Genomic DNA, 72,089 nt, shown 5'->3' on the forward strand with positions numbered 1-72,089 from the left:
TATCCAGAAAATTCTCAAAAAATTTCAGAAAATGTAAAACATTATTCTGAGAAACTTTAATTCTTGGGTCAAAGTAGGATTTCTTACAGTTTAGTCCCAATAAAACTTTTTCCTTAATTTTATCTACTTTACATACTTCAACAATTTGTTGGGTCAAAACCGTAAGGAATCTGACTTTGAACCAAGAATTACAGTTTCTTAAAATGATGTTTTACATGTTTTGGAATTTTTTGATAATTTTCTGAATACGTTTTTTGTCCTACTTACATTGTTCCGACAATGTACGAAATTGTTCCAAATCAGTGTACCGTTGTTCCAACATAATACTTATATTGTTCCAACAGAATAAATCAGCGTAGCAATTTTTCCAATAAAATAATTATATTATTCCAGCATAGTACTTATATATTGTTCCAACATAATAAATCAGTTCTTCAAAAACACACACATAATAAATCAGTTTACTAATTGTTCCAAATCAATTTTATTATCTATGTCTTCAATTTCATTTTTGTTTTTTAGTATTTAATATAGTATCTTCAAATTTATATTAGTTATATTATTTAGAAAATAATTCTAATTCTTATATTCTCCAACAGAATAAATCTGTGTACCAATTGTTTCAGTGTACCAATTTTTCAACAGAATATTTATATTGTTCCAACAGAATACTTATATTATTCCAACAGAATTGTTATATTGTTCCAACAGAATACTTATATTGTTTCAACAGAATTGTTATATTGTTCCAACAAAATATTCCAACACATAGTGCCAAACGAAGCCCTAAAGGATTTTAGCTGAACGGAGGATGGACATCTAATAACAGGCAAAAGAACACGTTTGAAATATGGACCAATAAGAATGCCTTATTCTTTATGTAACCACGTGGACCAATGAAGTAAGAGTTCCAGACTCGACAAATATTAGTCTATACTTTCATGCATGGAATCACGAGATGACAGTTTAGCCTAATAAAGCTCACTAATCTTGCCAACAAGCATATGTCCCAGAGCTTCATTAGGATGCACAAACTGCCCAACTACCAAGATTTCCCCTAACATCATATAAATAGAAAATAAAAAAGTTCGTTATGGAGTTAAAGGTACACATACATACTCTGCTAAAACCCTAATTCTCTCCACTACATCATCTCCTTCCACTCAATAGTGCTAGCTTAAGCATCAGAGTGAGATCGTCTTTCCTTGACCCATCCATAATCTTTTATCTTATCTCAAGCAATCCACTAAACTGACAGGTCATCCGAAAGCCTACTCCGAAAATCCTCTCACATCACTTAGGTCCCGTTTGGTACGTTATAATGAACGTTGTAATGGAATGTCCATTCCAATGGATGTTCATTACTATGTTTGGATTGGTCTATTGATTTTGTCATAATAGAATCACAATTACATCACTAAATTTTTCTTTACAAATTTATGTAATGGGGATTACATAAAAAATATGCATGAATTCTCATTACGACTAGCCCAAATACATATTTTTTTATTTATATTTATTATCCATAATTCTTATTAAACGGTAAAACGTAAAATGAGAAAAACATGGAAAATGCGAAGAACGGAGAAAATGTGAAAATGGAAAAACACAAAAACACGAAAAATAGAAAAAATGAAAAAATGTGAAAAACGAGAAAAAATATGAAACATGAAAAACGAAAAAATAAGAAAAAACGCGAAAGATGGGGAAAACGCAGAAACCGAAAATGGAAAAAACGTGAAAAACTAAAAACATGAAAAACACGAAAAATGCAAAAAACAGAAGAACGTGAAAATGCGAAAACGAAAAAAACGAACAAAAACTAACAAGTTTTTAACCATCTTATATGGATAATGTTTCCATCGAAATTTCTAACTACATTTGACAAAACAAACATAAATGTTGTAATAATAATTACATTTCACCATTTTTTTTTAAATTTGCCAACTAAACATGGTAATAGAATCATTATTACATTCCATTCCATTACAACTTGATTACATTATATCATTGATTACATTACATTGCATTACATCGTACCAAACGGGAACTTAATAAATGCATTGTGTAAATTCAATATTGCTACACCTTGGAAACAAAGTACTTGAGAGATCATCCTTGTTAATTAAGTTTAATCTCAAACCTAATTGCAACTTCATGGGTGCAAATACACATGGAAACCACTAAAACCCTAATTAACGAGTCAAATGGTAATTCCAGAAAGTTGAATCAAGGTCCATCCATGCATTAATTTGATGATAATGCTACATCAAAATAAGAGTGGAGAAGGGCATACAAGTAATGAAACGGAAATTGCAGAAAATAGTGCAAATTTGCACCTACAACGTGGACCAATAAAACATCATGTCAATCTGTATATCTAAAACGTGGACCAATGAGAATGCTTCATTTTTTATGTAACCGTCGTAGCTATGCGGATCAATGAAGGAAGAGTTCCAAACTCTGACAAATATTAGTCTATGCTTTCATTCATAGCATCACGAGATAGCGGTTTAGCCTAATAAAGCTCACTAATCTTGCCAGCAAGCATTCCCCGTTGATCAGGAATATTCACATGGACCTTAATGATCAAGCGAATTTGATCATTCACCGTTAGATCTAGACTTATTAAATCTAAGCCGCATAATGCTTTGAATCTCCACCTTAAGATTCTAATAAGCCTAGATTTAATAGTGAATGGCCAAATAGTACATGGTCATTAAGGTCCATGTGATCAAAACCGCCCCATTGATATCCCAACACGTGTCTCATAGCTTCATTAGGACGCACAAACTGCGTAACTACCAGGATTGCCTCCCATATCATATAAATAGAAAAACATGTTATGCAATTAAAGGTACATATACTGTAACGACCCGGTCCGGAGTGGGTGGTGCTGGGGTAAAAGGCCTGAGCAAGGAGCGACGCTAAAAGATGACGATGGGGATAGGAATGAACTGAATCCTACATCGGAAATGGAGAGAGAGTGACTGAGGCTTATTAATAAGTTAGGAACCAATACATACAGACGCGTTTTAAAGCCGTGTGACCGCCAAGTGTTGGATTTAGGTTAAATACACATGGAAAGCACCATAAACCCTAATTAACGAGTCAAATGGTAATTCCAGAAAGTTGAATCAAGGTCCATCCATGCATTAATTTGATGACAGTACCACATCAAAATAAGAGTAGAGAAGGGCATACAAGTAATAAAACAGAAATTGCAGAAAATAGTGCGAATTTGCACCTGCAAAGCTGTTTAATTTAGCTAAAACAGCAACTTCATGTATGAGGTTTTGGCAAAACAACAACACTCAGGTCTTTTTCATCCACAGACTTTATTTTTCTTTCTTTTATTCAATGCAAGAGTAAATAAAATTGAAATTGGCATAGTTTGTTGCTCAGGCTAGAAAAGATAGACAAAGAAAGAAAGCCCTATAAATAGGGGGATAGAGAGCGAAGTGTAAGCACTTTGTCTTCTTTGGGATTCTAAAAATTTTCCGAAAGCTGAAGTCGCCGGAACGGAAGGGAAGTCTACTCTCACCCAAAATTAACTTCAGGTCTGTGTTGCTCTTTCATCTAAAAATATCAATTACTTGCTATCTTCTCTCTTTTTTTATCCTTTTCCATATCAGATTCTCTCTCTCTCTTTCTCAATCTCAAGCTCTCTGTCAGACCATTCCAAACTAGATTTGCTCATAAAATTCTAAAAAAACTGCTTCTCTTTTGTTTCTTCTCTTATCTAATGGATACAAGTATATATATATATATACACACACACATGCTCAACAGGAGAAGAAAAAAGAGGAAACAAAGTCGCATCGCAATCGCATATGCACTAGTACTAGATTTAAATCATGTCAATCTGTAGATTCTGATCTGATTTGATTTGATTTGAGTTGATCTGACCTGTTCATTGATTAGATATGGATATGAATGTCGTCTCCGCTCCGTTTTTCTGTGCCAGATCTATATTTTGTTGCTTGGATTATGTAGATCTGATCTGAAGAAGAACCCTAATTGAACTGGTTTTGGATTGAGATGGATGGATCTCGATCGGAATAAGTACGATATTGAGATGAACATGTTTGTTAAATTGATTGCAGGCAGCCATGGGAAGAGGAAAGATAGAGATAAAGAGAATAGAGAACACGACGAATCGACAGGTGACATTCTGCAAGAGAAGAAATGGATTACTGAAAAAAGCTTATGAACTATCTGTTCTCTGCGATGCTGAAGTCGCGCTCATCGTCTTCTCAAGTCGTGGCCGGCTCTATGAGTACTCTAATAACAAGTAACTTCTTTCTCTCTCTATATATCAGAACGGAGATTAGATTATTTTCCATTTTCGTGTTGCAATCTCTGAGAGGAAGAGCTGAACATGATGATGATGTGTTTACTCTTATTATTGCAGCTGCTTTCTTAGGGTTTCATGCGTTTTTTTGTTTCTTCTCTTAGCTTCCACATTTCTTTACGATCTTCCTTGTTTTCCTCTAATTAAGACAAATTAATTAATTCCTACCAAATTTTTATTTTTTACGAAATTAAGAGAAATTAGGCGGGAATAAGCTGCCAAAATAGATATGAGATTTTTTTTTTTTGAAAGTATCAATTTAGACTCTGCATATAAAATAAGGCTAAACGTTTAAAAAATACATCAATTTAGACCTCGATAACGGAACGTGATACGTTATTCATATTACTCTGTTAAGTTCTGTCCATTGAATGTGGAGAGAGAAATCAGAACTTAATGGAAGTAATATGAATGACGTGTCATATTTCGAGATCTAAATTGATACTCTTTTTTAACGTGAAGTTTACATTAGTGTTATTTTGTATGTTGAATTTAAATTAATACTCTAATTTTTTTCAACCTATTTTGATTTCTTATCCCAAATTAGATCGTACGATTGAGATTTTTTTTTGGTTATAAAGTTTTTTAGGTAAAGTTAAGCCATTCTCACCGTCAAAATAAACTATAAAATAAAGTGAAATTTTAAAATCATTTATCAGTTAAATTTTGAGAAAGTGCGGAATGGAAATTAAAAGCTAAGAGCATCTCCAAGAGACTTTTGTGCACTTTCTAAAAATAATATAAATAATTGACTCTTAGTGATTTAAAAGTGACTAAGACATATCATCTCCAATAATATTCCTTATATTCACTTTTTATTTATTATTTTATCAATTAAATTATTAATTGTTGTTATATTTACCAATAGTGTGAGGAGAGAGACTCCTCAATAATAAATTATCAATAAAAAATGAATTAAGAGCTACTAAGAGATGGAGAGATGCTCTCTATTAATAGAACGGATGGAGTGACTCTTAGTGATTTGAGGAGCCACTAAGAGACTGTTGGAACTGATTTTTCATTCTCCCTCCTCAAATTTTAACTTAAGAGTCAATTTAAGAGGCTCTTGGAGATGCTCTAACAAGCCTGAGGCATAACTATTTACCACTCCGGTCACCGCTTATCGACTTGGAGGCTTCCTTTAGAATCCCCTAAATTACATATTCTATCATTTTAATTAGGCGACTTATTTTCATTTACTTTTAAAAAAAATAGTATAGAAATTCTACTATATCTACAGAATATCATCAATTATCTATATGCATTTCTACTTTTTATTGTTTGGATATATTATTTCGGGAGTATGGTAGAATGTCTCAAAATGGTAACATGTTGTAATAACGGGGTTGTATATTTTTTAGGGTTAATGTAAAAAAAATAATCTGCAAATAAGTTGTTTCTATAGTTCTTGTTTTTTCTGTTTTTGCTCCTTTGGGCTTCCTGCCCTCCTTTTTACCAAAAAATAAATAAAGAAAATAAAAAAAATAAAATCTGTGATCATATTTATTTGCAAATGAAAGACTGTAGTTTTGTTGTTGTCAAAATAAAGAGGGTGCTTGTCGTTATATTTACAAAATCAAGGATTTTTTATTGATATTGTCAATTTTGTCGTTAACAACCTCAAAATTAACATTTTCAAGAATTTAATTATATTTTAAGCAACTTTAAATTTTTAACTTTTTAGTTTTGCGGTTAGGTGTTGTTTGGTGAGTAGAGAGAAAACTTAAAAGTTTTGACATTAGTGTTGTTTGGTAAGGAGAGAGAAAGCTCAAAAGTTTTAAAGCTAAAAAAAACGATGATTTAAAAAAATAAAAAAATATAGTTCATAGTAAATCTGATACTAAATAACTTTAATTTTTGAAAATGTTTATTTTAAAGTCATTAACGGACAATGTCAATTCAAAAGTTCTCGATTTTGCACATGTCGACAAACACAGTTTTCGTTTTGACAACAAAAAAACATTAGTTCTTCCTCTATAAATCAAGGGTTAAGGTGCAAAAATACCCTAACGTTTTGGGTCAGGAGCAATTTTATCCTAACGTCTAAAATGGTGCAATTTTACCCATAACATTTGTAGCCAAGAATAATTTTACCCCTAACGTTGATAATTTGTATCAATTTCAGACATTATTATAAAATACATACATTTTTGTTCTTTATTTTGCACCAATTAGATATCAATTCGTTCTAAAGGAAGAGATAACATGTTTTCTGTAATTTAATAATAGAATTAGAGATTAATATTTATAAAATCAGTGAATTTTTTTTTTTTGTCTAATTCTTACAAAAACATTGTTTTATTTTTTTTATTTTTTTTCACATCCCAAAATATGTTTGTGGTTTGTTATTGATAAAATGACGTACATGTGAAGTGTAAATGACAAGATTCATAACCGAGAAGACATTTTGATAAATTATTTCTCAAATTGACCCAATTTATCAATGTTAGGAGTAAAATTGCTCTTGACTTCTAGCTTAGAGGTAAAATTGGACCATTTTAAATGTTATGGGTAAAGTTACTTCTGACCCAAAATGGTAGAAATATTTTTGCAACTTAACCCATAAATCAATGTAACCACAGTGTTTTTTTTAACTAACCGCTTTTTTTCTGGATGGGTTTTTCCCAATTAAAATGTTTGATGTTTTCACTAACTTAAACTCTCTCTCTATATATTGTTTTGTTTTGGATAGTATCCAAAAAGTTGGAGTGAAATCTATGAAAATCTTTAGTTAAAAAAAGCATTCATAATAGTCTGAAGTTTACCTGTTTGAATGTTAGTTAAAACGGGAGTTTGGTTGGTCTAATGTTTCCATATTAAGCTTTAAGAATTATCATTTTAGGAGAAGCAAATCTAAAACCTCACTTCTCAATGTCCTAAAAAGATTTCTAATTATTCAATATTCAATATTCAACTGCCTCTTTGTTTCTCCTCTATGAATCAATAACACACCCCAAAAGTACACCACTCTTTTCTGCTTCTGTTTCTCTATTTTTGTGATTCTTTGCAACATCACCTACTCAATTCTATTTCTAGCCCTTTTTTTTTTCATTTTCAATGCCCCATTTTGGCTCTTCTCTTTGACTTTTAATACCTTTTTATTTTTGTTTTTGTTTGGATAATGTATCCAAAAATAATTCTCAAGGTTTTTTTGAGAAATTTCAATTTAGTCCCAATGGTATATAATCTTCGTATCATTTTGTGAAATGGTACAATTTTATGTGTAACGGAACTTGACGTGTCATTTTTTTGAAATGATATCAATTTATCCTTAAGTTTCGTTATCTAAAATGATATTAAATTAGCTCTAAGTTTCGTTATCCAGGACTATATTTACGGGTAAATTATACCCATGGCCACTGAACTTTACCCATTTTAATATTGTGGTTACTGAACTTCAATTCTTAGCAGTATGATCATTGAAATTTTACATTTTTTTAATATCGGTGGTCACTCAACGTTTAAAAACACCATTGACAATTTCAAAATAAAAAATTCAAAAAATTGTAAGGAACTTTAATTCTTTGCAACCTCACCTACTAAATTCCCTTTCTAGCCCATTCTTTTTCATTTTCAATGCCCCATTTTGGCTCTTCTCTTTGACTTTTAATGCTTTTTTTTTGTTTGGATAAAATACTAAAAAAGTTAGAAGATTCTTGGGAGAGTATCAATCTAGTCCGGCTCAATGTTTGTAAAAAGGTCTAATTATAATACTGTGTAACGGAATTTGACGCCTCAATTTTTATGAAATGATATTAGTTTAGCCCTAAGTTTGTTATCCGGGACTATATATATGGGTAAATTACATCCATGACCATTGAACTTTATCCATTTTAATATTCACCGTAAAATTCAATGAGTAAAATTCAGTGGCTATGTATGTAATTTACCCGAGACTATATTTACTTTAAGGTAAGAAATGGTAAAGTTGAGTGGCCATGAATGTTAACAATGTCTTCCAATTTTATGATTCTTTGCAACCTCACCTACTCAATTCTATTTCTAGCCCATTTTCTTCATTTTCAATGCCCCATTTTTGCTCTTCTCTTTGACTTTTCATGCTTTTATTTTTTCCTAATGTATCAAAAAATAATTCTCAAGGTTTTTGGGAAATTTCAATTTAGGGCCGTTTGTTTTATCAGCTCCTGTTTGCTTGCTGCTGCAGTTAGCTGTTTGTTATTTGTTGTTACTGATAACAGCATATATTAGTTGATTTTTATGTAAAAAGCAGCTGTTTCGAATTTTTACCAAACATTTTCTATCTCATGTTGAGACTTAAAAGACAAAAAGCAGTTTTGAAAATTGAAAACAAACAGACACTTAGTCCCATCGTATAAAATCGTATTATTTTGGTTTTAATGTTTGTGAAATGGTGCATTCTATGTGTAATGGAACTTGACGTCTCAAATTATTTTGAAATGATATCAATTTAACCCTAAGTTTTGTTATCCGGGACTATATTTATGGGTAAATTATACAAATGGCCACTAAACTTTACCTATTTTTAATATTGTGGCTACTGAACTTCAATTATTAAGGGTATAGCCACTGAACTTCACGCTTTTTGACATCGGTGGCCACTCAACGCCTTAAAACGACCGTTCACGATCTCAAAATAAAAAATTCGAAGAGTTAATGATATTCTAAGGAACTTTAATTCTTGAAAATTTTCATTTTTAGGTCATTTAAGTGTTGTTTGGTTAGGAGAGAGTGTGAATTTTTACAGAGAGAAAACTCCAAAAAAGATAATTTTGGAAAATAAAAAATACGATTTCATGGTAAATGTCCTTCTGAACAACTTTAATTCTTGAATATTTTCATTTTGAGGTCGTTAACTATCATTTTGAGGAGTTAGTTAAATTAAATGGCCACTAGTGTTAAAAAGTGTAAAGTTCAGTGACCAAACCTATGTTCAATGGCCACAAATTAAAATGGGTAAAGTTCAGTGGTCATGAATGTAATATACCCGAGACTATATTTACCCTTATGGGGTGTTTGTTAGAGGGGATAACGACACGAGAATAGGGATAAAAAAAATTGAGACGAATTATCCCATGTTTGTTTTAGAGATAGTTTAGGGAGATAAGAGCGGGATATGAGTCTTATCCCTCAAATCCTATACCCAAGAGAGGGGTGGTATAAGGAGGTGGGATAAGCTCCTGCGATTTTAATAGGATGGGAAAGTCTATTTTATCCCTCAAATTAATGTTATGTAGTTTAAATAAGGTTAAAATAGTAAAATGTATTATTTTATCTCTATCCCTATCCAACATACCAAACATTGGATAATAATTCTCGACTATCATATTTTATCCTTATCCCATTCATTTATCCTTATATCTATCCCAACTTTTATCCCTATCCCTATCCCAATAGAATACCAAACGTCCCGTTAAGGTATCTTAACGTTTTCAAACAAAACTAATTTTATCCCTATAGTAAAAATTTGAACATAGTATTCTTTTTATTAAACTCGTTATTAATCTATAATATTGGATCTTTCCTTTTTCAAAGAAAATAAATATTGGATCTTTCCGAACATCAATTTTGTTCAATTTGTTTATTATGTTACAAACATAATTATATACAATCGGCCAAAACGATAAGTTAATTAGTAGCATAAAAAAAAACTGTCTAAAAATATTTACTTTATTACTAACATACATATCTATAAACAACATGTCAAAATGTATGAAACTATATTAATTTGTCGACATATTTGTATGGAAAATCTGATATGGTAGCAGGACTACAATTGAGCCGAGCTGAAGCGAACTTTGGCCTGTTCATATTTAGTACGTTAGAAAATTGACGAGTTCGAGCTCAAGTTCAACATATAAAAAAATAATTGAACAAAGCTTGCTCACGAGCATATCATGAACATTATAATGGAGCTTGTTCATGAACCTATAATTGAGTCTGCTCACGCTCTTTATAAATAAAGTCATTCTCAAGTTCCGTTCGTTTATAAATAAAGTCGAATATAATCAAGCTTTTATCAAACTGAACGTCAAACCTCTCATTAGTAGCTCAACTCATTTCCGACTCTATACTATATTCAAATTTTTAATTAGGTAGGGGTATAATTAAATTTGTTTGAAACGTTGAGATACAATTTTACCATATCATATGTTAGGATAAACTGCATTTTTCTAAAAATAATTGGGAAAAATTAGACTTTATCACTTAATTTATTTTCTTTTCACGTAATTTTTTTTTTTTTTTGATAAAAATACGTACATCATTTTATAGATAGGAAAACAACAAGTACAATAAGAAAAGTAAGGAATAAAACCTTACGACTTCAAATTTTACAACTTCAAATTTTCACGTAATTTTACAGCTTCAAATTCAGTGAGTTTGATTTAAAACAATATATTCTCAGGAGATATAAATTTTATAAGATGTTAAAATTATATTCTCCATATATTATATGAAAATGCTAATTTATAGATTTAATATTTTATAAAACCTACAATAAATTAATTATGAATTACATAATGGAAATGGAAATAAAGAAAATGCAAAAATGTTTATTGCTGATTAGAAAAACAATTAAAAACTTGAGCATATTAATTGTTGATGCATGTAATTAATTAAAATTAATCTATCTCTAATTTATATTATGCAGCATAAAATCAACAATCGACAGATACAAGAAGGCTTGTTCAGACAGTTCTAATACTAGTTCTATCACAGAAATTAATGCTCAGGTAAATATATTATTTAAAAACCAATTAAACAAAAATATATAAAAATTAAATATTGTGAGTTTTCGGTTATTCGATCGGTAACCAAACCGAACCGAACCGAAATTTTTTGGTTAAATAAAATTTGGTTACCAATCTTTTTCGGTTCGGTTCGGTTATGAAAATAATACAAACTTCAATTCGATTAACCGAAAGTTTGGTTCGATTAGTAACCAAACTGAACCGATGCTCACCCCCAAGGATATCCATTTAAAAGAGGATGGGGTATCAAATAAGCAATCGAATATGATAATTTTTTTCCATAAAGCTCATATTGGCCCCTAAACTATACCTTAAAAATCAATTAACTCCCTAAACTATTTAAATCACCAATCAAATCCTTAATCTTTTTTTATGAAAAGAACCCTTAATCTATTTAGAAATAAAAAAAAATTCACTCTCTTATCTAGTATAGATAATGTTAATAATTGATAATAATCTAATCAATAACCCAATAATTAAACAATAAGACGGAAAAAGAAAATAGGGTTAGAACTTTATTAAGGAAGATTTTGTCTTTTGCTAATGCGAAGTAGGAAGTAAAATCTACATCGTAAAAAAATGACTTAATTATGTGTTTAATTATTGGATTATAATTAGATTACTATGAATTCTTAAGATTATTAGAACAATTCTAAATAAGTTAAAGACTTGATTGGTGATTTTAGTAGTTTGAGGATCTAATTGATTTTTAAGATATAGTGTAAGGGCCACTGTGAGCTTTATGCTTTTTTTTTTTTATAAAAGTATATATGATTTTATTATAGAAAAAGTAAATTTAGCTTAAAGCTTGTACAAATTTTACAAAGACTAGTAAATTATATATGTGTGGTATATAATATTTGTCATATTTTATATTTTGGTGTACAATCTTCAATTTTGCACATAAAAATGTATAATCTTTTGATGACATCCCATTAAAGTGTACAACCGATAATTGTGACCGGTCAACGCAAAATCAACGCGTCACATCAACAATTTGACCTCCATAAAAATTGTCAACACAAAGTCAACGTGCCACATCAGCAATTTTGACTTTTATGGAGGTCAAATTGCTGATGTGACGCATTGATTTCACGTTGACCGGTCACAATTATCGACTGTACACTTTAGTGGGAAGTCACCAAAAGGTTGTATATTTTTATGTGCAAAATTAAAGGTCGTATACCAAAATGTCCAATAGGATAAAAGTTGTACATCACATATGTAATTTACCCCTACACAAACCAAGAAAAATCATTAATTTTGTTTTGAATAAAATACCAATTCAATGCTCACAAGTGATGGAGCTTTGATGATAATTTTAGGGGCATATGAACAATTAAATTTTTGTACGATTATTCATCTCTTAAATAGTAACACCTCAGTTATAAGTTTGAATGATGAAGTCTTGTAGATAAAGAAAGTAAGAGAAACAAAGTTTAAAACAAAACAAACCAGGTTCCGGTCTAAGGATAACTAAGAATTGGAAGGCCCCTGATATTGGAAAATTGGCCTGTAATGTCGATGCTGGGCTATTTCACGATGAAGGCTATTGTTCATTCGGGTTCATCTTGCGGGACCATGAAGGTAGTTGTGCGTTTGCCAAACACGGCAGCTCTGTAGGTAACTTTGATCCTACAACAGCGGAGGCAATTGCAATTAAAGAGGCCATCAAAGCTAACAGCTACAAAGATATGGAGATCCGTTCTGACTGTCTCTCAGTAGTTCAAGCTATTAATGGTCGCCATCATTCACTCTCCTACCTTTTTGATATAATTAGTGATTGCATTCTTTTATTCCAAGAGTTAGATAATTCTTTGATCTCTTTTGTCAAACAGTCAGCGAACTGTGCAGCTCATTGTTTAGCGAGAGCAGTCAGTTCCTCGTCTGTCCGTGATGAGTGGCACTCTGCCCCTCTCTTTTGTCTTCTATTCTTTTAGCTGATATCAGCCAGTAAAGTATTTTTTGATTAAAAAAAAAGGAAGTAAGAGAAAGAAGAGTTTAATTAGTTAGTTATGACGCCAACGATAGAATAAAAGAAATTAAGATCATGGTTACTATCAAAGAAAAAAAAGATCAGGGTTTAAATTTTTTATATGGAAAAATACAAGGAGAAACTCATAGGATGACTTCAGAGAATAATTTTCTGGAATAAAATATAGAAGGGATCAAATTTGGGGTTAGTTAAGAGAGCATTTGAGGAAGGAGATGAAAAATAGTAAAATTTTAGTGTTTCATGATGATGTACCTTTAGTTGCACAACTAGCAGTTTGAGAGCTTGTGTAGAGACTTGAGGCACGTGTAAGGACGTCAATTGGGGAATATCTTATGAGCAATAGCTCTTGGTCTTCGAAGATTAAATTGATAATAGACCCTCGTCCTTAGGAAGAAAAGGAAGAAGTATTTAGATGCAGATTTCTCCTTTTGGATGGAGGTGTTTTCTCTGATTGACAATGGAGAGGCGTATGAAGTCCATTTAGATGTGGAATTTCCTGACCCAACTATAATTGATTAGCTTTGATGGTATTTTCAGAGCTTTTGTATGGAAAGTAATACTTCGTAAGGTAGATTTTCCAACTTCAGATATCTGGTCTCAACATCTCTTAGGACTCTACTTACATAATAAATGATAAATTTCTTTGCGCATTCTTCTCGAATGAACACCATCTACACAGACTTTATAGATACACTTACATATAAGAAAAATCTCTCACCAAGAACTGGCCAACTCAGCAAAGCAGGAGGCTAATAATTCATTTAGCCTTTCGAATAACGCTTGGCATTCTATCGTACATTTGAATTTTTTTTATCCCCTTCAGACTCTTGTAGAAAGTCATGCATCACTTTTCTAAATAGGAAATGAATCGATCGACGAAATTGATCCTGCCATTAAGCTTTATCCAGATTAGCCTTCATCCCTTTTTCAAAAATCATGAACCTGAGGAATTTTCTGTAACTTACTCCGAAGGTGCACTTATCTAGGTTCAATTTCAGTTCGAACTCTGAGAGCATCTTGAAGACTATTTCAAGATCTTGTGCATGTTGCTCTATGATATTGCGTTTAACGATCACATCATCTAAGCAGATCTTAGTCATATCCCTAATGATGTCCTTAAATATCTTATTTACTAGTCTCTAGTTTCCAGCTCTAGTGTCTTTTAACTCGAAAGGAATGACTTCGTATAAATATGCCCTTTCACACAGGATGAGGCTGATATTTTCCATATCTTTAGGGGGTCATTAGGATCTGATGATATACAGCCTTTACGTCTCTCATTGATTATATGGCATATCATTTTTGTCGATTCGATGATTATGTCAATGCAGGGTAGGAGTCCTCAGGGAAAGCTTTGTTTAGATTAGTGAAGTAAACACACAATCTTTATTTGATGTTTGCTTTTTTTACTAGCACCATATTGGCATCCCACTTCGGTTTGTGATTCTCAAATGTTATTATTGTTTGTATGTCCACCCCATGATTTATTTTCTTTTGCTTAGCCGCCTAAATATATGGGTCCACGGCTAACGTGTGGGTCATGACCTCTAGTGAGACATCGACAACATCAACCTGAGTGTCCCATTATGCTTTCCTTTTCTTCGATTGGAAGTTATGTCACCATTTGAACCGATTTCCCTTCTTCCAACCATATGGTCTCCAGTTTAGCGACTAACTCTGCCCTCTCATTTTCTTCCTCTGGGATGTTCTCCGTAGGTTTCATTTGGAGTGACGCCATATATGTTTCTTAAGCTATCTTTTAATTCCCTTTTTGTGGGGATCTACAATGTTATATCGTATATGGAAAGTAAACATACTAACCCTGAGATAAGTGGTCGACCTATGATGGCGTTGTATAGGAGAATTGTTTCCACTACAAGGAACTATGCTTTGGTGCGCCACTTTGTGTGGCTGTAGCTTACCTCAATCTTAACTTGACGCTACCTAATAGAGGGATGGTATGGCCACTGATTCCTACTAGAAGACCTAGAGAGGGTACTAGCTTTTTCAGTTCTATCTAGAGTTTCTCATATGCTTTTTTGGTGATGATATCAGATATAATTACATGTGTCTATAAATACTCGACGAACTGTGAAGTTCTCAATCAACACTTCAATCATAAGTGCATCTTTAAGCGCTCGTCAAGGTGTCATCTTTATATTGCTGGATAAGAACTCTGAGTTGAACTTATATATCATTTGTTTGTCTTCATATATTCTCTTCGGTTTCATCGACCTATCCCCTTGAGGCCCTACGGTAATCACATTTGTCAACCCTCGGGAGTGCAAGCTAAATGTCACGAGCGTAGATTTCACGCTACCCAAACCCCGTGTGGCACTAGCAGTTCTGCCGGAAATGCTAGTCAGCCTCAACTCGAACTTGCTCGAACGATGGAACATAGCAAGAACAAAAATGCAGCATAATAGAATAAATAACCGTGTTGCAGCGGAAGACTTAAAAGCGTTACACAAAGTATTTGAGAACAGTCAATTTATATCTCTTATTGATAAAAAAGAATGCTCTACACAATTTATACAAGTGAAGGTTGCTGGATTACTCAACTCTCAACCTTTCCTACTTACTTACAAACTCACAACAACTTGATTTATAATGAAATGCCTAACCTCTATTTGTAGTCTACTTGCTAAAAATGAAAGGTCAGGATCAAAACAATCAAAAGGCTGTAATTCACTCCAGAAATCAGCTCATACTCAAGTCAACTATTCAAAGTCCAAGTCTTCTCTTATTGACTTGTTAACTAGTTGACTTAGGAAGCTTCCCTTCACAAAGAGAAACTCTTGGGTCTTTCTTGGCACTTTCCTCCTGCATCATTGGGTCTAATTAGAGTCTTCTCTATCCATTTGAACACTTGTTTTCGCTGGAAATCAGATCTGGAGGTTCTTATAGCTTGTTGTCCCCGCACCGGCCTGGTGCTACTGACTGGCCAATCCTACCGGGCCTGCAACTAAGCCTCTAGCCAATTATTCCAACACAGAAATATTTTCCCTCACAATATTTGTTCCATAGGCTCTAAATGACATATTAGACCATCCTACAAAGTTTCATACCAATTGGACTTGTGTGGCTTCCGTAGTGGATGAGTGGTGAATAGAACATTTGAATGTCCACTACCCCTGGCTGCCCAGTCGCTATAAGACACACTATAGGGGGGCACTCTTCTTGCCCCGATATCACTTGGTCGCTGCCTGGTTGCCTCCGCCCCCATTGCTGCCTACTCATGTGCCTAGTGATTTTAGTTGTCTCGCCTAGTCTCGAGACATGGTAAAATAACCGCTTTGCCCCTTGTCCCTTCCATCGGGCCCGTTGGGCACTTGACTTAGCCCGCACTGCGAATGAACCTTGGTTGTCCGTGATATAAAGTTTGGGAGGTTTTTCTCAAATATGGTGCCTTAGTTGATTTCTTAAGGAAGTGTTCCAATAGGCCTTTCTCTGCCATCTTGTCTAAATCCAAAGCTAGATGTATGCATTCTTCTGTATCGTGACCCTCACTTTTATGGACTCACAATAAGTCATGTTTCTTCATTGAATGGAGCGTTTGAGCTTTAGAGGGTACTCAATATGTTTCTTGTTTTTCTCGACCCAATATAAAAATTCTTTCTTTGGCGCATTAAGAGGTGCAGAATCATGTTATGGTCGCTCATGTGGTCTCTCTCTTTCCCCATATTATTGTCACTTTAAGTAATTGCCCAAACCCATATGGTCCTTCAGTAGTGGGTTGAGTTTGTCTGTCCCATATTTAGAAATCTCTAGTCTGTTGGATGAGGTCTAGGAAAGACTAGGCCCATTTGTTAGTAAGCTCTTTAGACATGTATTTACTCGGGCAGTTTGCATCCATGGCATCCACTACCGCATCCACAATTAGATATCGAGCTTGTATAACAGTTTTCTAAAACCTTTCTGTCCATTCGTAAAGAGTTCCATCCCTCTCCTAGACCGAATAGTTAAGGTCTTGCATGGTTTTAAGCTCCAAAAGGGAGGTGATGACGTGTTGGGCAAACTTTATGGCCATCTGATTGAAACTTCGAATGCACCCCATCAGGAGTTGTTCGTATTAATAGGCATCCACTCTTTTTAGGATGGTTAGGAATAATTGACACATGATGGTATCTATTTCCATTATAGTTTCCAATGACCTTTTGAAGTTTTTAACATGCAATATTGGATACCCTATCTCATTGTATTCTTTTAGATATGGATACTTGAAACCGCGAGATGTTGGCTCCTTCAAGATGGTGAGGGAAGTGGTGAAATGGTATCCATAACTTCGGGAATGCAAGCATCAATTCTTGCATCTATCATGGAGCTCTTCAACCTTCAGCTTACTTCATCACTGATGATTCCATTGAAGCTTGGTAATCCTCCTAACTTTTGGGAGGAGTTTACTTACGCAATGATCGTCGACCTCGAAAAGATCTTGGCTTAGTGGTCTTTCTTAAATGAAAACATCGATTACAATGAGGCTTAGGCTCAACGAAATTCCTCCAAATTTTTTGCCATTCTTGTGGAGATTTGGGCTCGATGGAGTATTTCGAAACGAGTGCTTCGCTAGAGGGAAACAGTTCCGATGTCTGCATGGACTGTGTGCCCTCTCTTTAGATCTTCCCCTCGAGTTCGCCTGCCTAGAGGTAGGTGAGATCTCCTTCTATCGGGGCCGCTATGAATAATATGATGTATAGTGGAATAGGCGATGGAATCTTGGTTTTTCGAGCGTTTGATAGCTCCTTCTTCTGTTTGATTTGGGCCTGGACCAATGCCATCTATGCAATGTGCTCTCCTCTGATCTCATTCATAGTGTATTAGACGATGTCCACGTTATCGATGAGCTTCCTAGTGATCGCGTCCATGAAATTTCTACTATGTGGCTCTAGTGAGCTTAGACATTCGTTCATGTGTTTGTCTAGACCTGGAGTAATCTCTAGGAATTGCATGCAATTACCACCAACATGCAAATGAGTCTTGAGTTCATGAGAGGAGCTTGCATTTGGACAAGTAAAGTTAGTTACTAGGGGGGGGGGTAATGTAGTATAAGTTCCACGCTCACCGCACTAATTTATTATGGGTACGAGAAGAAACTCCTAAGGGTGATTTCAGGTAAATTTCATTAATGGTGTACAACCTTTGCCCTATTTCACACTTTGGTGTACAACCTTCATTTTGTCTCACTAATATGTACGAACTTATATGTGACCTCCCACTTTGGTGTATGACCGGTGAAAATGACCGGTCAACGCCAGTCAACGCGCCATATCATCAATTTTTTATATTTTATATTTATAAAAAGGGACCCACATGCTCAGATTACTAAAGTACCCTTACCTTTAATAATTGATTTTAAAGGACACACTCTCTCTCCTCTACAATTTCAATCTGATCCAAGTTGGGAAACCTGGGTTTGTGCAGCCGCCATCTCCACTCCACCACTTGTAGATTCAGTTCGTAGTTATCATCTTCCCATCCCCTTCCTTCCAATTTCACTCCAACAACAAGAACAAGAACCTCATCAAGAAAATAATGGCGTTTTCTTCTCTTTCTTTGTTTCCTCTTTCTTCACTCCAACTTCGCGAACCACCGTTCAGTAATGAAGTCCGCCGGAGTTCATAAATTGGATGGTTATAGATTCTTCCAATAAGGTTGCCATTGTTTCTAAGGACTTGAAGAAGTTTCTGCAGTCCGATTCCGATAAAATTCCTAATTTTCGAAGCTTCTCCATCTTAGCCACATCGGACGACGATTGTTTATAAGTTTCAGATCTCTGAGGATTTTTTTTTAGGATTGTTTAGGAGTTGTAGATATATTGCAGATCCATATCTCGTAGAAGATGGGGATTTTTCCAACATTCTGATGTTTTTCTATTTGAAATTTTCACTTCTAATGGATTTTAAGTTTTATTAATTTGTTGGATTTATGGATTCACTTGAATTTTTTGGATTTCAGTTTATGTGAGTTTTTATTTCGTGGATTTTTTTTTTTTGAAATTCAATATATGGATTTGTAGATCAATTAAAAGATAGAGAGAGAAGTGAATAAAGAAAAAGAAAGGAAGGAGAGAGAAAGTAGCAGGATCAAGTAAAGAGAGGAGATGGAGGTAAAAATGAAGGAGAGATAAGGATATTTTGGATATTTCAATTTTAGGGTCCCACATTTTAAAATGGGAGAGATGAAAAAAAGATGATGTGGCGTGTTGACTGACGTTGACCGGTCATTTTAACCGGCTATACACTAAAGTGGGAGGTCACATATAAGTTCGTACATATTAATGAGACAAAATGAAGGTTGTACACCAAAGTGTGAAATAGGGTAAAGGTTGTACACCATGGATGAAATTTACCCGGTGATTTCAGATGATACTTTCCTGATATAACACACATAAAAAAAATTGATCAAATGAGGGTCGAAAACCAATGACCTCACTTTGGTATTTAAGTTATGCAACCTTTGAGCAAGGAGATGAAGAATAGTAGAATTCTAGTTTCGTTATGACACACGTTTAACTGATGAATTATCTTTTCTATTTATAAGATGTCAAGTAAAATCCTGGCAGTTCAGTAGTTTGTGTACCCTAATAGAGACTTGAGATACGTGTAAGAAAGTCAGTGAGGAATATCCTCTTACGGACTTGGTGAGATTTGACAAGGAAACTGACATCCTATAATCAAAGGTATAAATATAGAGATTGATACATTACGAATCCAGTTCTCATCAGTCCACATGTTAATAGCGTTTATACACTAATCGAAGTGTGCTCATTAGTCTATTCGGCTACTATCATTATTGGTCCGTTATTAACTTTTAATAAATAAGTCTTTTTTAACATATATATAAATATTTTTTTTTTTCTAGGGTTAACAAATTTACATATGTAGTCTCCATGTACTAATTAAATAATTGTTGATTTGATTACTTAAAACTAATAATATGGGAAATCTATTGGGCTGAATGAAGTATTACCAACAAGAGTCAGCAAAGCTGCGCCAACAAATTCAGATGCTGCAGAATTCAAACAGGTAATTTAATTAATTTATCCTTAATTCTTAATTAATTAATTAATTAATTTGATGCTTATGATTTTTATCATTTAATTGAAGGCATCTAATGGGAGACTCGTTGAGTTCCCTAACTGTGAAGGAGCTTAAACAACTTGAGAATAGGCTTGAACGAGGAATTACTAGAATCAGGTCTAAGAAGGTACGTACTTATCACCTTAATTAATATAACATTTACATTATTAATATATCCTATCATGTTAATAGGGTCAATTTAGTATAAAATAGCAATAATATAGGTTTAATGTTTAAAAAATGGTACCAATTTAAATTTCGATAACTGGAAGTAATACATTATTCATATTACTATGTTAACTTCTGATTTCTCTCTCCACATACAATTGATAGAACTTAACGGAGTAATATAAATGACGTATCATGTTCCTTAATTGGGGCCTAAATTGATACCTTTTTGAAACGTTAAGCTTATTTTATACGTGAAGCCTAAATTGATACTTCTCCAAAAACTATAGATCTATTTTGTTACCTTATACCTATTAAATAATACAAATTTACTTTTAATATTAAAAATAAAAAAGATCAGTTTTACTCCTACATAGCAAAAAAATTTAAATATATTGATTTGATTGTTATTTAATTGTTACATCGAATTTTCCAAACAAATTTATTGATAAATTGAAGTAGTGTCATGTATTTTGGCAGATTGTTTGAAATTGTATTGGTAAGGTCCTATTTATTTGTCGGAAAATATTGTGTATGGAATTTTTCAGATTTTTCGTTGTTTGTTTGCTTAAGAAAATAAGATAACAGAAAATTATAGGTTAGTCAACAAAAAATTATACGAATAAAGTAGGGAACATGTTTTACCATTTTAAAAAGCGTAAAACATTTTCTTAAGTCTTTTTTAACACTAAATTCATTTCTTTTTATCATTTTGAAAATAGTAGTCACTCATCATTTTTTTTTATGTTTTTCATTGTTATTCCCAACAAAAAGAATTCTATTACCCAATATTTTTTGGCAAATAAATGGAGCTTAACATAGTAAATATTTTCGATACTTAAATAATCTTCTTGTAATTAACTTATTTGTGACGGACTTAGTTATTGACATTTTGATATTATTGATTGTAATTATATTAGTAGCATAGTAAATATTTTAAATATAACTAAAGTTGGATGTAATAGTTAAACAATGGTCAAATAAGTTTCCTTTCAATTTTTCTATTATTAAGGATAAAATTGTTTTTAAATAAATTTATATTATAAGTTAAAAATAAATCTACACTTTTCCGGGTAAGTTTACGGAGTATTTCTATTTTACTTTTTATTTTTACGTTTATGTGAGATGATAATTTGAAAATTTAACTTTGGTGTTACTTGTGGTTTGATTTGAACAGCATGAATTGCTGCTGGCTGAAATTGAGTACTTGCAGAAAAGGGTAATTTCGTCTTCTACGTTGCTAATTCTTTTTTTTTTTTTTTCTTATTTTTAATCAAAGCTTATATTATATTCTATTATTATTTGGTAGGAAATTGAGCTGGAAAATGAAAGTGTTTGTCTCCGAACCAAGGTATTGGAAAATTTTAATATTCCACTTTGAGTAATGACTGATCATCTATGCTGCACGGACAATTCTCTTTAATACCAAAAATGTTTTGGGTATGTATCTGTATTTATTTATATTTCTATTTGAAGCAATGACGGAGTTAAGAATCTATATTTGAGTTAGCTTTGCGATCAATATCGAAGTCAGAGTCATAGAATTAGGGTTAGGTTTTTAAAGTCCAACCCATTAAGGTTGGATAATTTTGTTTGTGGCCTCCAATATTTTAAACGTGGTTTTAGTGTGTTGAAAGCTAAAATTTAAAAGCGCTAAGCCTAAAAGTCATTAGGACTGGGCAAAAATATATTGGCCTCTAGCACCTTAAACATCGTCGTTTTGATATGTTGAAAGTTAAAAAATTAAGGTTTAAAACACTGTTTGACCTCTGATCTATCCAAAATTTTATTATTTGGCCCATAACTTATTATTTGGTTACATTTGGCTCATGATCTATACCAATTGGTGAAATTTCATCCAATTTGTATTAAAATTTAACTGAATCGTTATCTCATTGTTAAGTAACAATATTTTGACACTAGAACTTAATAGATTTTAATTTAGAATTTGTTTTTATTGTTTTTTTAATCTAATTAATTATTTCCACATAATGTGGCAACAGAAACTTTAAGAAATACACGTGTCAAGTTCAAGTGTCAAAATATCGTTATTCGTCAATGAGATAACGATTCCGTTAAATATTCATACAAATTGGGTGAAATTTCACCAATTGGGATAAGTTAGGGACCAAATATGACCAACTAATAGGTCAATGGCCAAATGAAAAAAAAAATAGATAAATCAAAGGTCAAATAATACTTTAAGCCAAAAATTAAAAATCTTCACTCTGAAAGATATATTTATCTTTTTTTTTTTTAAATAAAATGGGTATCTTTAATATTTTATAAGTTGAAACTTAATTTCTTAAAAATTCTATAATTTATATATGTTATTTTTAATTATAAATTTCTTATCATTTTCATAAATCAAAATTTAATTCAAAAATTAGATTGTTTAAGTCTTGAGATAAAAACATAAATATAAAACAAAAATCAGGGAGGCTGTCAGGGTCCAAAACCACCGGTACGTAGGGGAGGACAGTGCCTGGGAGTGAGCCTCCCGGACTCTGGACTAGATCCGCAATGATTTGAAGGGTATTGTTATGAAAATTATGTTCTAGAAATGACATTTCCCGTCAATAAGAGCGGGCTCAACAATAAGTAAACATTTCTTATGACACTACGCCTAGATTCGATTTTTGTTGCTATTATTGGAGTCCCCATAGAATGGCTTGAAACTTTCTTTGGATCATAGATACCCGTTTCTCCCCCGCAACTAACATTTTCTGGTATCGTTTTTCGTTTTTGTGTCCGTGCAACATAGGTATCAATTGCGAATAATAATTAAAAAAAAAAGGAACTAATTTAATTAATGTATATAGATGAACATTTGTGAAACAACAGATAGCAGAAATAGAGAGGCTTCAGCAGGCGAACATGGTGAGTGGAGCAGAGCTGAATGCAATCCAGGCATTAACCTCTCGCAATTTCTTTGGTTCCCACATGATTGAGCCTTCCACTTCTTTTTCTCACCCTGACAAGAAGATGCTCCATCTTGGGTATTTTCTCTTTATTTTCTCATCTTTTTATTATTAACTAATTCAAATTTTGGGATAAGATATGATTATTCCGAGGAGCGGATTTATTCCGTGCCATCATAACTCTAACGTTTACTAAACGGTGTAATTTCAAACCTTATTGATGGAAAACGAGTTTTTGCAATTTCATATTTTGACTACTCAATAACATTCGAAACTGCACATATTTTGTTAATGATCTTTCGTTAAGGAGATTTGAAATTACACCGTTTGATAAACGTTAGAATTAAGATTGCATTAATTTGTACGTGAACGCTTGGGCTAAAATTTAGCACTGTGGTTATTGGGATGAGCGGATTTATAACTCTAACGTTTACAAAACAGTGCAATTTTAAGCGATGAGTTTTTACAATTTTATTATGTTGTGACCATCCAATAAAGGTAGAAATTACAAGTCTTTTGTTAATTGAAAAAAACTTATATTCCATTAACGAGACTTAGCACAATCTGATAAATGTTATAAGATTGCATTGTTTTGTACATGAAAGCAAAGTTCATACTCTCCTCTAATCATAATCATAGGGGTAACTTTGTACAAATTTAGCATTATGGTTATTGGGAAGAGCGGATGTTCATAAGACAATGTAATTTCAAGTCTTATTAATGGAATATTTGTTTTTTATGTCTAATTTCATGTTCGGGCCACCTAATAAGGTTTGAAATTGCACATCTTTTGTTAATGAAGAAACCCATCTTCCATGAAAGATGTTTAAAATTGCACCATCTGATAAACATTAGACTTAAGGTTGCACTGTTTGTAAATGAGGCCAAATCCACTCTCCCCTAATTATAACCATAGAGCTAAATTTGTATAAATTTAGCATTATAGTTATTGGGAAGAGCGAATTTAGTCAGCTATTATTATAACCCTAATGTTACAAAACGGTGCAATTTCAAACCTTGTTAACGGAAGATGAATTTTTGAAATTTAATGTTCTGACCGCCCAATAAGGTTTGAAATTCAACATCTTTTGTTAATAAAAAAAACTTATCTTTTGTTAACAAGACTTGAAATTACATCATCTGGTAAACATTAGGCTTAAAATTGCATGTTAATTGCTAAATCCACTCGCCCCTAATTATAATCATATAGCTAATCTTGTACAAATCTAGCATTATGGTTATTCAGAAGAGCGGATTTAGGTAGTGCAATCTTAAACCCAACGTTTACAAGACGGTGTGATTTCAAGCCTTATTAATAGACGGTGAATTTTTTTTTCATGTACAATTTCATGTTCCACCCACCCAATAAGACTTGTAATTGCACAATTTTTTTTATTTGTATTAATAAAAAAATCTCATCTTAAAATTATACGGTCGGTAAATGTTTGGCTTAAAATTATAATATTTTGTACGTGGATTAAATTAATATCTTATCACATGAATTAATTGTATTTATGTTAATGATAATTTGTTGGATTAATGCAGGTAAAGAGTTGGAGATATGTATGGAATGAATAAATGGTGTATGCTGATATATACATTAGTATATATTAATCAGTAATCCAAAAACCAAAACTCTTAAGTCTCCAATTATTGTTTGTTATGTATTTCCCAGATATTTAATGAACTGGATCAATCTATTCTATGCTAATTCAATATGCACTAATGTTGTTTAGAGATATTATTGAATATTAAATACATATTTCCATATTTTAATTGCATTTAATTTAAATTAGCTTAATTTAAGATGAGTGATTATTCTTAATTGTCTTTGATTTGGATGTGGATCATTTCCTAATAGGGCAAATTACAAATCTAACCCAACTAAAGGGTTCATTTACATATCTAACTCACTTTGCTTCCATCTCACCAAATTACACACTTTCATCCATTTTAGACAAAATTATCCTTAGTTCTCTCCATTTTGGATAAAATTATCCTTAGTATTCAATCGATCCATATGCTCCTGCTCCATCTTCATCATCATCATCATCATCATCTTCTTCTTCTTCTTCTTCTTCTTCTTCTTCTTCTTCTTCTTATACCAATCGTTAGCGATTTTTGAGGTTATTGAAATATTATGTTCAATTTCCCGTAGAAATTGTATGTTTTTAGTTTATACGCTTGCTTTTCTTGCTGGTCTTGCCTCTTTCTTCATCTGTAACATTATCGTTCCAATTTCCTCCATTTTCCTCCATTGTTGTCGCATTTGAGACGAAATTTATCGCATTTCGTCACAAATGCGACAACTTTTATTGCATTTGTGACGAATTCGTCACAAATGCGACTGCTCAATTGTTAGATTTTTTTTTCTTTCTCATTTTTTGAACTTTTCATCCTAATCCTCTTCCGCAGACACTAATTCTTCAAAAGTTTAACGGAACATAATCTCTTCCCTCTATAAACCACCATCTTTTCGTCGGTTTGGGATGGAGAAGAAGACGTTGAGAGTCTGAGGAAGAAGGTGAATTGAAATAAAGGTATTCTTGTCCAAAGTGGATGCAAGTGTCTAATTTTGTGAGATAGAAGCAAAGTGGATCAAATATGTTAATGAACCCCTTCAAATAGGCTAGATTAGTAATTAGCGACTTCTAATATACTATAATGGAGGTGTATATGGATCTAGAATGTTAAACCATAATGATTCTGGAATAATACATTTGATTAATTAATTGATATCACTTATATTTATTTTTTTAACACCAATTATCTCACATGAGATAGTATACATCTAGGATTACAATTGGGATGAGGATTCGTCCAATAGGAATGGAGAAACTCTATTAACTTTCTTCATGGAGTGGACATAGGGAAAAAAATTCTCCAAAGACAAGGACCGACCGCAGATGGGGAACTCTCTAATGTGTTTAATACTATTAAACTTATACTAATTATTTATTTTTCAGCTTACAAGTGAATGACTTGAATCTCGAAAAAATGAGTATTAGAAGAGAAGAAAACTTAATAACCAACTAATATTATATTTGTCTAATAGCATTATAGGAAGAAAAAAGAAAATTAGACTAAATGTTATTTAGAATTTGACTAGTGAGAATCCGTTTTAGATATTTATTGATTAAATATTAACATATGGTAAAATGGATTTATGTTGTAGACATTGGTGTTCGCTATGGTTACTTTGTTTTTTACAAAGTACCGTTATTTGGTGTGGTTTTCACCAATGGATTAATTTTATGCTCTATCATCCAATGGTGAAAACCACACCAAGTAACGGTACTTTGTAAAAAACAAAGTAACCATAGCGGGCACCGTAGACATTTCAAATCCAATGACATTTACGTGAATAAAAAGTATTCTTAACCTTCACTATAAGTTAAACTTTTAATCAAATTGAAATTTTTTATAATGGTAAAAAATAATTTTACTATTAAAATTTAAAATAATAAAATTTTACTTTTAATATTAACCAATTACATCAATTTAATAAATAATTCATACAACTTGTTGTAGAAGGTCTCATGCAACAATTGCTATAGTTGCCATGTATTAGACACGAAGAAGCTAGAATTAAATACTAAATATATATAACGGTCCTAAAACCGATTGCAGTCTCATGCAACAATAAAAAAAATTTAGTAAGAAAAAACTAATCAAAGGTTTAATAGATCCTGCAATTATCATATTCATATCGTATTATTTTTGGGTTCGTGTCAAAAAGAATAAATCCAAATCAAATTTAAAAACTTTCGTACTACAATCGTGTTAATCTGTTCGGGTCAGTAGCGGATCCAGAATTTCAGAATCGGGGGGATAATTTTAGCCCAAGGTTAAAAAAAAAATCTTGCATATATAAAAAAGTAAAATCAAATTATACAAAATTTTAATTGTATTGATAAATAAATGCTAAAAAGTACTTGTTACATATACTATATTACTGGAAAATGTACCTATTTTTTGACAACGGACACGCTCTCGATAGATGGAAAATCTATTCTTCGAGATCCAGAATTTTGAAAATATTGTAAAATGGCTTCATCTTCAACACTGTTAAAAGAAATATTCTCAATGTAGCACAACAAGCAATTTGTGAGAAGTTCAATACGAACTCTTTTATCACTTTCTTGCTCAACCGGATTACTATCCGAGGATGATTCATTTGGATTTCTTTTTAATCTGATAACAAATTTGTCCATCTTTTTGTTGTTCTACATTAAAAAAAAAATATGGCACAAATCAAAATCACTAAATTAAAGAATCTAAATTTATTCTACAAATTAAAAACACTAAATCAATAATCCAAAATCAAAACCCCTAAATTAAAGTAAAGTAACCTAAATTGAAAACCCAAAATCATAACCTCTAAGTTAAAGAAGAACCTAAAATAAATTCCATAAACTATAAAAACCCTACACTAAAATTCCTAAATCAAAACCCTAAATTAATTCAACAAATTAAACTATCAAAACCCTACAAATTCCCTAAACTAATAAAACCCTAAATTAGTTCAACAAATTAAACTATCAAAACCCTACAAATTCCCTAAACTATCAAAACCCTAAAATAATTCAACAAATCACTAAATTAATTCAACAAATTATAAATTAAAAACCCTAAATGAAAAATAACCTAATTTTATGAAAGAAATTACATAGCTTAGGAAATTTGGAAGCTAGCCGGAGTAATTAGAAGAAGGAATGGAGGAAAATGAAAAGAAAAGGGAAGGGAGAGATGAAATAGAAAATTTGTGGAGGAAAGGGGGAGGAGGAGAGCAAAAGAATTGTGGAGAGGTGAAGGAGGAGAGTAGCGAAGAAGCCGGTAGTGGATCGTCTGCTATCTGGGCAGCCAGCCCAATCGGCATCGGAGAATGCAAAGAATGTGATTAACAGTATAGGACTGAAAGTTAGACCAAGAGAACCCTTCAGATGCAGCAGATCTCCCTGTTTTTTTGGAAAGCTGGTGGGGAAACTAGCTAGTTGCTTGGCCTAATAAGAAAACAAATGAACACCACCTCTCCTTCCTGAAAATTTCATTCTCGATTCTACGAGAATTTTTATGAAAGCCTTTCATTTGCTTCTCTTCGATGGAAGTTTTATTTTCTCAGAATGTATCCTAATTTTTGGCCTAATTCTTCTTCTGATGGACCACCCACTAAGGTGGAGCTAGCGCCATCGATCGGCAGTTCAGTCTAACCCGTCGGAGTTGACTGGGAACTGGGAGTTGCGGGATACCCATACACAAGGGATCTTCCCCGTCGATAGGACTTCTCAAGGCTACCTTAGCAACAGGATCCCTATTCGAAACCTAGGTGGGTTCGGCCTTCAAAGCACGCTAAGCCCACCCCAGTAGCTTATCAATATTGATTAGGATTTTTCCCCCTGCCGTCAGCGTCCAATTCTATTAAATCTATTAAATATTTTCTATAGAAATTTTAGTTAATTTGAAATTCTAGTTAATATTCAATTTAATTGGGAGATGATAATTTAGCAGCAAAGATAGAAGCTGGAGATTGGCCCCAAAAACTGCTGAAAATTGCAAAGTGGCTTTTAAAGCCACTTTACGGCTAGATTGGGGCCCCCATCCTTATTTTTTTTTAATAATTTAAAAAAAAAAATAGAAGAGATCGGGACCGATCTCTTTTATTTTTTTTAATTTGGCCCCAACCCAAAACGACGTCGTTTTGGGGGGCCAAATTATTAAAATAAATAGAGTCCAGCTCAAGTGGGCTGGGTTGTCTCTTCTTCGCTACATCTCCGAAGAAGGAGATGTAGCAGGCGCCGCTGCGCCTAAATCCCTAAATCGGGATATGAGGGCGGCGCCAGGGGGGTTAATCTTTAGCCCTCCCTAAACCCTCCATGGCAGCGCCGGCGCCGTAGGGTTGGAGCCCCCACGGGCGCCGGACTGCCTCCGCCTCTGGTTCGGGTTAGTATCGATTTCGTATCATACTTTCATGTAATTTTATTATATATATAAATTAATGATAACTTTTAAAAATATAAAAAGATATTATACTATTTTTAAATAGGTTATATCATTTTTAGATTAACATGTTAACACTAACCATCCAAAAGTTTACTAATATTATGATAAAGAGTAAATAATTTAGAAATTTCAAATCATATTTGCAAGTAATAATTTTTATTACCTTTATTAATAAGGTGCATATAAAAACACGAGAGAATATAACAATAATTTTAAATATTCGTGTGATTTCATATCGTTTTCGGATTAGAATATCAGCCCTAATCTAGCCCAAAAATTTACGAGTCAATCCAAAAATGACATATTACCTACTAAGCTAAACACAAACACAAAAATTACATGTTTGATGTTGTAATCAGATCATGTGTACTTTTACCACCTCTAGGTTTAATGCACAGAAAAAATGAAAAACCAAACATACCTCAGTGATGCTCTTTGCCAAACATCTACTTTAAGATTGTATGATATACACATTATCCAACATTTAATAGATTACCAATCCATTACTAACTGTAAATAAAACTTGAAAACCCAAAATATTCTTACAAAGTCTCATCTCCATATATAGAACATGTACACCAAATTACAAAATGGTGCATCCAGCCTTCCTTTTGAGTTCCTCTTTTTCCTTCTCAGCTCTTTCTAGATGCTTTCTAAGCTTGCTTATTTCGTCATGCGCTTGCGTTTGAGCTGTTCGTGCAATCTTTTCCGCTACCAGTCGGGCAGATTGCTCCTTCTCCAACTGCTGCTCTAGCCTAATTGTAGTCTCTCTCAGTTTTGACTCAACCTAAATGGAAATCAGACCATTCCAATTCAGTCAAGTCTTCGTTTTCTCAATGTTTATATTATGTGCAGCTAAAGTTTAGCTAGCGGCCTAATACATCATCAGTTCCCTGAACTTGTCCAAAAATAATAGATTGGCTCCTTGAACTTTGCAAGTGTCTCACCAGCTCCCTAAACTTGCTTATTTCGTATCACCGGCTCTCTAAACTTGTCCACAAAAGTATATTAGCTCCTTGAACTTTGCAAATATCTCACCAACTCGCCAAACTTGTTTATTCTGTAACAACTAAATACAAAAACCATGATACTAACTCTCGATCATCATCCATTCAATCTCTCAAACCTGCAACACTAACTCTTATAATAGGTTGAAAGGTAGGAGAAGCGAAAAAATTACCTCTCGAATAGATGAAGACGTATTTTTAGAATTTAGGTTTAACAAGTTTTTGTATTGAGTTGTTGCAATTTAGGAAGTTGGTGAGACACTTGCAAATTTCTGGAAGCTAATCTACTTTTATGGACAAGTTTAGGTAGCTGGTGATACAAAATAAGCAAGTTTAGAGAACCGGTGAGACACTTGTAAAGTTTAGGGAGCCAATCTACTATTTTGGACAAGATCAGAGACCTGTAATGTATTAGGCCTTAATCAGCAGATAATGAAACAAAAGCCACTGTAAATAGCATTCATGAAAAATCGGTGAATATAGATATAAATTACCATATCAGTTATTCGTTTTAGTTGTTCTTCATATGACTCATGCATCTGTTCCTTCAGCTGCAAAATTTCTCCTTTAGAATACCCTTTCAAGGACTCAACCTCCTCTTGTCGATCACGGAGCTTCATTGCCCCCATCTGTCAAATCAATTCAATAAATGACTATCAATGACGATCCGTCACTTTGCTAATGCAATAAAATTAACAAAAGAGGTTGAAAACTTGAAAAGCTTGCCTTCAACTCAGCAAATAGCTCATCTGTGTATGGTTGTCCACCATTTTCTTCTACGACTATATCTACAAGGGAAAGAAGTTGTTGAACCTGTTCATGTTTCTTATGTTTATCTTTAGTTCTGTTATCAAAAAGCACAATCCGGTTCTTGCATAGGGTGAGAATTTCCTGTATAAATGTTAAAAACGACGATTAAGATATTTATAGTCCTGGGCTTTCAAATGCACACATACATTAACTAAAGCAAAAAGCTTAATACATCATTTTCCCCCTCAACTTGTCCAGAAAGCTTGATTGGTCCTCTCAATTTGCATAAAATGTTCAGTTAGCCCCCAAAACTTGCGCAAAATGTAATCAATTGTTTACTCGGTTGCAAAAAAGTAAGTTAAATGCCGAAGATATATTAGACGCTTCTTAAAAAAGGTAAAACGACTACGATCGGGGTATGCGATTCTAATATTAGACAAGATTAGTTTTATAATTGAGCAAGTAATAACTTCCTTTTTAATCTATTTTTGAATTATGTAACAACATTCTAAGATGTGTGGAATACATTTTCTGCATTTAACTTACTTTTTTGCAACCTAATGATCAATTGATTACATTTTACGCAAGTTTAGGGAGCTAACTGAACATTTTATGCAAGTTGAGGGGTTATTGGAACACTTTGAAAGTTTAGGGGGTCAATCAAGTTGTTTGGACAAGTTCAAGTAGCAAATAATGTATTAAGGCAAAGCAAAAAGGCCAACTTCCAGTACATTTTGGAACAGAAAACACAACAATAATGTTAAACGTTAAGGGCCACTCTAGAAGCACTTTGAATTCAATATGAGCCATAAAAGAAACCGTCAATCAACACATGAAACAAAACAAATGAAAAGGTAAAGCATGACTCTTGAGAATATTAAAACAAAAATTCCACTAAACATGATTAGAAAGTCAAGCTCACTTTAATCGCCAACCTTTTGTTATGTTTCACTTCCAAGTGATGGAGACCTGAAACTGTAGAGATAAAAATGCTATACATACAGAGTCTAATATAGAAAGCAGCATATGCATAAAGAAATAGATGTGAGGTACTAGCATAGTTGTTAAGGCGCGCCTGAGGCAAGCCTCAAGGGTCAGCGTCTCTCTGTGTGAGAAGCGGGCGGTGTAAGCCAAGCGCGCACCTTTGTACGCCTTGGCTACTCTCGCATCTTGAATGGGGGCACGCCTAGGCACAAGTGTAGGTTTTTTTAAGGATTTCTTAAGCTTCTAATCACAGCCATAGAAAGTCTTTATGATGAAGCCAACAAATTAAGTTAGAAAAAGAAAATAAGAACAATAAGAAAAGGAAAGAGATGAACTGCGATTCTAAAGGACAAAATCCGCAAAACACTTAACAGCTTCTCCTCCATTGATGATGAATAGGGACTATAGAGACTAAAGGATTTAGTCTTAGTTATTATTACACTATTAGTTATTAGTTGAAATTTAAATTTTATTATGAATTATAATTATGTTTTAGTAGTTAATTAGAATTTATCTTATGCATTTTAGGATTAAGATTGTTGTTATTTAACTATTTGTGCCATTTTAGAAATGTTAAGTGTTGTTATTTATAATTCTACATGTATATTTTGTTTTAGAGCGACCTGTGTCGCTCAGGCCCGTGCCTGATCCTTGCGACTTAGTGCTCCTTGCGCCTTTCAAAACTACGAGTACTAGGGATCACATAGTTGGTCAAGGTTAGCCACCACCAATAAGTTTGTGGACATCCAACATATACTAGACAGAAACTAATGCTTTTTGAAAATTCCAATTCATGCAAACTCGATCAAATTGGATTGAACTCAAACATCAATACTATACAAATCTAGAAAATTAAGACTCAAACAAATATACAAATCAAAAGACTTCATAATAACAATTTGCAAATTATATCATAGTAATAGCTATATCTCAAAATCACCTTTAAAGGTTGAGGGGCTTCACGACTTAGATGATCCTCTATTGTTTCCTCGTTATCTTCAAGTTCATCTCCTCCCGTGAATACTACAATCATGTAGTCAATAATTTTCCTTCCAAACAAAGTATGTAAGCTCTGAAGTGCAGCTTCTTCTTCTCTTGAAAAGCGATTCGTTACTGAGAATACTAGAAGGACCGCATGAATTCCATCATTTGCCATATTGATACATTTGACAAGTTCTTTACCAATAAATTCAGATTCAACAGAAACATCAAATAGTCCTGCAATCATATATCTCCTTTTATCATTAAAAAGAACACAAGAATCAGGATTGAAATAAAGGTCTTTTCACATGATATAATCTAGTTCATACCAGGAGTATCGATAATATTAACAGTTTGACCATTATCCATCACGGTTTGCTGCAATTCACAAGTGTTGGTAACACCAGATTGACTAGCCCTTGATTTGAAGGCCTTCTTTCCAAGAATGCTATTGCCTGTTGCACTTTTGCCATTTCCAGTACGTCCAACTAAAACCACCGTACGCGCCTCATCACATGAAGCAATCTCCCAATCATTATCCAATAATGCACTTCCTCCCATCATGCCAGATGAGATTACCTACAAAACACAGTGTTTAAGAGTTAATAAAAATTGAAAGTTGTACATCAAAGTGTGAAATGAGTCAAATGCTGTATACCATTGATGAAATTTATCCTAATTCCATGCAGCAACTCAAACATATATGCAAATTCAATTTTGATTTTTGGTGTTAACCACAAGTATCCTCATTCGTTTATGATCTGAGACAATTTATTTCGAGGCTTAGTCACATTGAAACCGAAGCTGAGCCACAAACCGTACATAGACATATATGCAATCCAAAAAACTGAACAATTAAATTTCATAGACATCAAAGCCAAAATAAAAGGATCTACATACTATGCAGATTCTTCCTGCTTAAAAGGTAAAAAACTCATAGTAGAATTTCTCCTATTATCAGTATAAAAAAAAGCGGCCCCGTGCACTAAGCGTCAGCGCTAAGCCGGGTCCGAGAAGGGGTCCCACCACAAGGATGTACTGGGCAAGCCTTCCCCTACCAATTTTTTTTGACAAGAGACTGCTCCTAATACTCGAACCGTGTCAATAACAACGTTTATCTATTATCAGTATATTAACGTTAAAATCTTAAAGCATAAATTGACACAACTTTTAGTTAATCGTAACTTCTTACAAATAAGAGTGGCGCTACCAAACAAACAGAAAAAACACAACATCAAAATTTTATAATCACTGAAGAGTTATAGTTACATATATCGCACAACGATTCCATGAATGAAAATTGCAAATTGAATACTGAAAACATTCATGTTACAGAGTTATCATCGTAACTGTAGTTTAGGAGAGAATTAACGAGTCAAAAGCAGAGAAGTGCTATGGATTGAAAAAGCAGGAGCAAGAAACTAGACAGAAGCAAAGATAAGATGAACAACCAAAGAATATCAAGAGATTCTTACTTACAGAGACAAGCTATTGAAGTTCGATGAAAAAATTAACCAAACCTTCTGATGGATATTTCTCTGAAATCGCTACTTATAAGTAGTGTGATCCCGCCTACCCCAATCGTAGCTTTCCCTTTCCGACTTTACTTTTGAGTTCCATTCCGATTTTGGATATGGTGTCTTCTATTTTACTTTTTGTTTTTTATACCATTGGATGAGCTTACTTTGTCTGTCAAAGTTCATTACCATCCAATGATGAAAAAACAAAGTAAGACTTACTTTGTCAAAAACAAAGTAAACATAGCCTAACCCTTTGGATATACATGAATTCCTCAACACCATTTCTCTTTTGATTAGAAGTTCTCTCCATTTGGACTCTTTTTTTTTTCTGTAGCATATAATAAAGACTAATTTAAAAATTACATCAAAAGAAATAAGATTATGTATAGTTTCTTCAAAAAAAAAAAAAAGATTACGTATAGTAAGGAGAGAGACTCTAAATCAAATTAAGTGTCCGTTTAGGATCCGTTTGACTACTTGTTGTTTGTTGTTCGTGTTAAAGCAGAGATTATCTGCTTTTGTAAAATCTGATTTTCAACTGTAAAAAGGCAAACAAGGCCGGTCTAACCAAACACCTATGGCTTTTAAAGCGAAAAGTTAAACAGGAGGTGAAAATTACGTAAACAAACATCCACTTAGTTACATTAGAATAACTTTTTATTTTTTAATTACGGATCCAACCCATCCACCAGCCTATATATATAAAGGATGTTAAGCCACCATTAATGTGTGGTCTGGGCTCTCTCCCTATTCAATCCATTCTCTATCTAACATGGATGTCGTAGTGTTCCCAAAGACTATTCCCGACATAGGTGACGTCCGCAAGCGAATGCCAACACTAAAGGTCCCACATCTCCCTTATTTGGTGCGGTGAGTGTGGAGAGCAAGTGACCTTCAGATCTTTTTCATTCAAAATGACTGACGAACAAGCCACCCCCGACTCCTGTCAAGGAGATGCTCATCGCGATCGTCGGGAGATCTAGATAGGAGGAGCCCCCATTGAGCCTCATAGTAATACTGCTGAACCTGACCCCCTTACTCACGAAGGTTAAGACCGATGAAGAAGCAGCCGACACCTCCGCGCAACTGGACAACATCATCCGGAGCTTCCAGACAACTCAATCTATGTAGAACGCAGCACAAATCAAAGCATTGAGCAACAACATGTCTTGAAGGAGGAAAATGCCAAAATATGGGAGTTCCTAAAAAACGAAGGAGATTCGCAAAGGAAAGCCTTGGGCCCGACGCGCCATGAGCAATTCTTATTTAACATATTTATCCCTTCAGAGGCCGCTGCACTGCAATGATGAATGCTTCTGTCAGATATGAATCCGAATTGGTTATCCGAAACAATGCGCGTGGCGACAAGCGCCAGCCTATCAGCAAGGATCTTTGAAATGATCTTATAATTAAAATTGCTCATGGCGATAGGTCGAAAATGCTAAATTTCCTTGGCTTCAGCAACTTTGGGAAGAAGAGTCATAATACTAGAATTCATACCTGGAAGCATACAGCCGGTATCAAAAAAACTCTACACCATCTTATAGACATTTGAACCAATTACATCCCAAAAGTGCTGGTAGAAAAACCTGCCATAGCCATCTGGACCCGGAGAGCTATCACGGCTAAGACCGAAAACCGCAGCGGAATCTCATCTAGCGCTGGCCACCGCGTGAGCTGATCATTGTCCACCAAAGAGATCGAGTCCGGAATAACCGCAGAAATAGAACCCTGATCAACAGCTAGCCTGTTGCTAGTAAAAAGAGTGGAGAAGTATTCTACGACATGTTGAGAAATGACATTCTCATCATCAACCAAAGCTCTATTGATGAGAAGAGAATCCATTGATGATTGTATTTTTCTACCTTTTGCTGAGCGGTGAAAAAAATTGGAATTTCAGTCCCCGCCTCAAGCCATTTTTCTCTGCTTTTATCACGGAGAAGCAATTCTTGCCGGTGAAATTGAAGATCAAGATCACGCTGAGCTTCTGCCTCAAGCATTCGCCCATTCTCATTCAAACCCTGTACTGAAATGTCTCTTTAAACTTCAGCCAGCCTGGTCTGAGCAGCAGCAATATTTACTTCCACCCTTCCAAAAACTTCTCTGTTCCATATACGCAGGTTAGGCTTTAAAGTTTTAAGTTTATGACAAAGTAACTGGGCCGGGGGAAGAGAAACATTGCTGTTACTCCAATGTTCGACAATCAAACCCCTTAGAGAATCATGAGCAGTCCACATAGAGAGGAAACAAAAACGGGTCTGCCGAGCCAAGCCATTTTTGCATACCAAAAGTAACGGACTGTGATCAGATTGATGGCGGTGGAGAATGTTGGTCCCTTGTAAGGTTGCAAATATAGTTCCAAGGGGGGGGGGTTAGGAACTATTTTACCTTTTTAAAATGATTAGGGCAGATTTCTTTCCTTTGAGAAAAGATTATGTAACAGCGGCACTTAGCAATCAGCAAGACACTGGCTTAGTCAACTAGTGACTAGGTCAGCCTCGTTGCTTAGGTCAGGAAATAGCACTTAGAGTCTATTCCTGAACTAACTCGTTGGTAGCGCACAACTCAGCTTGACCTCTTTTACTTGGTCAGTTTTAGTTTGTTTTAAGCAAGCAATATATTAAGGAGTTAAGGGTTAGAAATACTTCACTCAGCGGAGTTATCCAGGTTCGGCTTCTTCTAAGCCTACGTCCTGTCCCCGGAACACGTTCCGAGATTTCCAATTCACTACTGAGCTCTTTAAAGGTAGAGACTCGAAAACCCTTTACAAATCAGAAGCTGAGTATAACAAGAGTACCTTCCTCTATACCTCTACTCACTTCTATTCTAATTCACTAAGTACTAAAACCGAGTACTTAGCTTCTCCTTTCTATTCCTAGAAATGATTAAGATTTGTCCTAAACAACAATTGCTAGAACACCTTAGATGATTGAGGATCAATCACTCTAGACTTTTACACAAATGAATAAGCTTGTAGTGTAAGAATTTGCTTTGCTTTTGATGGAGAACTTTTATACACGTTTGGTCAGCGTAACGGCTTTAGCTCAAAGTTCTCTACTGAATGTGGATTCTGAATGCTCTATTTATAGAGAGCTGTGAGAGCTTCTGGTTATTTCGAATTTCGAAATAACCGTTGGAGGGAAACGGCTACAGGTCGTTTTCACTCAGTCTATCAGCAGTTCTCTTGGCCAATCAGATTCCAGCATCTTCTGTTCTTCGGTCAGTGTGACAGTATGTTCCTCCATTTTAGGTAACGTCAACCAGACAGCTTGATGCGTCTTCTGATCTTTACTAAAAGAGGAAATACTTTGTCTGGAAGCTGTCTTGTGGTCAGCGGCTGTCTTGTACGTTTTGTCGAGACAGCTCAGCAGCTTCTAGCCGAAGTTGTCTACGTGGATCTTCTGGATCCTTCTTTGCTCAGCATGCGTTTCATCACTTCAACGGCAGCGTTTTGAAATACGCGGGCTGAGTGATCTTAGGCTTGTTTGACTTAGGCCTTTACTTCCATATAGGGCTTGAGCCTTATGATCTTTATGTATGTCTTATAATAAATTATAAACTCAACATTGAACAAACACATTAGTAACAATAAATCAAAGCATTTATACTTAGTGTGTTGTAGAATATTTAATTTCACTTAATTAATTTTGTCAAATCAAAATCCTGTGGAAAGGTGTTTCAACAAACTCCCCCATTTTGATGTTGGCAAAACTAATCAGCAAGGAACTCAGCGTTGAGCTCCCCCATGATAGTTGACCTTTTTGATTAAGTGAACTCCCCCGTCAGGGCTGAGCTACTGACTTAGTTTTATTCTAAACATTCTAAGGTTTAATTGAATAAGTCTAAGATCAGTTTTCAGGTATAGGTCAGCTTATGGGACATATTCTATTTTACTCAGTATTCAGCGGAAGTAATGTATAGTGACAGAGCGCTGAGTAATTTATTTGTTCAATGGTTTAGTTTAGACAGGTTCAAACATTAATTTCTACGCAACATGCATTCAGATAATACTTAGCATTTGAAAAAATGAATAACAAAGAAGTTAGGCATATTAACAAAAGAAGTTAGGCATATTGAATTGCTTGAATAAAAATAAAAATAAAAGGACATTCATGGGGAATTCCTAACTTCCAAATTCTTCCCTAACTTCTAACTTTGAGTTCCTTCTCCTGAATTGCCACTTTTCTCCCCCATTTTGCCAGCATCAACAGTAGGCAAATTCCCGGTAGGGGCAGTGGACTTGGTGAGTTCTTGCAGTAGACGAATTTGACCCTCCAAAGAATTCATGTGATTGACCATAGTCAACATGAGTTCGGTCATTTTGGTCATTTGAGTTTGGGTTGGTTGCTGCGCCTGAACCGAAGAGAAGTGGTTGATCAGATCATGGATTTCACGCAGAATTTGGTGAGTTACAGATGGATGAGAGGACTGATCTTGAGTGGACTGGTTATGGTTTGATGGAGGATAAACTTGTTCTTTAAGCAGAGTGTGAGCTGAGGCAATGACACGCCGTCCTGATTCAGTAGCACCTAAGTGTGCAAATTGGGTAGGAGTGGGCTCGCACTGAGTGCCTTGAGTAGCAACAAGACTACGGGGTGTGTTGACTTCAGGTGCTGAGTTGCTCTGGTATTGAGTTGGATGTGGAATTTGAGCTTCTTTTGGACTAGCAGGGTTTTTGGCTTGTTTCTCATTTTGAGGAACAGAGGCTTGTTTTTGTGGAGAATCCTCTTGAGTGATGTTGGGCTCAAGAACAGTTTCTTCTTCCTTATCCATATCTCCTACTGTTCTCATTTTCTTCTTAGCTGACTCAGCTATTTCCTGATCAGCTTTCTTCTTGTTTCTTTGCATTAGCCTTACTTTTCTTGGGACAGTACGAATATCCTTCGAGCAGGTTCCCTTTTTCTTCTCCTTCTCAGCTTGAGCAATCTCAGATGGCACAGTAGAAGTATACTCAGTTTTAGGTTCATTTGTTGGTTCTGTACCCTCATCAGATTGAGCAGTTTCAGAAGACTGCTCCAGATCTGTTAGATTTTCCATTTCTCCAATGGCTTGCTCAATCTCAGCCATAATATCCTCCTTCTCGGTGTTTCCATTTCCGTCATATCCTTTCAAGGGTTGACTATGTGATAGTCCATTCAACGGACCTGCAGTGATAACATTTCCTGATGAACTTATTTCACCTATAGTCTCTATATTCTTGTCCTGTATTATCTTTGTGATGAGATAACCCAAACGGAGCTTCCTTCCACTTCGTTGAAAAGCTCCGACCAAAAAGACAGGAAGATTGAATGGAGTGCTGGTCAGCATATGCCAGATGAAACATTGTTCAAAGTTGGAAGCGGATGAGGGTGAGCTGAGTTTAGGAAAGATGAAGTTGGTCAGCATGAAGTGGACCATCTTCTGATTTTTGCCCATGCAGGTGCTGGGTACTTCTCCTTTGTGGTCTCTAGGTTTACAGAACCCCTTCATCTTTTCTACGATGGCTTTTGGTATTGGCTCCTTTGTTGTCCTGAACTGGATCCCTGTGTTTGGTATATCTAGCAGTGTTGCTAGATAATCAGGAGTTATCACTATCTTTTGACCTTTAACTGTGGTCTCTAAGTAGTCAGAGTCATCTGCATCAACGTGCAGGTTGGAGTAGAATTCTCTCACTATCGTGGGATAGGTTTGTCCGGAAAGAGAGAAGAGACCTTTCCATTTGTTCTTTTCGATCCATTCACAGAATGGTTTCTCAGAAGAGACGAAACCAGAAGGAAAGTATCGGCTCCTTAGTACTTCTTGATTCTTGGCCCAAGAGTGTACCTTAATCATCCTTCTTATCATGCTAGTTGAAGGACCAGCCTGATTGGTGGTTTTGAGGGTTGGAGAGAAGGTATTTTTGCTATAGGACATTTTTGAAGTTCTGAAGTTCTTAAGTGCTTAAGGAAAATTCTGAAGCTTTCTAAAGTTCAGTACGCGTAGAGAGAAGGTAGTGGGGAAATACCCACTATTTATAGATTTTTTTTTAACTTAGGTTTCCGTTTGAATTTAGGTCGATTTTGCCCTTGGGTTGTCCAATCGGCAGAAACCTTGACATTTATGACACTTTAAGACGTATTCGGCGCATGCGCAGTACAGGTGTCATTACGCGTGTGGTGGCATTAAATGCTAATAATTACTTTTACTCAGCGTGTGTTGTTATAAACGTTTCATATTCTGAGTAGTCAGTTTTGTTCAACGGATAGTTATAGAGATTAGTTACTCGGCATGAGATAACTCACTCAGTGTGCATTTATTTCTGGGCATGTGATTTTGAATGAAAATCTTTAGGCACTCAGCATGGTATCACTCATTCAGCATGCATCATATCACATTTTTACTTAGGAATTTTAAGACAGTGGATTAAACATACCAATGGCTTCTCTCAGTATGCTGAATTGCTCTCGTGCTAGAGGCTTTGTAAAGATATCAGCAAGCTGCTCATCTGTTGGCACATAAGTCAGCTTAATTTCTTTCTTGAGTACATGATCTCTGATGAAGTGATGTCTTATGCTGACATGTTTCATCCTGCTGTGCTGAATTGGGTTCTTTGAGAGGTCAATTGCACTTTTGTTGTCGCATTTGACTTCAATTGTCTTTGTTTGAACACCATAATCTTCAAGCTGTTGCTTAATCCATAGGACTTGAGCAACACAGCTTCCAGCAGCAATGTACTCAGCTTCAGTTGTGGACAGGGCTACTGACGCCTGCTTCTTGCTGAACCAAAATACAAGACAGCTTCCTAGGAAATGGCATCCTCCAGAGGTGCTTTTTCTTTCGAGCTTGTCCCGTCCATAGTCAGCATCAGTGTATCCAATGAGTGTAAAATCATGAGTGTTTGGATACCACAAACCTGCATTTACTGAGCTCTGCAAATATCTAAGGATCCTTTTTACAGCTATGTAATGGGATTCCTTAGGGCTAGCCTGATATCTAGCACAATAACATAATGAGAACTGAATGTCCGGCCTACTTGCTGTTAAGTAAAGTAAAGAGCCAATCATACCTCGGTACAACTTGCTGTCTACTGACTTACCATTCTCATCAGCACAGAGGACAGTGTCAGTGCCCATAGGAGTGGAGATTGGCTTACAATGTTCTAGTTCATATTTCTTCAATATCTCCTTGGCATATTTAGCTTGACTGATGAATATGCCATTCTTTCCTTGTTTAACTTGAAGTCCAAGGAAGAAGTTGAGTTCTCCCATCATTGACATTTCGAATTCAGTCTGCATTTGCTTGCTAAATTCCTTGCACATAGATTCATTAGTAGCACTAAATATGATGTCATCTACATATATTTGTGCCAGCAGGGTATCTTTACCCTTTCTCTTAATGAATAAGGTTGTATCAGCTTGACCTCTGACATAATTTCTAGTCAGTAAGAAGTTGGTCAGCCTCTTATACCAAGCACGTGGTGCTTGCTTGAGACCATACAGAGCCTTTTTGAGTTTGTAAACGTGGTTTGGGAACTTAGAATCCTCAAACCCTGGAGGCTGATTGACATAGACCTCCTCGTTTATTACTCCATTAAGAAATGCACTTTTAACATCCATTTGAAACAGTTTAAAATTCATATAAGATGCATATGCACATAAAATCCTAATTGCTTCTAGCCCTGCCATTGGGGCAAAGGTCTCACCGTAGTCAATACCTTCTTGCTGACTGTAGCCCTGAGCTACAAGTCTTGCCTTGTTTCTGACTACGTTTCCTTGTTCATCCAGCTTGTTCCTGAAGACCCATCTCGTTCCAATGGTCTTTTGGCTCCTTGGATGTGGCACTAGCTCCCATACATTATTCCTCCTGAATTGGTTGAGTTCCTCTTGCATGGCATTCATCCAGAATTCGTCATGCTCAGCTTCGGCAAAGTTCTTCGGCTCCTGAACTGAGACGAAAGCTACATTATCGAGATACTTCCTTAGTTGATTCCTTGTCATCAGTGTATTTCCAGCTGAGTCAAGAATTGCATTTTCTGAATGCCCTCTTGGGACTCTTATCTCCTTGGGTAGATTCGTGTCTTGTTCTATTTGTGTTTCAACATTCTCTGCAGAAGTAGATGGGTTAGTGAAAGTAATCTTAGGTTCACTCTTACTCTTGGTCAGCCATTTTGTGAAGGACTCAGTAGCTGGTTCTTGATCAGCAGGTGCTGAGTTTGGTTCATCTTCTATCAGCGGCTGGTATCTTCCTGCAGGGTCAGTTTCATCGAATTGCACATGTATAGATTCTTCTAATACTTGAGTTCTCTTATTAAAAACTCTGTATGCTTTGCTGTTTGTTGAGTAGCCTAGAAAGATAGCCTCATCAGCTTTTGAATCAAATTTGGCTAAGCTATCTTTGGTATTTAAAATAAAACATCTACAGCCAAAGGCACGAAAGTATCCAATGTTGGGCTTTCGTCCTTTCCAAAGTTCATAGGGGGTTTTCTTAAGTATAGGTCTAACTAGAGCCCTATTCAGAATATAGCATGCTGTGTTAACAGCTTTTCCCCAAAAATACTTTGGAAGCCTATGCTCATCCAGCATTGTCCTGGCAATCTCAACCAGAGTTCTGTTCTTCCTTTCAATAAGCCCATTTTGCTGAGGCGTTCTAGGAGCAGAGAAGTTGTGGTCAATGCCGCTGGCTTCACAGAATTCAACAAACTTTTGGTTTTTGAATTCTCCACCGTTATCACTACGGATATGAGCTAATTTTAGGTCTTTCTCATTTTCAATTTTTCTAACCAAGTTTGAAAATGTCTCAAAGGTCTCATCCTTGCTGGTCAGCAAGATAACCCACGTATACCGAGAGAAATCATCTACAATGACCAAGGAAAATCTTCTTCCACCCAGACTCAGCGGCTGGACTGGACCAAAGAGATCCAAGTGTAGTAATTCTAATGGACGTTTAGTTGAGACAATGTTTTTACTGTGAAAAGATTGTTTGGTTTGTTTTCCAGCTTGGCAAGCATGGCATAGTTGATCTTTTTGAAATTTAAGTTCAGGCAGTCCCTCAACCAATTGCTTTCTTGCTAATTTGGCCAGGAGGTCCATGCTTACATGACCAAGTCTCCTGTGCCATAGCCATGAATTTTCTTCCTTTGTGACTAAGCATACAGTTTTTGAAAACTTCTTTTCTAGGTTCAGCATGAAGACATTGTCTATCCGAGGGGCAGTTAAGATTAACTCATTTGTTTTTCCCTCATATATTTTACATCCAGTAGCATCAAATATAACTTTTCTCCCATTGTCACATAGCTGAGCTACGCTGAGTAAGTTATATTTGAGTCCGCTGACTAGGGAGACAGATTCAATAGTAGGATTACCTCCGATGGTTCCTGAGCCTACTATCTTACCCTTCTTGTTGTCTCCAAAACTTACACTCCCTCCTCGTTTACGTTCAAACGTGATGAACTGAGTTTCATCACCCGTCATATGCCTTGAGCATGCGCTGTCAATATACCACATTTTTGACTTCTCGGCACATCTCAGGCTTACCTGCATTGTGATCAGTTTCCTTTAGGTACCCAATTCTTTTTGGGTCCTGACTTGTTAGGTTCAACAGGTAAAGCATCATATTTTATTTTGTGGCGACATATATTGATAGTATGGCCACTTTTTCCACAGAAGCCACAACTGACTTTCTGTTTAGGATTCTTTACTGACTTGTCAGCACCCCAGTGCTGAGCGTACCAGCACACCTTAGTGGTGTGTCCTAACTTCCCACAAAAGTCACACTGGACTCTTCGCTGGGGATTTCGACTCTGCTGAGTACCTTGGTATTGAGTACCTTGATACTGAGTTCTCAGAGGAAAATTGTTTTTGTTTGGAACCTTTAATTGGTTCTGAATGGTTGTGACATCCTTCCTCAGTTTCTTGGAAACTGACTGGACTTCAGAGACAGAGTCATGAATGGTTTTCATATTTTCATGTAAAACTGAGTTGTCTTGAAGAAGGTATCTGAGGTCACTCAGTTTGACCTCTTCCACCTCATCACAGCGCCGGCTGAGTGACTTAATCTTCTTGTTACACTTTTTGACAAGTGTATAAAGATCACTCAGGGCATTACCCATTTCATTTCTGAGTTGAGAGAGTGAGATTACCTCATTAGATTGCTCTTCATCATCTGATGCGATGGATGGGTCAGCATGCTCAGAGACGCATGGCTCAGCAAGTTCGTCAGCCATAAAGCATATCTTTGCTGACTCGGTGGCCTCAGTTTCTGTTGATGAAGATTCATCACTGTCACTCCAAGTAGCCACCATTGCCTTCTTCCCACTCTTCTTGTCTTTCCTCAGCGTGGGGCAGTTCGACTTAATATGGCCAGCTTGATGGCACTCAAAGCATGTAATGGGCTTTGAGCTGTCCTTTCTGTATTTGCTGTCGCTTGAGTCAGCCTTATACTTATCAAAGGCTTTTTAGAATATTTGTCGTTCTTCCTGAACAGCCTCTTCATCTTTCTTGTGAACATGGCCATCTCCTCATCATCATTTGAACTCCCGTCAGTGGAGTCAGCCTTCATGACAAGTGACTTCTGCTTCTTATCATCAGATTTTTCTTTCACCTCAAAGTTTTTCATGGATATCTCATGGGTCAGCAATGAACCGATGAGTTCGTCATATTTGTAGGTGGTTAAATCCTGAGCTTCTACAACTGCTGTCTTCTTTGCTTGCCAGTCTTTTGGAAGACTCCTGAGTATCTTTTTGACTTGTTCTTCCTCAGTGAAGATTTTCCCAAGTCTCTTGAGCTCATTAATGATGTTGGTGAACCTTGCGTTCATGTCTGAAATGCCCTCATCATTGTTCATCTCGAACAGCTCGTACAGTCTCATCTGCTGATTCACCTTGGATTCTTTTACTTTGTTTGTTCCCTCGTAGGTGACTTCCAGCTTCTTCCAGATCTCTTGTGCCGACTCACAACCTGAGATTTTGTTATATTCTGCAGCATCGAGCGCACAGTGAAGCATATTGATAGCCGAAGCATGGTTTTGAAGCTTCTTAAGATCATCCTCTGTCCATTCAATCTCAGCTTTAACAACTGACTGGCCAGCAACAACTTTCACAGGTACAAACAGGCCTTGGACTATAGATAGCCAGACACTCATGTTTGTAGCTTGAATGAAGTTCTTCATCCTATTCTTCCAAAAGGTATAGTTTGACCCGAAGAATAGGGGAGGCCTAGTAATGGAAATCCCCTCAGGTAATATCTGAGTTGTCTGGTTTCCAGGGAGAAACCAAGTGCTGTTTTCACCCATGGTATGGATCAACTCAAGGTTGTTAGACCTTTAGTAATGAGCTTTTAAGCTCTGATACCACTTGTTGGTCCCTTGTCAGGTTGCAAATATAGTTCCAAGGGGGGGTTAGGAACTATTTTACCTTTTTAAAATGATTAGGGCAGATTTCTTTCCTTTGAGAAAAGATTATGTAACAGCGGCACTTAGCAATTAGCAAGACACTGGCTTAGTCAACTAGTGACTAGGTCAGCTTCGTTGCTTAGGTCAGGAAATAGCACTTAGAGTCTATTCCTGAACTAACTCGTTGGTAGCGCACAACTCAGCTTGACCTCTTTTACTTGGTCAGTTTTAGTTTGTTTTAAGCAAGCAATATATTAAGGAGTTAAGGGTTAGAAATACTTCACTCAGCGGAGTTATCCAGGATCGACTTCTTCTAAGCCTACGTCCTGTCCCCGGAACACGTTCCGAGATTTCCAATTCACTACTGAGCTCTTTAAAGGTAGAGACTCGAAAACCCTTTACAAATCAGAAGCTGAGTATAACAAGAGTACCTTCCTCTATACCTCTACTCACTTCTATTCTAATTCACTAAGTACTAAAACCGAGTACTTAGCTTCTCCTTTCTATTCCTAGAAATGATTAAGATTTGTCCTAAACAACAATTGCTAGAACACCTTAGATGATTGAGGATCAATCACTCTAGACTTTTACACAAATGAATAAGCTTGTAGTGTAAGAATTTGCTTTGCTTTTGATGGAGAACTTTTATACACGTTTGGTCAGCGTAACGACTTTAGCTCAAAGTTCTCTACTGAATGTGGATTCTGAATGCTCTATTTATAGAGAGCTGTGAGAGCTTCTAGTTATTTCGAATTTCGAAATAACCGTTGGAGGGAAACGGCTACAGGTCGTTTTCACTCAGTATGTCAGCAGTTCTCTTGGCCAATCAGATTCCAGCATCTTCTGTTCTTCGGTCAGTGTGACAGTATGTTCCTCCATTTTAGGTAACGTCAACCAGACAGCTTGATGCGTCTTCTGATCTTTACTAAAAGAGGAAATACTTTGTCTGGAAGCTGTCTTGTGGTCAGCGGCTGTCTTGTACGTTTTGTCGAGACAGCTCAGCAGCTTCTAGCCGAAGTTGTCTACGTGGATCTTCTGGATCCTTCTTTGCTCAGCATGCGTTTCATCACTTCAACGGCAGCGTTTTGAAATATGCGGGCTGAGTGATCTTGGGCTTGTTTGACTTGGGCCTTTACTTCCATATAGGGCTTGAGCCTTATGATCTTTATGTATGTCTTATAATAAATTATAAACTCAACATTGAACAAACACATTAGTAACAATAAATCAAAGCATTTATACTTAGTGTGTTGTAGAATATTTAATTTCACTTAATTAATTTTGTCAAATCAAAATCCTGTGGAAAGGTGTTTCAACAGAGAACAGAACAGCTGATTGAATCCCAGGCATTAATGAAATCATCCGACACCAGAGCCCTGTCAAGTTTACATTCCACATGTTCAGGGCCAATACGACCATTATACCATGTAAATTGCATACCAGAACTATCAACTTCCGCGAGGCCGTTATTATTAACAAAGAATCAAAGAGCAGAGATGAAGAGTACCAATTTTACAAAAAAGCCAAAGAGAATTACAATGATTCCCAGCAACAAACTGTAAGCCAATAGAATTCTAGAAAGAAGAGTGAATCCTATCCAAAGCAACCATAGGTTCCGAGATACATACCGGATCCGGGTGATTGACAAAACAAATGAGTTTCAGAGCCCTCTACGTACCAGGGGTATTAATACCCCTGCAATTCTAGTAGAGAATGATCATTTAGGCGGTGAAGAACTGCCCCGCTCCTTAGAACGAGAATCTGCACAACCATTTTTTGCTTTGGATTTAGATTTCTTCCTAGTAGTTATCCATTCGGTATTCACCTCAGGAATGCAATTGATATTAACCATTGGTGAAAAAGGCTCCGGGGATCCTTCAGAACCCGATACAGAACTGTTATCTTCCTTATTTCTCTCACCCCAACTTTCCTTTTCTTCCTCGTGTCCCAAACTGACATTGTTAGCCGATTGGTGCAACACAAGTTGCAGGGGAGCAGCAATTTCGCCCTCCTCAACTTCCCCCCGATCCTGAACAGGTGTTTGAGGATCCTTCTGAACCTTAGCCTGCTCAGGGTTAATTCGGTTCGCCCTCTTCCCCTTACCAGAATGAACAGTCCTCTGTGTCTGTGGCCTAGGTTCCCTGAGATTTCTCCTGCATTTATCCGAGATATGTCCAATTGATGAACAAGGTCCACAAAGCGCCGACAAACGCTCATGCTCAAGATAGACCCATTGCTTATGACTATCAGTGTCAACTCTAAGCTTTGATTGTATTTCACAAGAAAGATCAACATCAACAAGCACCCTAGCATAATGCCCAAATTCTCCATTCACAGTATTATGATCAAAGCGAATCGGAACCCCAATCACCCGAGCAATACTGGCGATTATTCGAGTGTCCCAAAAGTCCCAAGGAAAATTATATAATCTAACCCATACTTGTGAAGAAGTCGACTTATGAGTGTCAGGATTGAATCCCGGAGTCCAAAAAGTAAACCGAATAATTCCCGGCTTAAGGAAAATGGCACCCATTCCCCAAATAGTTTGCAATGCATTTTCATCAGGCATAATAATTTGATAAAAACCTTTACCCAAAGATATAAGTTGCCAATCCATAGAATGTTTCCATACCTGGTTCAAAGTTGCTTCAATTCAGCGTGCTTCGAATGACTCTTGCCTTTGTTCAATGAAATTCTCCCAATTACAGAGTGTTGGAACAATTTCACCCGCTCTTCATATATTGATTGCAGAATTTTGATGGCTCTGAACCCTCCCTCAGAAATCAGAGGCAGAGTTGGGGCCGGGATAGCCATAGGTATTACGGCCTTCTTGACCACAGCAGCAAAAGTCAGCACCGGCAGAGGAGTCGCCAGAACAGACGGAGGAGAAGACGCAGATCTAGAGGCATATTTGGAGAAGGAATGCCGATCGAACAAGAACACGATGGACGCCGGATTCGAAACGGACGGCGCGGAGGGAGAGGCTGGCGACATGGCGGAAGACCGGCGACGTAGTGGAGAGAGGCATGGCCACACCTCAGGCGATCGAAGGAGATGACTTACGCGATGATCGGCATCGCGCGACAGGAGAGAGAAGATAGCGTTCTTTAAAAAAATTATTCATGTGCTGTCACATGCAGATACTTTGTTTAAGACAAAGTTAGTATAGCGTGTGAATACCCATTTTTGTCTGGACCAATTTTTAAGTTTTTAATAAATTTCACTCAAATTATCCAGAATTTATGGTATTATCTCGAAAATAATTTATTTAGAAAAAATTGTGCTATTAAGGCTAATTTGTCATGTTTCGGTATAAATCGGTAAAAATATCGAACTATATTCAAAATGCGACTTAATAGAATTAAAGTACAATTTTAACCTATTATAAATTTTATTCGAGATATATTCCTCGTATTTTGAATAAAATTGAATTTGCTTGAATTCGAGTTATAATTTATTAATTAAAGTTCAAATGTCAACCAATCGGATTAATATCTCAATGTTTATTTATTTGTCGTAAATGATATTTGAAAGCGTCTATAATCTAAATTGCGAATTATGATGTAATAACGTTTAGAATATAGTTGATTTTTAAATAATGAATTATGATAAAGGGATTCAAAAATTGAAAAGTCAATAAATTAACGACAAATGAACGCTTAAAAATGGAATTTTTGGTAATAAATAAATATTGCATTATTAATATAAATATTTCTGTTTTTACAGTAATTTTGACGGATCCAAAGACCCGCTCGCCAATATCCGAGATACCCAGAAATTCTCGCTTTAAAATTGAAGGCAATTTTTATGTCTCCGAAAAGCAAGATCAGAACGCACACTCGATTCAAGAATATTCTAAAAAGTGATCAAATCATATTCAAGTGACTGAGTTATCTCATTGCAGTACAAGTCCAACAAATCGGAAGTTCGGAGAATTATTCGAAGCACGGGTAATTGTCAGTTCACTCCCGAGCACACCAAACGGAGGACCGAAACACCCTCCAAAGCCAATAACTGCTCTGGTTGCGTTTTCGGAATCCGTTTGACAGGCGCGGAAGACTATCTCCTACATAAAACCCGAGTTCAGATCAATAGGACACAGAGACTAGAACCAGATTGAGAAACAGTAAAACCAAAAACACAGCAAAGCCATCCAATACACCATTTAAAAATCAAATAATTACAACCAAAAATCAAACCCACACAGTAGATAAACCCATAGGCATCATAGATCAAATATTCACAGCAAATAACCCATCACCAACTAAGAAGACCAAATAGCATCTCAAATCCAAGAAATATAGCAAAGACCCGTAAAAACCCGAGAAGAACCGAGGATGAGGAAGAGAGAGAGAGAATGGTTACAAACCTCACCGATTTACCTTTGCATGTAGAATTCCGGCCGATTAGAACCTCCTCAGGGATTAAAACTTGTCATCGGGGGCCGGAACGGCAACCATTCTCGGAATCGACCGAGAGGACCCAAAGGGTCCATAACGAGTAAGGAACCATGGGAGACGGTTAGGAGAGATCAAAGGAGAGTGAATGAGAGCGAAATCGACAGAAAAGATGGCCGGAATCCATGGGAGCCAACGAGAGAGAATCGATGGGAGTGAGGGGTAGGGCTGTAAATGAGCCGAGCCGCTCATGAGCGGCTCGGTGATCGGCTCGATAAAAGCTCAGCTCAACTCAGCTCGATTACACTTTGTAAACGAGCTGCTTGTGAACACGATTTACTGGCTCGGTTCGTAAACGAGCCAAATTTGAGCAGACCAAAGCTCGCGAGCAGACTCGATTAGAACATTTATGAACAAATTTTAGTTTTGTAGAAAACTATATAGTTTTGTGTTAGTTCACAAATATTTAAACTTAATATTATTTCATTTGCTATTAGATGAGTTCGTTCATAAACATAATAAATGAGTAATATACGAACTATTTGTAAGCATCTTTTTTATTTATTCACGAACTTTGCTTGTGAGCTTGTTTATGTACACAATTAAAGAGTTATTTGCGAGTAAACTTCACAAATATAATTAACAATTTACTCACAAACAATTCATGGTTAGATAATTTTCTTAATAAACCAAGTCCAAAAGAGGATTTTGGGCTCGAAACAAGCTCGAAGCTCGGCTCAAGCTCGTTAAGCAAGCCAAAGCTCAGCTCAGGCTCGGCTCGTTAATTTTATAGCGAGCCGAGCTTGAACAGGTCAAAGCTCGGCTCGGCTTGGCTCGATTACAGCCCTAGTGAGGGGTGAGAAGAAAGATCGAGAAAGTGAAGAGAGGAGAAGAATAAATGAGGAAATGTGGGGGATTTAATAAAATGAATAAAGAGGTTGGGCTTAGAAATAGGTGTTAATTTTGGGCCTTTAAATTGGGTTAGAACAAGCCCATTTAATTGAATCATGTCGGTTCAAGTCTAATTGTCCGGTCCCGGGTATCGTTAACCCAAGATAATTAATCGTATAACTCGAACATCATCCGCTAAACAGATGTTAAAAATATACAATTAAAATTCACTTCGTCCTAAGATTAAAACATGGGTCAACTCGGGCCGAATACAGTTCGTTAAAACTTTACGGAAGAACTGTCGCATTAAGCTCATTTTTATTATTAAATTTTTCAAGCCGATTTAGCCTAACGAAAATCATTTTTCTGTTTTTGTTTCGTTGCAAATTTTTTTTTGTAGGAAAAAGAAAGAAAAGACAAACAAAACACCACCACAAACTAACCCGGGATTAGCCTAGGAAAGCTAACCCCCACATTATCGTCCAAAAGCAAAGATAACAGGAAATCAGGAGGAGAAGAGAAAGTTGAGACACCCAACATCCTCGTTACAAATTAATTACACCCCCCCCCCCCCCTTATTTCTTTGATCTAGCCCTTTTATGTAACACGGGCATATTTCGTTATGTTTAATAATGATTTCATTTTATAAATTTGTGTACACATGATTCGTTTAATTCGTTAAATAAAAAAAGAGTATAAATGCATCGTGTATATGTGATATGCACGACTTCAAAAATAATTAATTCGCGATGTTATCTCGAATCAATAAAAACAAACCGAATTAATTCGAATCGATGCGAAAACGTCAAATAATTAAATTAATTCGAATTGATGTGAAAACGTCATTCGAATTCATAAACCAAGTTAATTCTAATCGATGTGAAAACGTCATTAGAATTCAATAATAAATTTAAAATATCCCTTATTAAAATCCCTATTCTATTTATCGTGTATGTGATATATATGCAAAAAATTTAAGTGGATTTCAATTTAACACAAGTTACATATGTGTTACACGTGTAGCTTCAAAATAAAAAATACCCAATTCCAAATGTTATTTCGAATCAACAGAAAATAACCAAATTAATTCGAATCGATGTGAAAACATCATTCGAATTCACAACTATATTAATTCGGATTGATGTGAAAACGTCATCCGAATCTATAACCAAATTAGTTCGGATCGATGTGAAAACGTCATCCGAATCTATAACCAAATTAGTTCGAATCGATGTGAAAACGTCATCCGAGTTCATAACTAAATTAATTTGGATCGATGTGAAAATGTCATCCGAATTCATAACTAAACTAATTCAGATCGATGTGAAAATGTCGTTCGGACTTATCACTAAACTAATCCTAATCGATGTGAAAACGTCATTAGAATCAAATGCTAAAATAACCCCAAAACGCGCGCAAGTGCCTAGTTTATATCAACAATTCAAAGCAAAGCAAATAGCAAACACGTAATATCACAATAGTACCGACACATCGGGCGGGGTAGGATGAGATCACATCTCTTCCCTACACGTAACTGGAAAAACGAACCCTAAATCTCTCCGAAGATCGTCCTTATCAAAACCAAACCATACAGAGTCAATCCAAACAGATCGGGCGACCAATCACGCCCGCACACGTATTTCCAAGTGATGATTGGTGGCGACTCGAAACCTTAAAACACGAGAAAGGCAGATCGAGCCGGCCACACACCCCGACATGCGAAAAACCGGAAGCCAGGGTTCGACAGCGTGCACCTTTTTTTTCTATTTACATTTTTTTTGTTAAATATTATTAATAGTTATTTAAAATTAAATAACATTTTTTTGTTAGGTATGGGCTCTTCCTTCTCTGCTGAGCTTTGGGGGATATTTTCCGGCCTCAGGCTTGCTAAGAATCTGGGCGTGAAGAATTTGATTATGGAATTTGATAATATTGAAGCTATCAAAATGATCTCTGAGAAGAGTGCTATTTGTTTGAAAAGCCAGAATTTAGTCAAAGGGATTAGAAGGGTTTGCTCTTCCTTTGATTCCATCAGCTTCTGCCACGTTTTCAGAGAGCAGAATAAGGTGGAAGACCGTCTTGCGGCTGAGGGCCATGGCAGGATCTTGAGTGTCTCAACTTTCTCTTCTCCTCCTGAGTTCCTGACTTCTCTCCTCTTGGATGATGTGGTGGGGTTAGCTTCCCTAGGCTAATCCCGGGTTAGGTCTTTTTGTTGTTGTTTTTTTTCCTTTTGTCTTTTCTTTCCTTTCCTACCAAAAAAAAAAATAACATTTTTTTGTTATTTTTTTTATTACTTTTCAAATTAATTTATATTATAGATTATTGATAATAATTAATAATAATCATTTATATAAAAAAGAATAAAATATTAATAAAAATATTATGTAGAATGGAATAAAATAGAGAATATTATTTTTAGTATTATAAATGGTATAGTGGATTGGAGGAAAAAATAAAATTTGATGTATCGAAAACAGAAAATAAAGATGGAGATATCATGATGGATTGGATATGACCTAATGCTAATGCTCGCCAATCGCAACTATAATTTAACAAGAAGTTAGAAGCAAATAGTAGTATCGATAACCTCAGGCTAATAGGGTTCAAATAAATAAAACCCTAAATTGAAAACTTAAAGAGTTTTGAAATCATCCTCAAAACAAAAGAGCAAGAATCTAAGAGAACTAAAGATATGATGAACAAGCAAAGAATGTAAAAAGATTCCAACTTTCGAGAGACGAGAGAAAGAGTTTGATGAAATATAATACTATTTTTAATTTATGATACTTGAGGAATTCTTAGCCAGAGAGAAGAAGCTTAGAGAAATAGAGAAAATGAGTAATCACTTAATTGCATAAATAAAAGGGATTACGCATGCCAACTTATAGTTGTTACACCTTGGGACTAGGGATAAGAGATTCATTAATATCATGATATGTGTGTAAATGGTTATAAAGAGAAAATACAAAACGCAGTAAAAAGTAGCAGAACACATACGACTAATTTAACACATCACATTCCACCACCCTTAAACCTTACCCAAAATGTTATATGTGAGTATTGACCAGTATTGACCAGTATTTCGTTACTGATTTGTATTTTTATTGACCAATATTGACCAGTATTTTCATATATGAGTATCTAAGCAATACTTCTTATACACATTCTATCAAAAAATAAACCATAGTAAAATTGTATCTTTTCCAAATATAGAATATTTCTCATGGATAATTTTTCATAAAGATAAATTGATTAAATGATATTATCTAACTTGTGCAACATGTGAGTCTTTGACTAGTTTTATTTATTATTTTAGAAGAGATTTGAATTATATTTTATAAATTAGTTAATTCAGATAAATATTATTGAGAGAAAAGTGCAAAAATAAACCATGTGGTTCCACTAGTTTTTCAATCATGAACTATGTGGTTTCAAAATTTACAAACATGTACCATGTGTTACGTTCCGTTAACAAACACAGTCCAAACTGACTAACTGTGTTAAAAAAAAGTCAAAAGTCAAAGGACAAATAGTTATTTTGTCTTTATATTTATTTATTTTATAAATTAACTCCCTTATTAATTATCACAAACAAACTCCAAAATAAAAATAAAAAATCAAATTCACAATCTCCTCATTCTCTCACAACTCTCTTTAATCTATTTTCTTTCTCTCTCTAAACACACACTCACTCTCTATTTTGAAGGTTCATTTTTCTATATATTATTGTGCGGCATATTTTTCAAGTTGGTCAAATTATATCCAATAGCATAATAAAATGAAATCCACCAAAACAAGAGTATGGTTAAACAAAAGCAATAATCTATCTACGCCCTCTCTCGTGGTTTCTAACAAATTGTACAAAAAGGAAAAAGAGGCAAAAAAAAAAAACAAAACCCACTTCGAGTTCAACCAACAAAAAAAAAACTCTACCTCGTATAAAACCCATTTAACACTATTTTTCCTTTTTTTTTAATCTCATCTCTGTGTTGTTTTCGATTATGGCTGAGACTGAGGGTGGGGATGATCAAAAGAAGGTCAATAGTGGTGGCCTTAAGTCTCCCTAGAAAACTCCTGTTGTGGTAGATGCTTCAGTCATAGGTGTCAACTCTTGGCATGCTCTTACCGATGCCCAACAATTACAACGGAATAGAACTATTGATTCTGACACTAAGCATCACAATAATATATAGAAAAATGAACCAGTATTTCGTTATAAGCAGTAAAAAGCAGCAGAACGCATACGACTAATTTAACACATCACATTCCACCACCTTTAAACCTTGCCCACAATGTTATATGCGAGTATTGACCGGTATTGACCTGTATTGACCAGTATTTCGTTACTGATTTGTATTTTTTGTTACCAGTATTGACCAGTATTTTAATATATGAGTATATAACCGACTTCTTATACATATTTTGTCGAAAAATAAACCATAATAAAATTGTATATTTTGCAAATATAGAATATTTCTCATAGATAATTTTTTAGATAAAGTTAAATTGATTAAATAATAGGGAAAAGTATAAAAATAAACCTTGTGGTTTAGGTTATTTTCAAACATAGACTATGTGGTTTAAAAATTGACAAACATGTATCTTGAGGTTAATTCTGTTAGCAAACACATACCAAATTCACTAACGGTGTTAAAAAAAAGTCAAAAGTCAAAGGAAAAAGGGAAAAGAGTTAATTTTATCTTGGAAAAAGTACAAAAATAAACCTTGTGGTTTGGGTCATTTTCAAACATAAACTACGTGGTTTAAAAGTTTACAAATTGATACCTTGAGGTTCAACCTGTTAGCAAACAGGGGAAAAAATTCTAACACCGTTAGAAAATGATGATGTGGCAAGTTTTAGTCAAATAGTCAGAGGGTTTTTTTGTCATTTTGTTTATTTTTTTTAAGAAATTTTTTCTGCCCAATCCCATTTTTACGCCTCACCTTTTATCCCATCTCTACGTTCTCTATGTTCCTATAGATTCGTCACTGAATCAAAAGAACTCCATGTCTGTAGTTGCATGAAAACTCAAGAAAAAAAAGACTAAATTTAAAACAATAAAAAGAAATTTGAAAAAAAACAGCCACACTATTATATTCTCAAATCTTCTCTTATGAGAAAAACCAATTATATTATAATGGAATCTTTGGCCTGATCGTATTGGCTCTGAAGGTAATTCATACTTCATTTTTTCTGGGTTGGATAACCATTCATAACAGACTGTGTTTTTCTTTTTTTTCCAGATCAGATGTTGAAGAATATCATGAAAATCAAGAACAATGCCGTTTTCAGCGAGGGAGGAAAGAATTGGGATTAAACGATCGAAAATTGTTGACGAAGAAGATTTGGGTATGAATTGGGATTAAACGATCAGAAATAGCAGGACTGGGTTCTTCAAATTATACCCAGATTGACAAGCGTAGAATTTGCTAAATCAACAAGTTCTTCCGCCGCCTCCATTTCAATTCTCGCCATCCAATCTGTGGCTAGAGAACCACACTCCGGCGAAGTAGAAGATGAAGAAGAATTCGAACATGCTGAACTTCCTTCTAAATCCATACCAAAACCCAAAACAATTGATGGTCCGACAGAGGAACTAGAGACGACTATAAATCCACCATCAGTATAATAGTTTACAGAGAAAAAGGAAGAAGAAATTGCAGGTGTCTGTGTAAATGATAGCTAATGGAATCCCTCAATTTCTTTGAGAAAAAAACCCAGAGATATGCGAACATATCTCGGAAAATTGTGGAGAACAAGTTGGAGAAGAAGGAGATAGGTTGAGGTTGATTTTTTGATTTAAAATTGAAGATAAAGAAGATAAGTGAAGAAGATAGTCTTTTGAAGAAGATGGCGAAGGAAGAGGAAGGAAAGGTTGGGAAATAGACAAATTTGCCCTTTCACTTTTGACCAAAATTGACAAAACAACATTTTTTTAACGGTGTTAGAATTTTTTCCCGTTTGCTAACGGTTTGAACCTCGGGGTACCAATTTGTAAACTTTTAAACCACGTAGTTTATGTTTGAAAATGACCCAAACCACAAGGTTTATTTTTGTACTTTCCCCTTTTATCTTTATATTTATTTATTTTATAAATTAATCCCCTTATTCTCTCTTTAAAAAGATGGTGTATTTGATATTTATTTTTTATTTTGGGGTTTGTTTGTGATAATTAGATAATAAGGGGGTTTCCAATAGCATAATAAAATGAAATCCACCAAAATAAGAGTATGGGTAAACAAAAACAATAATCTATCTACACCGTCTGTCATGGTTTCTAACAAATTGTACAACTGGAAAGAGAGGCAAAAAAACAAAACCCACTTTGAGTTCAACCAACAAAAAAAAAACTCTACCTCGTATAAAACCCATTTAACACTATTTTTTTCCTTTTTTTTAATTTCATCTCTGTGTTGTTTCTGATTATGACTAAGACTGAGGGTGGGGATGATCAAAAGAAGGTCAACAGTGGTGGCCTTAAGTCTCCCTAGAAAACTCTCGTTGTGGCAGATGCTTCAGTCATAGGTGTCAACTCTTGGCATGCTCTTACCGATGCCCAACAATTACAACGGAATAGAACTATTGATTCTGACACTAAGCATCACAATAATATCTAGAAAAATGAATCAGTATTTCGTTATAAGCAGTAAAAAGCAGCAGAATGCATACGACTAATTTAACACATCACATTCCACCACCTTTAAACCTTGCCCATAATGTTATATACGAGTATTGACAGGTATTGACCAGTATTTCGTTACTGATTTGTATTTTCGGTTACTAGTATTGACCAATATTTTAATATATGAGTATATAACCAATACTTCTTATACATATTTTGTCGAAAAAATAAACCATAGTAAAATTGTATATTTTGCAAATATAGAATATTTCTCATAGATAATTTTTTGGATAAAGTTAAATTGATTAAATAATAGGGAAAAGTATAAAAATAAACCGTGTGGTTTGAGTTATTTTCAAACATAGATTATGTGGTTTAAAAATTGACAAACAGGTACATTGAGGTTAATTCTGTTAACAAACACATACCCAATTCACTAACGGTGTTAAAAAAAAGTCAAAAGCAAAGGGAAAAGAGTTAATTTTATCCTTATATTTATTTATTTTATAAATTAACCCCATTTATTCTCTCTTTAAAAAGATGGTGTATTTGATATTTATTTTTTATTTTGGAGTTTGTTTGTGATAATTAGATAATAAGGATGTTAATTTATAAAATAAATAAATATAAGGACAAAATTAACTATTTTCCCTTTGACTTTTGACTTTTGACTTTTGACTTTTGACTTTTTTTAACACCATTAGTGAATTTGGTATGTGTTTGCTAATGGAATGAAACTCAAGGTACATGTTTGTCAATTTTTAAACCACATAGTCTATGTTTGAAAATGACTCAAACCACAAGGTTTATTTTGTAAATTTCCCTAAATATTATCTAACATTCGCAATGCGTGAGTCTTTTACTAGTAACTAGATTTGGGCCCGTGCACTGCACGGAAAGTTTTTTTCCATTTTTGCTAATATATTTATTTATTAAAAAAATTTGGATAAGTAATGAAATGTTATTTAATATTTATATTGATGTAATTAAATGATTCATTTTATACTTTTAAAACTTTATCAAAAACCATATTTTTAATTATAATTAGGGTTAATGTGTAAAAATATCCCTAACATTTTGGGTCACGAGCAATTTTATCTCTAACGTCTAAAATGGTGCAATTTTACTCCTAATGTTGGAAGCCAAGAGCAATTTTACTTATAACGTTGATAAATTGAGTCAATTTTACTCCTATTATAAAATACAAATATTTTTATTCCTTATTTTGCACCAAATGCATATCAATTCATTCTAAAGAAAAAGATTTTATGTTTTTTTATAATTTAATAATAGAATTGGAAATTAATATTTATAAATTCGGTAGAATTTATTTTAATTTTTAATTTTTTTGTTTTTTTTGTCCAGTTTGTACAAAAGACATTATATTTTTATTTATTTATTTATTTATCTTTTTTTCACATTTCAACGTATGTTTGTGATTTGTTACTCTAGCTTGCTCGGGAGTCGAAGTTTTCTACAAAAGAAGCAAACGAACCTAATAATTTGAGTAATAGCCTTAATACTGAAGATGTATGTGTTGGTCCCGTGTAACGTAATAGGATAAGTTCCAAGGGGGGGGGGTTAGGAACTAATATAACTTTTTTCGCTTAATAATGCTGACTTAATTGAATGTTTGATAGTTTAACTCAGTTTCAGGTCAGCAAGGCTGAGTGTGGTGTGGGACAGCTTTAATCAGATACTGACTAGAGTTGTTTCAGTTGTGAGTTGGGAAGTAACACTTAAGTCAGTTTCCAACTCAGCACTCAGATTACTCAGCTTCAGCTTGTACAGATTATTTACTGAGTAATTTTAAGCAAGCAACACATACATATATATATATATATATATATATATATATATATCAAGAGAAAGGGTTAGAAGTTACTCAGCAGACTTATCCTGGTTCGGCCTCTCCGCCTACGTCCAGTCTCCGGAATCCTTCCGAGCTTTTTCAATCCTCTACTGAGCTCTTTAAAGGTAGAGCACAAACCTTTTACAATAGCAACTGAGTATGCAAGAGTACCGTTCTCTATTCGTCTACTCAATCCTATCTACCACTGAATACTATAACCCGTTGAAACACCTTTCCACATAATTTTGATTTGACAAAATTGTTTAAGTGTAATTAAAAAATATTCTAAACACACTAAGTTTAAATGCTTTGATTTATTCTACTAATGTGTTTGTTCAATGTTGAGTTAAATTATTTATAAGACACAAAGATTAAAGGCCCAAAGCCCAATACGAAAGTCAAAGCCCAAGTCAAACAGTTTAAGGCAACTCGGCCCGCGTATGTCAAAACGTTGTCGTTATGTACAAAACGCAGCTCAGCGGAAGAAGGATCTAGAAGACCTTCGTTGAGCAACTTCAGGACGAAGCTGCTGAGTTGATTCGATAAAGAGTACAAGACAGCAGCTGAGCAAGAACAACTTCCAGACAAAGTGTTTCCACTTTGGGTAAAGTTCAGAAGACACAGAATGCTGTCTAGTTGACCTTACCATAAATGGAGAGACATTCTGCCGAGCTGACCAAAAGCTGACCGAGGATAGAAGATACTCAAATCTGATTGGCCGAGAGCTCTGAGCAAGATTGGGTGAGAACGACAGGAAGCCGTTTCCCTCCAACGGTTATTTCGAAATTCGAAATGACCGATGCCTCAGACGTCTCTATAAATAAAGCCCTTCAGTTGCTTCATTCAACACAGAACTTGATCAAGCCATTACGCTGACCAAAATTCTACTCAAAGTTCTGCAAGAAAAAGCAAAGCAAATTCTTACACCAAATTTCATATCTTTTGTGTAAAAGTCTAGAGTGATTATTCGATCATCTAAGGTGTCTTAGCAATTATTGTTTAGGACAAATCTTTATCATTTCTAGAGATTAGAAAGGAGAGGCTGAGTACTCGGTTATAGTACTCAACGTAAGATTAGGAGTGAGTAGAGGTATAGAGGAAGGTACTCTTGTTATACTCAGCTTCTAAGTTGTAAAAGGTTTGATGCTCTACCGTTAAAGAGCTCAGTAGAGAATTCGAAATCTCGGAACGTGTTCCGGGGACAAGACGTAGGCTTGGAGGCCGAACCTGGATAAATCTGCTGAGTAATATCTTTCTAACCTTAAACTCCTTTATTTATATATTGCTTGCTTAAACAAACCTGACCAAGTAAAGAGGTCACGCTGAGTTGTATACATTGAGTATCTAAGTTCAGGAATAGACTCAAGTGCTATCTCCTGACTTAACGAAAGAAGCTGACTTAGTCACCAGTTGACTAAGCTAGTGTCTTAATATACTCAGCGCGCTGTGTAATCCTTTTTCAAAGAAAAAGAAGCCAGTCTTAACGTACTAAAATTTTAAATAGTTTCTATCCCCCCCTTGGAACTAACTTGTTACGTTATAAGGGACCAACAAGTGGTATCAGAGCTTAAAAGCTCACTGTTAAAGGTTTAACTACCTTGAGCTGATCCCCACTATGGCTGAAAACAGCACTCGGTTTCTCCCAGGAAACTAAACAACTCAGATCTTACCTGAAGGGCTATCCATTACTCGGCCTCCCCTATTCTTCGGGTCTAACTATACCTTCTGGAAGAATAGGATGAAAAACTTTATTCAGGCAACAAACATGAGTGCATGGCTTTCAATAGTCCAAGGCCCGTTTGTTCCTGTTGAAGTTGTGGCTGGCCAAACAGTTGTCAAAGCTGAGGCCAAATGGACAGAGGATGATCTCAAGAAGCTACAAAATCACGCTTCGACTATAAATATGCTTCACTGTGCACTTGATGCTGTAGAATATAATAAGATATCAGGTTGTGAGTCGACGCAAGAGATCTGGAAGAAGCTGGAAGTCACCTACGAAGGAACCAACAAAGTGAAGAAGTCCAAGGTGAACCAGCAAATGAGATTATACGAGCTGTTCGAAATGAACGATGATGAAGGAATATCTGACATGAATGCAAGGTTTACAAACATCATCAACGAGCTCAAGAGACTTGGGAAGATCTTCACCGAGGAAGAACAAGTCAAGAAGATTCTTAGGAGTATTCCTAAAAACTAGCAAGCAAAGAAGGCAGCTGTTGAGGAAGCTCAAGACTTAACCACCTATGAATATGATGAACTCATCGGCTCACTGCTGACCCATGAGATCTCGATGAAGAATTTCGAGGTGAAGGAAAAGTCTGAAGACAAGAAGCAAAAGTCTCTTATCATGAAAGCTGACTCCACTGATGGGAGCTCAACAGATGATGAGGAGATGGCTATGTTCACCAGGAAGATGAAGAGGCTGTTCAAAAAGAATGACAAATATTCTAAGAAGCCTTACAGAAAGTTTGATAAGTATAAAGTTGAGTCCAGCGACAGCAAATACAAGAAGGACAACTCAAAGCCCATTACATGCTTTGAATGTCATCAAACTGGCCATATTAAGTCAAGCTGCCCCACGCTGAGGAAAGAAAGGAAGAACGGCAAAAAGGCAATGGTGGCAACATGGAGCGACAGTGATGAGTCTTCATCATCAGAAGCTGATGCCACTGAGTCAGCAAAGATCTGTTTTATGGCTGACGAACTTGCTGAGCCGTGCATCTCTGAGCATACTGACCCCTCCATTGCATCTGACGATGAGGAGCAATCAAATGAGGTAATATCACTTCCCCAGCTCAGAAATGAAATGGTTAATGCCCTGAGTGACCTCTACACACTTGTCAAAAAGTGTAATAAGAAAATTAGAGCACTCAGCAGGCGATGTGACGAGGTTAAGGAGGTCAAACTGAGTGACCTTCGATATCTTCTTCAGGACAACTCAGATTTGCATAGTAACATCAGAATTATGCAAAAGTTTGTCTCTGAGGTCCAATCAGATTCCAAGAAACTGAGAAAGGACGTCACATCCATTCAGAACCAACTAAAGGTTCAAAACAAAAGAAATATTCCTCTAAATGCTCAGTACCGAAGTACTGATCAGCAGAGATGGAATCCCCAGTGGAATGTCCAGTGTGACTTCTGTGGGAAGAAAGGACACACCACAAAGGTGTGCTGGCACGCTCAACACTGGGGTGCTGACCAGTTAGTGAAAAATCCTAAACGAAAGGTCAGTTGTGACTTCTGTGGAAAGAATGGCCATACTGTCCAAGTATGCCGCCATAAAATAAAATATGATGCTTTACCTGTTGAACCTAACAAGCAAAGACCCAAAAAGAATTGGGTACCTAAAAGTAACTAGTTACATTGCAGGTAAGCCTGAGATGTGACGAGAAGTCAAAGATGTGGTATATTGACAGCGCATGCTCAATGCATATGACTGGTGATGAAACTCAATTCATCACATTCGAGCGTAAACGAGGAGGAAGTGTAAGTTTTGGAGACAACAAAAAGGGTAAGATAGTAGGGTCAGGAACCACTGGAGGTAATCCTACTATTGAGTCATTCTCCCTAGTCAGCGGACTCAAATATAACTTACTCAGCGTAGCTCAGCTATGTGATAATGGGAGAAAAGTTATATTTGATGACACTGGATGTAAAATATTCGAGGGTAAAACTAATGAGTTAATTTTAACTGCCCCTCGCATTGATAATGTCTTCATGCTGAGCTTGGAGAAAAAGTTTTCAAAAACTGTATGCTTAGTTTCAAAGGAAGAAAATTCCTGGCTATGGCACAGGAGACTTGGTCATGTAAGCATGGACCTCCTGGCCAAATTAGCAAGAAAGCAATTGGTTGAGGGACTGCCAGAACTTAAATTTGAAAAAGATCAACTATGCCACGCTTGCCAAGCTGGAAAACAAACCAAACAATCTTTTCATAGTAAAAATGTTGTCTCAACTAAGCGTTCGTTAGAGTTACTACACTTGGATCTCTTCGGTCCAGTCCAGCCGCTGAGTCTGGGTGGAAGAACATTTTCCTTGGTCATTGTAGATGACTTTTCTCGGTACACTTGGGTCATCTTGCTGAGTAGCAATGATGAGACCTTTGAGACATTTTCAAATTTGGTTAGAAAACTTGAAAATGATAAAGACCTAAAATTGGCTCACATCCGAAGTGATAATGGTGGAGAATTCAAAAACCAACAGTTTTTTGAATTCTGTGAAGCCATCGGCATTGACCATAATTTTTCTGCTCCTAGGACGCCTCAACAAAATGGGGTTGTTGAAAGGAAGAACAGAACCTTGGTTGAAATAGCCAGGACAATGCTGAGTGAGCATAGGCTTCCAAAGTACTTTTGGGGAGAAGCTGTTAACACAGCGTGCTATATTCTTAATAGGGCTCTTGTTAGCCCTATACTAAAGAAAACCCCCTATGAACTTTGGAAAGGACGAAAGCCTAACATTGGATACTTTCGTGCCTTTGGCTGTAAATGTTTTATTTTAAACACCAAAGATAGCCTAGCTAAGTTTGACTCAAAAGCTGATGAAGCTATCTTTTTAGGCTACTCAACAAACAGCAAAGCATACAGAGTTTTCAATAAACGAACTCAAGTTTTAGAAGAGTCAGTACATGTTGAGTTCGACGAAACTAACCCTGCAGGAAGATATATGCCGCTGACCGAGGATGATCCACACTCAGCACCTGCTGATCAAGATACAGCTGCTGAGTCATTCCCTCAAGGGCTGACCAAAGGTAAAAGTGAACCAAATATTGTTTTCACTGACCAGTCTTCACCTGCAGAGATTGTTGAAACACAGATAGCACAAGACATAAATCTACCAAAGGAGATAAGGATACCAAGAGGACACTCAGAGAGTGCTATTCTTGATGCCGCTGAGAATACCCTGATGATAAGAAACCAACTCAGGAGATACCTCAGCAATGTAGCCTTCGTCTCAGTTCATGAACCTAAGAACTTCGCTGATGCTGAGGAAGATGAATTCTGGATGAGCGCAATGCAAGAGGAACTTGACCAATTCAGAAGAAACAATGTATGGGAGTTAGTGCCACATCCAAAGAGTCAGAAGACCATTGGAACAAGATGGGTCTTCCGCAACAAGCTGGATGAGCAAGGAAATGTAGTCAGGAACAAAGCAAGGCTTGTAGCTGTTAAGCCCAAAATATACCTAAAATATCATCAATAATTACATCAATATTACTACGAATTTATGCTATTTATACCTATTTAGAATGCTTTTACTCTCGAATATGTTTCTTTCATGCAAGGTACATAAATATTTGGTAAAATCCAAATAGGAGTAAAAAGAGCTCGAAAATAGAAGAAAAGCCCTACAAAAGGAGTCAAAGACGACGAAAATTAATAACGCCAAGTCGAGGACACGAACGAGAGCTGAAAAATGAAAAAAGCTCCGTGCCGCGACCGCGGCTTCCCCTTTTCACGGTCGCGACACGCGTCGCCAGTCACTTTTCCCCTTCGTTCGAAGTACAATTGATGCTCCCCCATTCTCGGTAGTGAATTTGATAAATCTCGGTACGAGCAGGAGATTTAGAAGCCTAGTTACACACTTTCGTTTTCGACGGAACGCGATCGTTCGGGTGGATAAGAACGTCCCTTCACAAGGTATACGTCCCTTCACAAGGTATACGACTCTCCACAACGGATACGTCTTTTCGCAACGGACATGACACTTCGATCAAGACTCTTCAACATCTATAAATAAAGAGTTGATGGAGAGTTGATGAGAGAATAATGACATATAATGATATATGTGTAGAAGAAAGAGATTAGTGTAGAATTTATGCAGAAATTCCGAATCAAGTGATTCAGAAGTTAGATTTAGATTCTGTTCAAAAGCAATATGATGTACACACATTGTTTACAAATTAATAACAAATTCAGTAGCGTTTAGACATTGTTCCAGTTTAGTTTTCATTTTGGTAGTAGACTGACCCAGTCTCTATTACGAAGATTCAACGAGAAGATTGAGTAGAGGATTCGCCCCTGAGCCTGACAAACTCGAACGAAACCCAAGGAAAGGATTGACAACCCGTTCACTTGCACGCCGTCGAAGAATTCAATGCTCCATGTTCTCTGTAAACTTGTATCAATTTATATTTCATCTAATAAAGTTTGTTCTATTCGATAGATTTTTATGCAGCACTTTGGTAAATGAGCCGAAGTGGATTGATGCTGGTGTTTTCATTAAAACGTATTTAATCCAAAATTTTTACAAGGAAACTTTGTTGAACACTTAGGCAAATTATTATCTCGAAAGAGTTTTAATTTTATTAAGGGCAACTATCCCGAAAGGGTTTTGTCGCGTTCAAAGCCAATTAATTAGAGGTTCCGTCATTTATTTCATCTTTATAATTCATACAAAGTTTAAAGTTGTTTCTTTGCTTAATGCAAACAAATATACCTGTTTACTTTTCTAAAGTACTAAAATGTTCCTGTTTTGCAAATTCATTCTTAAATCAGATATTTTCTAAACATCTTCATATTCTAATCTAATTCTCATTCTAGCAATTTCAAAACCAAAACCGATTAAACGATTTTTCCATATTATAAACCTAAAAGTAAATTTAACCGATTATAAATAAGTTTTGTTTAAAAAAGCGTTCCCCGTGGGATTGATATCTTTTATTACTACAAGCGTATACCGTGCACTTGCGGAAATCGCTCAACAAGTTTTTGGCGCCGTTGCCGGGGACACGCCAAAATTTTTGACAAAATTTTAAATTTTTCGTGTTTTATTACGAATCTAGGTTTATTCATACTTATTCAAACTTTTATATTTTTACTTATTTTCAATTACTAACTTATTTATTTTTCAAGTTCTGTTTTGTAGGTAGTTTCGGTTCGTGCGAAATTTCAAGTTCATGCGCAGTTCTCGAAGTTCGGGCACGTCACCAGATCCTATTGACCCAGAAATTGAAAGAACTCTTAAAAAGAACAAGAGAGAAAAGGAAAAGAAAAACCAAACCCCAATAAAAACTAAAATTACCGAGCCAGAAGTAATGGCCACACTTATGGATTGCGCTAGGCCAGGAGTGGCCGGTGTAACAAACAGTATAGTTAGACCCCAAATCAATGCAAATCAATTTGAAATTAAGCCTGCGTTGCTTAACATGTTGCAAAATAATGTAACGTTTTACGGGTTACCTAACGAAAATCCTAATACCCATTTGACAAATTTCTTAGAAATTTGTGACACTTTTAAAATTACTGATGTAACTGCAGAAGCAATCAAACTTCGCCTTTTTCCTTTTACTTTGAAGGATCGAGCCAAAGAATGGTTAACTTCTATGCTAGCCGCATCAATTGAGACTTGGGAGCAATTAGCCCAAGCATTTTTATCAAAAAATTTCCCTTTAGCAAAAACCGCAAGAGTCATTAAAGAGTTAACATCTTTTTCTCAAAATGATAGTGAAACTCTTTATGAGGCTTGGGAACGTTTTAAAGAACTTCAACGTTTATGCCCACACCACCAATTGCCCGCTGAACTTTTAATGCAAACATTTTACAATGGACTAAATCCTACAACTAGAGGTTCATTGGACGCTATGTCTGGAGGGTTATTCATGAAGAAAACATCTGCCCAAGCAAGAGAACTTTTGGAGGAAATGGCAATCAACAGCAGTATGTGGCCCGCGGAACGTGGACACCTACCATCAGCGAAACCATCATCCTCAACAACATCATCAGTTAAAGGTATAGTGAATCTTGATCCAGTAGCGATGTTGCAAGCCCAATTTTCTGCCTTGTCGCACAAAATTGATAGGTTTATGGCACCGTGTGATCCTAATGGTCAACCAATCCGAACGGATGTGGATTACGAAGGTATGAGTGAAATTGAACAGGTAAATTTTGTCCAAGGGCAAAACCAAACTAATAATCCTTATTCCAATACATATAATCCTGGATGGAGAAATCATCCTAACTTTAACTGGAGAGATAATAACAATAATAATGTTAATGTCAATCAAAATCGTACTACTAATTATCAAAATCAATCAAGAGATACGATTAGCACCTTATCTTCTAAAATCGACAAATTCATTGATGCGATGAGCGGAAAAATAAGTAATCACGACGATGGTTTTAAACGGATCGAGAATAAATTCGATCAGCTTATTAAAAACCAATCATCTAGCATCCATAATTTGGAGATTCAAATTGGACAACTCGCTAAATCGATTCCATCCCGCAAAGAGGGAAGTCTTCCAAGCCATACGGAAGAAAATCCAAAAGAGCATGTTAAGGCTATCACTCTTCGTTCAGGGAAAAATTACTTAGGTCCGGAAATGCCCAGAAATTCGACTTTACCTGGAACTGATTTACCAAAGCCCAAAGAAGATACGTTAAATCAAAAAGATGCACTAATTGACTCTAGTACAAAAACTTTTGTACCCAAACCACCTTTTCCACACAAAGTCCGCAACAAGGACTATGATAAACAACTTTTAACATTTTTAGACAAACTTAAGAATTTGCATATTAATTTAATGTTTATGGATGCGATTACGCAAATTCCCAATTATGGTAAATTCCTCAAAGATTTAATTTCAAAGAAAATCAGTTGGGAAGGAATTTCATCCATTTCACTAACTGAAGATTGCAGTTCGATTGTGTCAAGCAATTTGCCCACAAAACTCAAAGATCCCGGATGTTTTACCATTCCGTGTAAATTGGGAGATATAGAATTCCCCAGTTGTCTTTGTGATTTAGGAGCAAGCATTAACTTGATGCCATTATCTATATTTAATAAGTTAGGTTTAGAAGAAGACATCAAACGTACCAACATGGTTTTACAATTAGCGGATCAAACCACTAAAAGACCATACGGTATAATTGAGGATGTTTTAGTTAAAGTTGACAAATTTATTTTTCCTACCGATTTCGTTATTTTAGATTTTGCTTATGATGTAAATTGTCCGCTAATCTTTGGTAGACCGTTCATGAACACGGGACGTGCTCTAGTTGATGTGTCGGAAGGGAAAGTAGTTTTACGAATAAGAGATGATAAGATTGAGTTTGATATGAATCAAGCGATGAAATATCCTATGGAGGATTTCGCTTGTATGAAACTTGATTTAATTGAAGAATGTGTAAATGACATTGTTCAGAAAGAAGAAATAATAGAACCTATAATGAGTGAGGAACTAGAAGATAAGGACCCAGAACCTTTGATTCGAGAAGATGGACCAGTTCCGCCTTCGATTATAGTTCCACCTAAATTAGAACTTAAGGAATTACCAGGTCATTTGAGGTACGCTTTCTTAGGCGAAGGCGATTCTCTACCTATAATTATCTCTAACAAGTTGACACAAGTTCAAGAAGAGAAATTGAAAGAAGTTGTTAGAAATAGGATAGGAAGTATGGGTTGGCAAATTTCAGACTTAAAAGGTATTAATCCAAGTATTGTAATGCATAGAATTCACTTAGAAGAAGATAAGCCACCTAAAGCGGATAGGCAAAGACGCCTAAATCCGAACATGAAAGAAGTAGTAAAAAATGAGATTACTAAACTTCTGGACAATGGAATCATCTACCCTATCTCGGATAGTGAATGGGTTAGTCCAATCCATTGTGTACCTAAAAAGGGAGGCATAACAGTTGTAAGGAATGAAGAAGGTGAATTAATACCTACGCGAACCACCACTGGTTGGAGGGTTTGTATAGATTATAGAAATTTAAATAAAGCAACTAGGAAAGATCATTTTCCTCTTCCTTTCATTGATCAAATGATCGAAAGGATAGTTGGTCATGCTTTCTACTGTTTTCTTGATGGTTACTTCGGATTCTTTCAAATATACATTTACCCGGATGACCAAGATAAAACAACTTTCACATGTCCTTACGGAACATTTGCATATAGAAGAATGCCTTTTGGTCTATGTAACGCACCTGCAACATTTCAACGTTGTATGACTGCGATTTTTAATGATTTCATTAAAGATATCATGGAAGTTTTTATGGACGATTTTTCAGTTTATGGAGATTCTTTTGATTCATGCCTAGAAAACTTGGATAAAGTTCTATCTAGGTATGAAGAAACAAATTTGGTATTAAACTGGGAAAAATGTCATTTCATGGTTGACGAAGGAATTATTTTAGGTCACAAAATCTTTGAAAAAGGATTAGAAGTAGATAGAGCAAAAACCTCAGTAATAGAGAAATTACCCCATCCAACTACTGTAAAGGGAGTAAGATCATTCTTAGGACATGCTGGTTTTTACAGAAGATTTATTAAGAATTTTTCTGTAATTTCCAAACCACTTACTAATTTACTCATGAAAGATTCAACCTTTGATTTTAATGAAGAATGCGTTAAAGCTTTCGAAACATTGAAAACTGCTTTAGTCAGTGCACCTATTATTGCTAAACCCGATTGGGATTTACCCTTTGAAATCATGTGTGATGCAAGTGATTTAGCTGTCAGATGTGTTTTAGGTCAAAGGAAGGATAAGAAACTTCATGTCATTTATTATGCAAGTCACACACTGTCTGGTGCACAATTAAACTACACCACAACAGAAAAAGAAATGTTAGCCGTAGTTTTTGCATGTGACAAGTTTAGGTCATACTTGTTAGGTTCGAAAGTTATTATTTATACTGATCATGCAGCATTAAGATATTTATTTGCTAAAAAGGATGCAAAACCACATCTAATTAGATGGGTTTTATTGTTGCAAGAATTTGATATAGAAATTAAAGACAAAAAGGGAGTTGAAAACCTTGTCGCCGATCATCTATCGAGACTTGAAGATGAAAATGGTCCTATAGGTGAAACTATCGGTATACGAGATGATTTCCCTGATGAACATCTCTATCAAATGAAAAGTTTTATATCACCTTGGTATGCAGATATTGCTAATTACCTCGCAGCCAATATTGTTCCGGAAGGATTAAATTCCCACCAAAGGAAGAAATTTTTCTTCGATATTAAACAATACTTTTGGGAAGATCCCTTTTTGTTCAAGACTTGTGGTGACGGGATAATTAGGAGATGCGTTGGTGAAAATGAATTTGAATCCATAATGTCAGAATGTCATTCTAGCTCTTATGGAGGACATAATGGAGTTAACAAGACAGCAACTAGAATATTTGAAAGTGGTTTCTTTTGGCCTACGATGTTTAAAGATGTCCGTTCATTTATTACTCGTTGTGATAAGTGCCAAAGAACAGGAAATCTAGGAAGGAAAGATGAGATGCCCCTCACAACCGTATTAGAAGTTGAAGTCTTCGATATGTGGGGAATAGATTTCATGGGACCTTTTCCCCCTTCCAATGGTAAAACTTACATATTAGTTGCCGTTGATTATGTTTCAAAGTGGGTTGAAGCAATTGCAACCCCGACGAGTGATTCTAAGGTTGTCGTTAATTTTCTTGACGATATATTTTGTAGATTTGGTTGCCCAAGAGTTATCGTTAGTGATGGTGGTGCTCATTTTATAAACAAGAGTTTTGAAACGCTTATGAAAAAATATGGAGTACACCACCGCGTATCAACGCCGTACCATCCTCAGTCAAATGGTCAGGCAGAGATATCAAACAGAGAACTCAAATGGATTCTCGAGAAAACGGTTTCATCTTCTAGAAAAGATTGGTCTTCTAAACTTAATAATGCGTTATGGGCATACCGTACTGCGTTTAAAACACCAATAGGAATGACTCCGTACCGTTTAGTGTATGGTAAGGCATGTCATTTGCCAGTTGAATTAGAACATAAAGCCTATTGGGCTATTAGAGAACTTAACTTTGACTTACATCAAGCAGGTAAGAAACGTTTGCTCAATTTAAATGAGTTAGATGAGTTGCGTCATCTATCTTACGAAAATGCAAAGATTTATAAAGAAAACGTGAAAAAATGGCACAATGCCAAAATTAGAGTTAAACACTTTAATGTTGGGGATAAAGTGTTGTTATTTAATTCACGACTTCGTTTATTTCCAGGAAAACTTAAGTCCAGATGGTTAGGACCATATTTAGTCGTCAAACCATTCGATTATGGTTCTTTGGAACTAGAAGGTCCTAACGGAGTTCGATTCAAAGTTAATGGTAATCGATGTAAAATCTATTACGAAAATATTTCACAAATTGAAATTCCGTTCGTAACGAGATTATCTGACGTATAAATTACTCAGTTTTTCTTGCACAGTTTATTTTGTTTTTCTTATGTTTTTGTTTATTTTATTTTATTATTTTTATTTTATTTTATTTTATTTCAAAATGCCATTTTTATGATTAGATTACTTTATGTTATGATTTAGTAACGTAAATATTTTTATTTCATGATTTTAGATTTAATTTTTAGGAAATTAGGATGATTTTGTAGTTTAAGGCAATTCTCTGCCGAGAATTGGAAATTCCCTGCCGAGAATACTCTGTTTCAGAATTGTCTATGTTGATTCGGATTTCTCTGGTCATACCGAGAATATTTAAATTCTCTACCGTGAATCAGGAGGTG

General features: G+C 35.5%; 2 protein-coding genes and 1 non-coding gene across 6 annotated transcripts; 1 reads left to right on the forward strand and 2 right to left on the reverse strand.

The window, feature by feature from the left end:
* Positions 1 to 3,401: 3,401 nt before the first annotated feature.
* Positions 3,402 to 25,019, forward strand: LOC136235866 (agamous-like MADS-box protein AGL11). 2 transcript variants are annotated; one of them, XM_066025939.1, is made up of 9 exons: positions 3,402 to 3,560; positions 4,107 to 4,294; positions 10,986 to 11,067; positions 20,045 to 20,106; positions 20,188 to 20,287; positions 21,506 to 21,547; positions 21,638 to 21,679; positions 23,151 to 23,327; positions 24,795 to 25,019. In XM_066025939.1, the coding sequence occupies exons 2-8, from the start codon at positions 4,113 to 4,115 to the stop codon at positions 23,277 to 23,279; spliced, it is 639 nt and encodes a 212-aa protein (XP_065882011.1). In that variant the 5' UTR covers positions 3,402 to 3,560; positions 4,107 to 4,112; the 3' UTR covers positions 23,280 to 23,327; positions 24,795 to 25,019. The 2 variants fall into 2 exon arrangements, with proteins under 2 accessions (XP_065882011.1, XP_065882010.1); XM_066025938.1 differs by having other exon boundaries at positions 23,173 to 23,327.
* Positions 25,020 to 29,675: 4,656 nt separating this feature from the next.
* LOC136234798 (immune-associated nucleotide-binding protein 9-like) lies at positions 29,676 to 34,620 on the reverse strand. 3 transcript variants are annotated; one of them, XM_066024275.1, is made up of 6 exons: positions 34,492 to 34,620; positions 33,301 to 33,550; positions 32,931 to 33,208; positions 30,983 to 31,147; positions 30,751 to 30,885; positions 29,676 to 30,036 (listed from the first exon to the last, which is right to left on the reverse strand). In XM_066024275.1, exons 2-6 carry the CDS (start codon positions 33,533 to 33,535, stop codon positions 29,833 to 29,835), a joined length of 1,017 nt encoding a protein of 338 aa, XP_065880347.1. In that variant the 5' UTR covers positions 33,536 to 33,550; positions 34,492 to 34,620; the 3' UTR covers positions 29,676 to 29,832. The 3 variants fall into 3 exon arrangements, with proteins under 3 accessions (XP_065880347.1, XP_065880346.1, XP_065880348.1); XM_066024274.1 differs by having other exon boundaries at positions 34,451 to 34,603; XM_066024276.1 differs by having other exon boundaries at positions 34,447 to 34,508.
* Positions 34,621 to 67,005: 32,385 nt separating this feature from the next.
* LOC136201562 (small nucleolar RNA R71) lies at positions 67,006 to 67,112 on the reverse strand. Its single transcript, XR_010673909.1, has one exon. It is a non-coding gene; the product is annotated as a small nucleolar RNA R71 (small nucleolar RNA).
* Positions 67,113 to 72,089: the final 4,977 nt, after the last annotated feature.

The sequence above is a fragment of the Euphorbia lathyris genome, chromosome 7 (assembly GCF_963576675.1).
Source record: "Euphorbia lathyris chromosome 7, ddEupLath1.1, whole genome shotgun sequence".
Taxonomy (NCBI): Eukaryota; Viridiplantae; Streptophyta; class Magnoliopsida; order Malpighiales; family Euphorbiaceae; genus Euphorbia; species Euphorbia lathyris.

Excerpts from the sequence above, each read along its gene's own strand:
- LOC136235866 (XM_066025938.1), top strand. The coding sequence starts at position 4,113 with ATGGGAAGAGGAAAGATAGAGATAAAGAGAATAGAGAACACGACGAAT. Across the intron at positions 4,295-10,985 it reads TATGAGTACTCTAATAACAA|CATAAAATCAACAATCGACA; the intron begins GTAACTTCTTTC and ends TATATTATGCAG. Across the intron at positions 21,680-23,172 it reads GTGTTTGTCTCCGAACCAAG|ATAGCAGAAATAGAGAGGCT; the intron begins GTATTGGAAAAT and ends GTGAAACAACAG.
- LOC136234798 (XM_066024275.1), bottom strand. The coding sequence starts at position 33,535 with ATGATGGGAGGAAGTGCATTATTGGATAATGATTGGGAGATTGCTTCA. Across the intron at positions 33,209-33,300 it reads TAATATTATCGATACTCCTG|GACTATTTGATGTTTCTGTT; the intron begins GTATGAACTAGA and ends ATATGATTGCAG. Across the intron at positions 30,037-30,750 it reads TAAAACGAATAACTGATATG|GTTGAGTCAAAACTGAGAGA; the intron begins GTAATTTATATC and ends ATTTCCATTTAG.